Source organism: Leopardus geoffroyi, chromosome C1 (assembly GCF_018350155.1).
Source record: "Leopardus geoffroyi isolate Oge1 chromosome C1, O.geoffroyi_Oge1_pat1.0, whole genome shotgun sequence".
Lineage (NCBI taxonomy): Eukaryota > Metazoa > Chordata > Mammalia > Carnivora > Felidae > Leopardus > Leopardus geoffroyi.
In genome coordinates this window covers 205,988,783-206,060,871 of record NC_059328.1, presented here as the reverse complement: position 1 = coordinate 206,060,871, position 72,089 = coordinate 205,988,783, and the positions used below count along the sequence as shown (strand labels likewise).

The following is a 72,089-nucleotide window of genomic DNA, read 5'->3' as shown; positions in this document are numbered from 1 at the left end:
CTTAACTTTGGGGTCCGTGCAAATTGTAATAGGGGCAATGGCAGAGAATTTGAAGACCAACGGTCTTGGGTCCAAATTTGGCTCTGAAAACAGTAACTGGAAGATCTGGAGACAGTCTCTCAATTTCTCTTCCTTTTCTACCTAAAGAGGCAGGTTACGTTAAAAAAAAAAAAATTAAAAAAAAAGGGGCGCCTGGGTGGCGCAGTCGGTTGAGCGTCCGACTTCGGCCAGGTCACGATCTCGCAGTCCGTGAGTTCGAGCCCCGAGTCGGGCTCTGGGCTGATGGCTCAGAGCCTGGAGCCTGTTTCCGATTCTGTGTCTCCCTCTCTCTCTGCCCCTCCCCCGTTCATGCTCTGTCTCTCTCTGTCTCAAAAATAAAAAAAAAAAAAAAAAAAAAAAAAAAGAGGCATGTTAACATTTATTTGTAGTATTACTTTAAAGATTGGAATTGTTGAAACCTGGTGGGTTTAACAAAGGGTTGGCTGTTATTTTTTTAAAATTTTTAGTGGTTATTTATTTTTGAGAGAGAGAGAGAGAAGGGCAGAGAGAAAGAGGGAGACACAGAATCTGAAGCAGGCTCCAGGCTTTGAGCTATCAGCAGAGAGCCCAGCGCGGGGCTCGAACCCACGAACCGTGAGATCATGACCTGAGCCAAAGTCAGACACTTAATCGACTAAGCCACCCAGATGCCCCAAGGGTTAGCTGTTACTCTATATGGTCTGCCCCTATTGGGTATCAGCATGATGACTTCAACTGTCATTTGGGTGTATTTAATTCCATGATCTTTGTTTATCTTTTACTCAAAGTGATATTTAACTTGTGATTTTACGAAGACTAAAACTTAAGCAGAATGAAGTAAGCCGTGCAAAGTTTGGAAAATGACTTGTACTCAAATATACACATATGTATGAACTTCAGATGCTGTTATAGATCAATTATGACATAGTTCTGGCACTTACTCCCAGGTCCCCCTCATCAGGCTGGGTTGGTTGAGCTTTTAACTAAGAATGACAATGGCCGTATTTCATGTCTGTTCCTGCCACGAATTCCCTTCACTCAGTATGTGACTGTGCAGGAGCTTTTGTTCCAGTTGTAGTGACTCTGCGTGGATCCCTAGCAATCTCAGACGGACTGGTTGTTATCCTCTATCATTGGTTGTCTACCAGGAGCTGAGAGTTTTCATTCTGTGGCGTGCAAAGCAAGGGTCTTGAACTTGTCGAGATTTATCAACTGTATTTATTTTGTGCTAGCTAATGCTCTTGGCTCTACCCATTATTGAATCGTTTCTTCAAACACATACAGAGTCTAGCCACCTCCCCATTGGAATGAATGTCGCAAATGGCCTTCTGTTACTAAGTGATAGGGGTTTCTGGAAGGTTATCGTCTTTCATAGCTTTTCGCTCAGACATCTTTTCTTCTATGTCTGCTTCCGTCTTCAGGCTCTTTGAAGTCCCCATTGGCTACGGCAGCTCGAGTCAAAGCCCGCTTGTCTCCTTGGGTTTTCTCTTACGATTTACTTACACTTGGGTTACATTTATACAGAGGTTCTCTTTGACAAGTGGCACATTGCTGAAATAGTTTTCTCCACCCATCCCAGGGAACAGGATAGTGTCCATTAACTATTAATTCAGTTACCTCTAATTGTGAGCATAAGTGCATAATGAAGGAGCATGCGGATTGGACGTAGGCAAACTGGGTTTAAATTTTTACTCTGCCACTTGCTAGGGGTGTGACCTTGGCGATTCAACATAATAGCTCTACACCTGAGTCTTCTCATTTATAAAAGAGAGATCTTACCTCTCCAGGCTAATGTGAATATTAGATAAGATGGTATTTGTAAAGTACTCGACACAGGAAAAGCCCCCAGTAAATAGTTGTAATTATATAATGTGCCATCATCTTGCATTCAGTGAACAAGTTGGTATTGAGACCTCCCCTTTGGGATTTATTTCACTGCCCTTATGCTGATGGGCTTTCTGGATTCACCTTGAACTACCTCATTCCTCAAAGGATTGCCTTTAATAGTATAAATGGTGCACCCATGCTATATATATATATATATATATATATATATATATATATATATATATATATATATATTTTTTTTTTTTTTTTTTTTTTTTTAAAGTGAAGCCCTATTAAATTTAACAACTCACTTTCTTCTGTTGCTTGAAATGAAGTTTTTGCATTTAGTGAGGAAGACGCTTGTAAAACAGTGGCTTGTCGGGATGTTGAAACATTCCGATATTGAATACTGAAATGTTGGAAATATTGGTTTGAATCTCTTATCTGTGTTCCATGAAGACCAGCATTTTACCACTATGGGTGTCAGATTCCCTGTTATCACTAGAGCTAGATGTTTCAATAGACCCTTAATTTTCATTGTCTCTGTTTAAAGGACAGCATCCCGCCTAACACACGGGCTTCTGAACAATTCGCTTGTGCTTGAGATTTCCATCATGGAGGGAGCTTTCATTCACAGAACTGCCAAAAACTTAACAGAAATGGGCAAATATTTCTATTTTCTCATACTTTCATAGAGATGGAAGAAACATGTCAGGGACAAAGCTTGCCTTTAAAGGATAAAACATTATATCAGATACGTGAAAATGTGAGTACATCATTTAGGAATTGATATTATATTACAGTTCCCACCAAGCATCATTCAAGCAACTGTTTATTCTGTCAAGCAGGCATGACATGGACCCCTTTCCATCACAACCTGTGAAGACCTTGGCAATAACAGTGGGCTTACGGTGCCAGGAGCTTCAACTTTTAGAACTAAGTTTGTTGAGACATAAAATCGCTGGTATAAATGTTGGCAGTTCCTTAACCAAAGTTGTGATAACAAGTGTTGATGTAAGGAAAGCAAATGAGATTAATGATCTTTTCCAGGTTTTTATCTGGCAGTGTCTTGCGAGATTGAAATTCCTTTTGCTTTGCCTCAGCCGTGGTTACTCCCCCCGCCCCCCTCCCCGTCTCCAGTCGAGATGAAGTAATACAGGGGCGCCTGGGTGGCTCAGTCAGTTGAGCGTCCGACTTCAGCCAGGTCACGATCTCGCGGTCCGTGAGTTCGAGCCCCGCGTCAGGCTCTGGGCTGATGGCTCAGAGCCTGGAGCCTGTTGCCGATTCTGTGTCTCCCTCTCTCTCTGCCCCTCCCCCGTTCATGCTCTGTCTCTCTCTGTCCCAAAAAATAAATAAATGTCGAAATGAAGTAATACAGAATTTATCTTTTGGGTGTTCTTTAGAATATACACATGGTCTCACGCATACCATAGTATGTATTCATGTTGAGAGGAACTGTACAAATATAAAGTAGTCTTAAAGAAAAAAAAGCTTACAAATTCAATGGGGGAGAAAAAGGGCATAGAGTTCCTCTTGCAAAATGAGCATCATTTAATGCAAATAATAAATTAGCAAATAAATTAATCTTTCTCTAAATATAGCATATATCATAGCCAGAATAATTCAGGTTTTAATGTCAAAGCATAAAGTTATTTTAGAAATGTATTTTGACTGACAAGTCTTTTTTTTTTTTGCAGTGATATAGAGGATATAGATGATAAAATGACAGTATACAGCTGATGTCATAGCTTAATTAAATAATTGCACTTTGGATATTACACTGTTGCTTATTTGCAGTAATTCATGCATTACTGCAGCTAATTCACGTATTAGACATTAGATTCCAAACTAAACAGTAGAATTTGCCTGTCTAAGATTTATTTAACCAAAGTTTTCATTAAATAATGGAGAGATCATACATAATGAAGGTATTTTCTCCTGTGCTAAGAAATGGTACAATCCATAGGTTTCTTCCAGGAGTATATCATGAGATTACACAAATTTTCATTACTGCATTCGAGAACAATATTGTTGAGTAAATATTTGTACTAGTATGTTGCCATTTTAGGCTTTCCTGAGGTGTACAGAGTCTCAAAAGATAAATAATTAAAGGATCTTCCTTCCTGGGTAGCACCAAGCAGGGCTTGATATAGGTTTGATTATTTCACTTGTCTCTTTGATAATCCATAACTGTCTTCTCAATTATTTTCATCATCCAGCCAAGCAAAGATAAAAGATGGAACACACTTCCTTTGCCTACTCCCAAGGAAACTCCATTATCCTTGAAAGGCCATGTGACTGCATAAAGCCCAATGTGGGTCGAAAGAAGCAATCCACAAGGACAAGCTTAGTGTGAGCTGAAAATGAAGTTGTTACCAGACAGCAAAATGCAGTCCTCACTTCTTATGAATATTTGAATGAGTAACTAAAAACAGCTCAGTAAACTCTAAGCAACTATGACAGCTGAAACTGTCTGGAAACCAGGAGTCTGCCAGGACCGTGATGAAAAGATCACCAGTTACCTTGTGCCTCTTCTTCCTGTGGGTCTTCAGAGGGATGGTATCAGATCTATTTTACTCAAATATAAGTTATGAAAAATCTGACTTATCTCTGCACATTCAGAAGCTAAACAGCCCCCAAATCTCTTGCGTTATTTTGAATTCATTAAAATGCAATGATTTCTAACAATCTTTTCAAGGCAAGAGAATGCCATGTTTCTGCAGACCCTGAAATATTGATGTTGTTGTTGTTTTTGCCCATAGAAAATTGGCCCTAGTCAATCTTCCGTGAGTATCTTTCAGATTTTTCCATGTGGGAAGAAAGACAATGAGAACAGAGTCCCTAAAGCCAAAGTTCTCTGAATAATTCTTCCAAAAGCTCTAATAAAAAGAGTTACCAGGTACATAGCCTGACTTATTTATTCCCACATAGGTTGTTGCTTTCCTGTAAAAAAAAAAACAGATAAATTGCTATTTTTATTGGAGCAGAAAATTCAAAACAGATTTTGTCACATGGAGGGAGTTCTAGAAAATATTTGTAGAAGTTAAATTTATTTATTTTCACTTGACTTCCTTGGATATGTAGACAAAACAGGACTACCTTAATTTTCATGTCCAGGGTGCTGAGGAAGTCACGTACAATTTTCAAAGTGATGCCTTTAAGTGGAGAGAGAGAGCCAGTTATTCAGTTTCTCTAAGTGTTATAGTCAATTCTACTTAAACCCACTTAGTTTTGTGCATGTTGATGAGCCGTGTAAATAAAATAAAGCCCTCTCATAGTCCATGAATTCCTGGTAAAGAAAGAAACAATGCAGGTTGAATGTCTAATGCAGACAGTGCTGCAATTCAAACCTAGTAACTGACTGAAGATAAAATCACACTGACGGGACCTTGAGGACGATGCCATTCATTCGGCGGTTGTTTATACAATCTTTATGAAACATGAAGTTTCCCTGAGAAAGCCCATTTAGAAAGTTCCAGAAAATATTGGTCATTGCTTTAACTGAGAAGAGTTCGAGAATATTTTCAACGACACTGGGGTCCACAATGCCTGTCCAAGAGGCCACTGCTGGGACTCCTCTGCTCATCCCTGGAAATGAGAGTCATATTTCCATCTTGATTGTTAAAAGACAATTGCAGCTCCTTGGTGTATCTGGACAATGGCAGACATTCCATGGCTGTTGGCCGTGTCCTTTCTCTTTAGCCATGTGTGGATTTAAGATTAGATATTACCAGGTTTTCCGTTTTTCAGTAAAAGTGGTAAGGAGCATGCAAAATGCCATTCTAGCTTGTGCTCATCCAGTGGCGAGAAGGAAGGAACTAGACTGAATTTGCTCACTCCCACATCAGAAGCCCAGCCCCTCAAGATGGACAGGAACAGTCACTCTGAAGCAGTGTGAAGAGAAAGAGATCCATTTGAATATTCAGAGTTAGTCGGATTTCATGCCAGTTGCAAAAGCTCACTAACCCCAGCAGGGCTGTGGAAAGAATGTTGAATCAGCGGTCAGAAGCGTAGCTAGCAATGTGGCCTTCGGAAAGTCACTTACACGCCTTGGACTCTTCTCTCAGCTGTGCAGGGTGGTGTGACTAGATTGACAATTACAGAGGCAGTTCTGGGAATGGAATGAGCACAGCTTTTAGGTTCAGAAGACCTGGGATTGCCTTCCCTATCCATCACTTACCCATTGTGGCAGCTTCCGGAACAATCTAGGTTTCCATTTAGGAGGCTCAGACGGCTCCCCTCTGGCAGGGTGGCTTGAGAAAAATGAAAGATACGATGGATGGAGAGAGCCCCACACATGCAGGTGCTGTGATAAATGTTAGTTTTTTCTCTTTCCTCACGCTAAAGTTTTTTTTTTCTTCCAATTTTAAATCCTGCAAAGAATTCGTTGAACAAGATAAAGTCTTTTCTGCGGTGTATTTGAACAGAAGTGCTGTCTTGGTATCTCTTACCCATGGCACAGGTGAAAGATAGAAAATTTAGTGGTTGGGACGCCCGGGAAGTATCAAGAAACGAATAGATGGTGAAGAAGGACAGGGTCACTTGAAATCACTAAATATGATGGGGTGCCTGGGTGGCGCAGTCGGTTAAGCGTCCGACTTCAGCCAGGTCACGATCTTGCGGTCCGTGAGTTCGAGCCCCGCGTCGGGCTCTGGGCTGATGGCTCAGAGCCTGGAGCCTGTTTCCGATTCTGTGTCTCCCTCTCTCTCTGCCCCTCCCCCGTTCATGCTCTGTCTCTCTCTGTCCCAAAAATAAATAAACGTTGGAAAAAAAAAAAAAAGAAATCACTAAATATGATAATTTTGATACTTTACAACTCTTTCGTCTTATGGTCTATGATACAAAATTGTTGTATATCAAATGTAAATTTTAATTTCAAAGGTCACAACTAGGTCAGTTTAAAATGGAAGTGTCTCCAAAGACTTACACAATAAATATGTATTTGGGTGATAAATATGCATTAACAGGTACTCGTTTTTCTCGCATTACATTGATTTTCAAAATTAATGGGAAAAAGGCAGCCTTATAATCAAGTGATCTTAAAAGTGGCATCAGAAGACAAGAGGATAGTGCAATCAGATGCAGCAGTAGTGAATTCTTAAAAGTTTTATTTTAGGGCACCTGGGTGGCTCTGTCAGTTAAGTGTCTCCCTCTTGATTTCACTTCAGATCATGTCTCATGGTTCATAAGACTGAGCCCCATGTCGGGCTCTGCCCTGACAGTGTGGAGTGTGCTTGGAATCCTCTCTCTCCTTCTTGTTCTGCCCCTCCCTTGCTCACACAGCGCTCCCTCTCTTTCTCAAAATAAATTAAAAAAAAAAACAACTTAAAAAAAGTTTTACTTTAACGCACGGGAAAAATTTCCTCCCAAAAAAGCCACCTGTTTTAAGTCCTGTTAAAATAATTCTAAGACCTGGTAATCCCACTTTTTGATATTTGGCCTGAAGAAATACCATTATAATAAAAGCAGCAGAATTTACATGGTTAGGGCAGCATTTTCTCTAAGAGTAACTAATTGGAAATGCCCTACTTTTCTCTCATAGGAGAATAAATAATAATACATATGTACCATGAAACGTGATGTTGTTATTAAAAAGAATGAAGCAGATCTATGCATGCAGCTAAGAGAAGATGTCTATGATTTGTTGTTAGGTGAAAAAAGAAAATGACCAGTATGCTTAGTATGTACCCATTTTGAAACAAAAAATACATATATGCATTATATAAATGTGTGTGTGTGTGTGTGTGTGTGTGTGTGTGTGTGTGTATGTACCAGGCTAACAAAGAAAAATACCTGATATACAGGTGTTGCTGTTTACAGTGACTATCTTGGGTTTGAATTTTTTTTTTAATTTTATTTAAGTTTATTTATTTTTAACAGGGACAGAGAGCGAGCATGAGCTGGGGAGGGGCAGAGAGAGAGGGAGACACAGGATCCGAAACAGGCTCCAAGCTGTCAGCACAGAGCCCGACGCGGGGCTCGAACCCACAAACTGTGAGATCATGACCTGGGCCGAAGTCGGATGCTTAACCAACTGAGCCACCCAGGCGCCCCCGGGTTCGAATTTTTTTAAATGCAATCCTGTTGTGGTGTAACATGCTACCACAAATGTAATACTTTTACAATTAAAAATTAAATTTAAATATGAGTCTAGGTATTAAAATGACTTGGAAAATCAACACATTTCTTCTGACATTTTTTTCTCCTAGCAACTTAACAGTGATGTGCTTTAAAAACTCAAGGTCCGTATGTGAAATGAATTAGTGGGTGTTGGCGCTGTGTTTTTCTGCCCTGAATCTAATATTGACTCTTCCATTAGCTTTCTTTGACTCTCAGAAAAACTGGTTCATTCTCAGCTTCCTCATCGAGAAAACAAAAAGATTTGAAATAAACGAAGGGATTGGGCAGAGAAATCCCCTTCCAGCTCTGACATTTGGTGTTTCTGTTGAAATTAACTAATTTCATGGTCCTTCGTGGTGTAATGCTTTTGTTCAATATGCTTCATCTTTTACTGTAAATAGCCGATTACTTCAATGGAGAAATGACCAACAATACTCTATTTGGTCGTGATTTTTTTGTTCTGAATAACCGGAATGTCAATTCGTGGATCAGGAAGGTCTTCAGACGTTCACAGTCCTCACATAAGGATAGTTCACAGGTCTGACCTTCCATTTGGGGAATGGCGGTCAAGTGCATCCTGTGTTTGAAGTGACTCGGATTGAGGGCACACTGTTCTTCCTCAAAGTCTTCTGGGATGCTTGGATTTCTGGGATTCTGGGATTGCAGTCTTTTTCCTCCCCCCCTCGAGGGCGGCGGTAGGCAGAGTTTGTAGATCCCTGTGTCATGAGCCTTGTTGATCTCATTGTTCATCTGGTCTGTGGCATGTATTTGTAGCAAGCCGGCCTTTCAAGAGAATGCATTCTGAATAAAGGCCACCACAATTTGTCTGACACCATTAAAGTTATTTTGTTTTCTCTGGCCACAGTGAGATCATGAATTATTCTCCTTCTCTGAAAAACCGAGTAAACATGGCTCTAAAGATCATCTGCTGTGTGCAGGAGAATGAGAAGCACAGAAGACATTGTGCCTGCCCTTGGAAGTTTAAATTGTACTGAGGGAGACAGAATGAAAACAAAATAAATCCACAAAAGTAGAACACAATGTGCTATTAAAAAAAAAAAAGCACCAAAGATAAGTGTTCTGAACAAAGAGATAAGGAACTAGGTTTCAAGGAAATACTGAAGTGGCCTCTTGAGAGCTTGATAGCACTTTCCCTGGAAACATAAGGGAGAAAAGTCAGAGATTTTTATTATATCACTATTACAAAGGGATTTCTGGGACAATTTTTTATAAAGATAGCTGAGGCCACATTGGATGGATCTGAACGTAGAAAGCTCAAATCAGATGATCGCTTTTATATTGTGAGTGGATTAGTGGTAGATAGGAGCTCAAACAGAAATCTCAGACAGACAGAAATCGAACAGGTTCCCTCCGTGGCAAGTGTCCTCAGGTGGGGTCTGAACAAGACCATCTATTGGAATGAAGAAAGGAAATACTTGATCTTTATAAATTCATCCTTAAGTTTATCCTTCAAAATATTCCACCTTCGTATTTGTTTTGTAATGCGACATACTGGTAAGTATTGCAAGAATATAATTTATAAATAGATATTCCTGGTTGGGGCTGCATACTTAGACATTTTATTTCTTGAAATACATATTTGTTCAAGTCTACCTTAATTCAGTCATTTTGCACATTTTGGTAAATAGTTTAAATGACATTTATCGGACTGCATTAGCCAAAAAAAATCTGGAAATCAATGCTTTTGAGAAAAATAACTCCTGATTTAGTTTGTATTATAAATTGTAGATTTTTTTTTATAAGGAAATGTACTGAAAACAACTCTAGTGTTTCTTCTGAATTTCTTACATACCAGCGAAATTTTTCAGGCTGACAAAGTTGGTAGGAACATCAGTGATTAATGGATGGATAGCTCTCCCTCCTTTCAGGTACCTCTGGCTTTGGAGCTAAGCCATTAGGGATTTTCATGTGGGTAAAGAGTGCCCAAGGTAAGAGGTTTGTCTTTTATCTTTAAGGTTTGAAGGCAATGCCTTCGGGGGTTTCTGTGATTTACTGGCAGTACAGTAACTGTGGTAAGCTAAGGCACTTGGTGCTTCCTTGTCATTATGCTGGCAGGAACACGGTGGAATCTGGTGGAATCTGCTCTGAGTCCTGTGCCCTTCCCCCTCACCATGTAGACTGTGATCAATGTCACCAGCTTTGTTTCTCTATTCTGTCAGATCCCCAGCCTCATCCTGTGCAGGTGGGTTACTCTTGTTGATTTTCCACCTAATTATGTGACATTTCTTGAGCACCAATTGGACGTTTGGTTTTGATCAAGGGATTATTTACTGACCATGTGGCTCATGGAAGGTGGGGCGGGGTATTTCTATCTTCTTTCAAGAGTGTCCATAAACAGGAAAGGGTCAGCAGGTGTTTGGAAAAACCACTGCAGTTATAAGCTGGCATAACCTTTGATTTATAAAATGACTTTTCTCCATTAAATAAAAAGTGAGAGTAGATTTTTATCAATAAAATAAGCATGGTGCAGGATATTCTTCATATCTGTATAAGTGTTCTTTAGAGAAACAAAACCAATAGAAGATATCTATATTTATATTGATATAGATATAGGTATATCAGTCTTTTTTCTATTAAGGTCCTCAATCGATTAGATGAAGCTCGCCCCGCATTATGGGGGCAATCTGCTTTACTCAGGGTCTACTGATTTACGTGTTAATTTCATCCAAAAAATATACACTCACAGAAATATCTAGAATCATGTTTAATACAAATATCTGTGTACAGCAGCCTAGCCAAATTGAGACATAAAGTTAACCATTACAATATGCTCGCAAAGTCTTGGACTACTTAATGAATTACTGCTCTGCCATACATAGTTGACAAAATGCCTCTTGTTGTACTCTTGCATGCTAGAAATAATTCTAGTTCAGTGATGTCACTTTCAACAAAAGCTCTCTAGTTATTTCCTTTTCAGAGCAGTTAGAAATAGGCTTTGATTACTGAAGGCATGAACTCACTATCTACAACTCAATTATTAATCAGGTTCTGTCTAAAGAGTCAAAAAGAGTGTGTGATGTGGATGAAAATGTTGGACGCCCCCTCCTGTGTGGTGCCAAGGAAGGGACAGCAGGTGATATAAGGGAGTGGGAGTCTCCCCTCAGCGTGTCCCCAGTGAACAAAATTGTCATTTTTACTTTTGCTAGATCCATGCATTCTCAAAGCAATACACTTTTGTCAATGTTAGTCCCTTTGATATTTAGCTATTTATTCATTTATTTATAAAATAATCTCTGTCCAACAGGGGACTCCAACTCACAACCCCCAGATGAAGAGTCGCACACTCTCCCGACTGAGCCAGCCAGGCACCCCAATGTTAGTCCCCTTTAAGTTGGAAAACACTCGACTTACTGTGAGAAATTAATATCATTACAAGTCGTAGCTAGCACTTACTTCTAAAATACCTTCAAGAGTTCAACTCCAGGGGCGCCTGGGTGGCGCAGTCGGTTAAGCGTCCGACTTCAGCCAGGTCACGATCTCGCGGTCCGTGAGTTCGAGCCCCGCGTCGGGCTCTGGGCTGATGGCTCAGAGCCTGGAGCCTGTTTCTGATTCTGTGTCTCCCTCTCTCTCTGCCCCTCCCCCGTTCATGCTCTGTCTCTCTCTGTCCCAAAAATAAATAAACGTTGAAAAAAAAAAAAAAAAAAAAGAGTTCAACTCCAAAACTGCATCTCCCAAAGGGCTCACATTTCTTTTCCTGACCTGGATATGCCTTAGGTAAAAATGTAGAGAAAGAATAGTTCTTGCCTTTTATTTAACATTACCAGGATACAATGTCCTTGCCTCCAAGCTGTTTTGCTGGTATACCCGAAGTGCCAGATGCTGTTCTATTCTTCTGTAGGAGTAAGCCAGGCGTCCACACTGCCAGCTCCCTTCAGGAGTCACCTCCATGGGTACGTATTGGACAATGCGGCAGCTGGACTCTTGTCTCTCCTGAGTCATCTGGTAGCTGCTCGTCCACACCTCATCCACTGTCTCATGGCTCCTAGCTCTGTAGGGGATACTGCTTAATTCGGTTCACTAGTTTTAGCTCATCACTCTTGGTGGTGTCCACTGGGGAGGGCTGCTTCCTTCCTGGGCCCAGCAGAGTGGGGAATTGGGGGTAGAACCCACTTCTCTTTACTGCCTTGTTCCTTGTCCTCTATGGTGCACTGCCCCCAGATGGTTCCTTGGCTCTCTCATTGGCTTTTTGGTGGAGCAGGGGAAGTCAAAAGGAATAAGAACACAGGTGGGGAAAATAGTGAGGGCAACTGAGCCCCTACCAAAACAAAGCCAGTATTCCTTTCTTCCTCTGCGCTAAGTTGTTTTCCTCTGGAAGGCGGCTTCCCTCAGTTTCACCCATCTTTTGGAAATGCTTCTCCTAACCAACGAGTGATCTCTCTCCAGGATTTCTTCCCTCATCTGTCTTTTCCTCGAGTGAGAGCTAAATGAGTCTAAAATACTGCCCTGGAGGCTCTGCTAGGACTGGATTGATGATCTTTGATGCCCTGGGTCTCACGCCACAGTAGAGGTGGGTATGAACATTTGCGTTTCGTCTCTTCGAGAGCTTCCGTCGGTGTGAGTAGCAGATAGGGTTCCTAGTTCTTCTGGCATCAAGTGGGTATCCGCTGGTAGGTGCGTGCACACGTATTCATACTCATATCAAGGATAAACTGAATCTCACAGAGAGTGAAATCTAAATATATATGGAAGTGACATTTTTCTAGCCGGCTCATACCAAAGCTCTGCTCGGAAAAGATGCCAGTTTTTTTTTGTTTTTGTTTTTTTTTTTTTTTAATATATATTTTGCCGAACAGACACACTTACTCTTTATTTTCAATTTCACACTGTGTCCCTAGGCTTCCTGAGCCCAGGCACCGGCTAAAAGATTGTGGCCAGAGCTGAGTCATTTGTTTGTTGAGAATGCCTCTTAGCAAAGGAAGCCCAGCTTTGAAATTGCCCTTGGTTTTGAGCTGGGCCAAATCAAATCTTGGCAAAAATGCATTGGCATTCCATTTTCTTTGGTTAGCTGAAGAAATATGGTAGGATAATACCAGACTGTCCATTACTAAAATGCCATAATGGTGCTCCCGGTGGTGTAGGTTCATCATGCTTTTCTACCTGTGCAGAAACAATGAGGGATTACACTGAGGTGCTCACAATTTTGTCTGAAAGAGCTTAGTTTTTCAGAGTTTCTTTACATAGGGAAGTTACTAACATAGTTTCCTGACTGGCGATTTCTTTCCTCCAAGGAGAGGATTGTATTTGGAGAAATAAATGCCTTGATAAAGTGATTGGAAGTGGAAGGTTGGGTTTTCGGGAAGAGATTGGACGGAGGCAATAGAAACACAGCTAAACTTCAAAGAAAGGAGTTGATGGAGGGAGTGGGTCATGGAGAGCTGATCAGCTATTATGGGGTAGGAAGGGAAACTATGGGCTACTGGGCCAATTTTGTGAAAATTTGCACCCCAAGTTGACAGTCATTATTACAGAACTAGTTAAAGGATAGAAAAAAGAAATACCCAATTTTAAATTGTCTGCTGAACTGTTCTGTTGCATTATTTCTTCTTCCCCGGTAAGTTTCTGTCTCCAGGGGCCATCTTTTATGAGTAGGATAGAGTGTGTTTGTATTGAGAGGAGAGGAGTGCAGTAAAGAGAAGCCCTCTTGAAAAGGAAAAAGGTACAGTCCTAGACACAAAGTACGGAGAGAGAAATGGCCGGAAGTTGGACACTGGAACCAGAGGTGACTAAGGAGTGATGGGATTTCTATAATTTTGAAATATTCCCTGTGAGAACTTTGGACTTCCCACAGGATGTGAGTTGGTAGTTGAAAATCATCTTATAAAGATTTTAAGTGGCAGGGTGACCCCATGACACCTTGGTTACACTGAGAAAGTACTGAATTTTTGTCACTTAGAAGGAATAATTCAGGAGCATTCATTAAAAAAAAAAAAAAAAGCAAAGTCTCACAAACACAATAGGACAAAATAGGTGGTTTGAAGCAATGACTTGGGTGTACGTTTTGTCTTAGGTTCATTTGATTGGTGTACTCAAGAAATCATCAGTCGGTGTTTCCCCAAATCCTCATCAAATTACTGTTAATTACAGCGGAGACTAAATGTTCTCCCTCAGGAATCTGGAACTCAGCCTCCTGTAGACCGTCACTGTCCCTTCTCCTCTCCCAGTCTTTGAAGGCGCATGTCCTATCCTAAACAGTCGTTAGATATTTGTATAATACTATATAATACTGCCTTTAGTTTTCATACAAAAATTCCCCCACCCTCTCATACAGTATTTATGGTCAAACCAACACGCTAAGAAAATTTCCCATCCCTGGGTGGGAAGCTTTCTCCCCCTTTCCAACTTTAAAAATGTTTTGTTTTTTTTTTTGCTTTTTTTTTTTTTTTTTTTTTTTTTTTTACCTAGTTATTTATTGACTGTCTCCTTAGGTAGAATGCAACGTCTGGAAGAACAAGGAATCTTTGTTTTCTTTATTTGTGTATCCAGATCAGAAGTTTAATACACATTTATTGAACACGTGGATAACGTGGCATACCTACCCCAGCCTTACTTTGCTTTATATCCCCAGGGATGTACATAAAGGAGGCAGAGAAGTCTTAGGAAAGGGGGTTTATTGAGAAGAATCTCAACCCTTCGGTTCTAATTCTAAGCCATTCTGTGGTCTCTCCTAGGCTATAGTTGGTATATAACGAGTCTTGGTGCAAATTATATAAAGGTGCTGTCACAAAACAGGTGGATTTTTAAAGGTCTCTCTTTATCTGGGTTGACAGGATTGCTGCTAGGGCTCGCGGCTTGGCAGACTGAGCTAGGTCTGCAGGGGCACTGAACAGTCTGGGCTCTCTCTGAACCTCTCAAGGTGTCCTGAGGGTCTCTGCCTCCTATCTCCCACCTCCTCAAGCAAGGAGGAATCTGATTGGTCCCCTCAGCCACCACGTGATGTGATACTGCTTTATTGGCCTGTCCCTGGCTCACGCTCCTATCCTTGGTCCTGTCAATGCAGGCGCCTTGGTAGGATGGCCTGGTTTTCGCAGAAAAGGACCAGAGCAGTCTGCGTAATTTACGGGATGGATCCACTGTGGCTTTCACGATGGATACAGCTTTTTAACACCAAAGCCATGTCAATAGGTGAGAGAAGGAACCATAGGTACCATCAAATTTTGCTAGTGATGAGAAAACAAATTGTCATGGAGTTAATGTCCAAAAGAGGCTGGCAGCTTACTTGGGATTGTTTTGGTATGAACTGTCTTCAACTGCCTCCTCCATTTCTTCTCACAAACACTGTGTGCATTATCCCTATTTGATGGCTGAGGACACTGAGGCCCAGAAAGTATCAGTGCACCTAAAGTCACACAACCATCAAATAGACTCGACAGTCAGACCCAGATGTCTTGTCTTCTCATTTCCGTCTGTTATTGTATTTAACGTAGTGCTTTCATTTCAAGAACAGCCCACAGGGCGAAGGTGCTGGAGATGGTGACTTAAATGATAGGGTTTTCTCGTATCTACGAAAGGTGTTGCATTTTTAAAACGCCTGATCAACTGCCTGAAATGACTTAATGCCACATGCATACTTTACATTCAAATATTCATTTATTTTTATTCTTTAATATTTCCTGAATTCCTTCATTGTAGTGGGTCACCCTTGCAAAGACTTTTCCAAAAACCATTAGCTTTGTTAACAAGAGAAAGAGAGACAGAGAGAATATTCTGGAACAAATAGCATTTTAAACACTGATGACATTTATTTATTCTGTCACTCTGCCACCTTTTCTTCCTTTTCTGCTCCTAATCTCAGAGCAACAACTAAATAGAAATGCTCTCTAAGGTCTTCCTTAATCTTAATTCTCAAGAAGACAAGGGAAGTAAGTATGACTGATAGATGCTTTGAAGATCTGCTCATACATTCTCAGTAGCGCTATAGGAATATCTTTATATCTTGGGCACAAAAGTCTAGCTCTTCATGGGGAACAATTTTCTATGTGGCACAGAATAAAATGGTTGCAGGAAACGCTTCCAGCCCTATAGCTTTGAGCGCCTCAGATCACATGATATGCATATCAATTCACAATAGGCACATCATGTATCTTTTTGGCTTTGTTTACTTTTATTTATTAATTTGCTTATTCATAAATTTGTTCATCAGCTGCTTCATATTTTCATGTTGACCACTTTCCGACCTAAAAAAAAAGTGTCCTTTTGTCCCAGGGATTCAACATAATGGAAGGAGCACCCCACTGAGACCGCGAACTGCATTCTCCTTCAGGTTTACATGGTCGAGTTTCTCTCTTTTTTTTTTTTTTCAATATATGAAATTTATTGTCAGATTGGTTTCCATACAACACCCAGTGTTCATCCGAAAAGGTACCCTCCTCAATACCCATCACCCACCCTCCGCTCCTCCCACCCCCCATCAACCCTCAGTTTGTTCTCAGTTTTTAAGAGTCTCTTATGGTTTGGCTCTCTCCCACTCTAACCTCTTTTTTTTTTTCCTTCCCCTTCCCCATGGGTTTATGCCAAGTTTCTCAGGATCCACATAAGAGTGAAAACATATGGTATCTGTCTTTCTCTGTATGGCTTATTTCACTTAGCATCACACTCTCCAGTTCCATCCACGTTGCTACAAAGGGCCATATTTCATTTTTTCTCATTGCCACGTAGTACTCCATTGTGTATATAAACCACAATTTCTTTATCCATTCATCAGTTGATGGACATTTAGGCTCTTTCCATAATTTGGCTATTGTTGAGAGTGCTGCTATAAACATTGGGGTACAAGTGCCCCTATGCATCAGTACTCCTGAATCCCTTGGGTAAATTCCTAGCAGTGCTATTGCTGGGTCATAGGGTAGGTCTATTTTTAATTTTTTGAGGAACCTCCACACTGTTTTCCAGAGTGGCTGCACCAATTTGCATTCCTACCACCAGTGCAAGAGGGTTCCCGTTTCTCCACATCCTCTCCAGCATCTATAGTCTCCTGATTTGTTCATTTTGGCCACTCTGACTGGCGTGAGGTGATATCTGAGTGTGGTTTTGATTTGTATTTCCCTGACGAGGAGCAACGTTGAGCATCTTTTCATGTGCCTGTTGGCCATCCGGATGTCTTCTTTAGAGAAGTGTCTATTCATGTTTTCTGCCCATTTCTTCACTGGGTTATTTGTTTTTCAGGTGTGGAGTTTGGTGAGCTCTTTATAGATTTTGGATACTAGCCCTTTGTCCGATATGTCATTTGCAAATATCTTTTCCCATTCCGTTGGTTGCTTTCAGTTTTGTTGGTTGTTTCCTTTGCTGTGCAGAAGTTTTTTATCTTCACAAGGTCCCAGTAGTTCATTTTTGCTTTTAATTCCCTTGCCTTTGAGGATGTGTCAAGTAAGAAATTGCTACGGCTGAGGTCAGAGAGGTCTTTTCCTGCTTTCTCCTCTAGGGTTTTGATGGTTTCCTGTCTCACATTCAGGTCCTTTATTCATTTTGAGTTTATTTTTGTGAATGGTGTGAGAAAGTGGTCTAGTTTCAATCTTCTGCATGTTGCTGTCCAGTTCTCCCAGCACCATTTGTTAAAGAGAGTGTCTTTTTTCTATTGGATGTTCTTTCCTGCTTTGTCAAAGATTAGTTGGCCATACATTTGTGGGTCTAGTTCTGGAGTTTCTATTCTATTCCATTGGTCTATGTGTCTGTTTTTGTGCCCATACCATGCTGTCTTGATGATTACAGCTATGTAGTAGAGGCTAAAGTCTGGGATTGTGATGCCTCCTGCTTTGGTCTTTTTCTTTAAAATTACTTTTGCTATTCGGGGCCTTTTATGATTTCATATAAATTTTAGGATTGCTTGTTCTAGTTTCGAGAAGAATGCTGGTGCAATTTTGATTGGGATTGCGTTGAATGTGTAGATAGCTTTGGGTAGTATTGACATTTTGACAATATTTATTCTTCCAATCCCTGAGCACAGAATGTTTTTCCATTTCTTTATATCTTATTCAATTTCCTTCATAAGCTTTCTATAGTTTTCAGCATACAGATCTTTTACATCTTTGGTTAGATTTATCCCTAGGTATTTTATGCTTCTTGGTGCAATTGTGAATGGGATCAGTTTCTTTATTTGTCTTTCTGTTGCTTCATTGTTAGTGTATACGAATGCAACTGATTTCTGTACATTGATTTTGTATCCTGCAACTTTGCTAAATTCATGTATCAGTTCTAGCAGACTTTTGGTGGAGTCTATTAGATTTTCCATGTATAATATCATGTCATCTGCAAAAAGTGAAAGCTTGACTTCATCTTTGCCAATTTTGATGCCTTTGATTTCCTTTTGTTGTCTGATTGCTGATGCTAGAACTTCCAACACTATGTTAAACAACAGCGGTGAGAGTGGACATCCCTGTTGTGTTCCTGATCTCAGGGAAAAAGCTCTCAGTTTTTCCCCATTGAGGATGATGTTAGCTGTGGGCTTTTCATAAATGGCTTTTATGATCTTTAAGTATGTTCCTTCTATCCCGACTTTCTCGAGGGTTTTTATTAAGAAAGTTGCTGAATTTTGTCAAATGCCTTTTCTGCATCGATTGACAGGATCATATGGTTCTTATCTTTTCTTTTATTAATGTGATGTATCACGTTGATTGATTTGCGAATGTTGAACAAGTCCTGCATCCCAGGAATGAATCCCACTTGATCATGGTGAATAATTCTTTTTATATGCTGTTGAATTCAATTTGCTAGTATCTTATTGAGAATTTTTGCATCCATATTCATCAGGGATATTGGCCGGTAGTTCTCTTTTTTTACTGGGTCTCTGTCTGGTTTAGGAATTAAAGTAATACTGGCTTCATAGAATGAGTCTGGAAGTTTTCTTTCCCTTTGTATTTTTTGGAATAGCTTGAGAAGGATAGGTATTATCTCTGCTTTAAACGTCTGGTAGAACTCCCCTGGGAAGCCATCTGGTCCTGGACTTTTATTTGTTGGGAGATTTTTGATGACTGATTCAATTTTTTCACTGGTTATGGGTCTGTTCAAGCTTTCTATTTCCTCCTGATTGAGTTTTAGAAGTGCGTGGGTGTTTAGGAATTTGTCCATTTCTTCCAGGTTGTCCAGTTTGTTGGCATATAATTTTTCATAGTATTCTCTGATAATTGCTTGTATCTCTGAGGGATTGGTTGTAATAATTCCATTGTCATTCATGATTTTATCTATTTGGGCCATCTCCCTTTTCTTTTTGAGAAGCCTGGCCAGAGGTTTATCAATTTTGTTTATTTTTTCAAAAAACCAACTCTTGGTTTCGTTGATCTGCTCTACAGTTTTTTTAGATTCTATGTTGTTCATTTCTGCTCTGATCTTTATTATTTCTCTTCTTCTGCTGGATTTAGGCTGTCTTTGCTGTTTTGCTTCTATTTCCTTTAGGTGTGCTGTTAGATTTTGTATTTGGGATTTTTCTTGTTTCTTGAGATAGGCCTGGATTGCAATGTATTTTCCTCTCAGGACTGCCTTCGCTGCATCCCAAAGCGTTTGGATTGTTGTATTTTCATTTTCGTTTGTTTCCATATATTTTTTAATTTCTTCTCTAATTGCCTGGTTGACCCACTCATTCTTTAGTAGGGTGTTCTTTAACCTCCATGCTTTTGGAGGTTTTCCAGACGTTTTCCTGTGGTTGATTTCAAGCTTCATAGCATTGTGGTCTGAAAGTGTGCATGGTATGATTTCAATTCTTGTACACTTATGAAGGGCTGTTTTGTGACCCAGTATGTGATCTATCTTGGAGAACGTTCCATGTGCACTCGAGAAGAAAGTATATTCTGTTGCTTTGGGATGCAGAGTTCTAAATATATCTGTCAAGTTTTTCTGTCCTCCACTTGACTGGCAGGGAAGTTGTCAAGATAAAGGAGACAGTGTTCCTAAGGTGCTTTTAGATTTTCTGAAGAAAGAGTGGTGAGACACACATTGACAACAATGATGATAATGGTGATGATGATGGTGTGTGTTAACGATTATATTGAAGAAGGGAGAAGGTGGTTTTAAAAAATAAGTTAATAACCTTAGATAACACTGACGGACAAAAAGAAAGTACTGTATTCTTATGAAACTGCAATATGGTATTTCCTCACAGTTGCTAAACACTGAGTCTCCCTTTTCAGGAAGTCAAGGTAGTTCCCGTTTGTGAAGGGACCACCATTTTAGAAAATATTTAGTTTAGGTGGCTCAATACAACCGATCGATAGATCCACGAATGCATCCTGTTTCCCGTCCGCTGAATTTTGCAGTTCAAGGTCCTCCAGGGAAGATCGAATGGAAATGAATTTAGAGTCTGGGAGGGTAAGGAAAGTTGGGTTTGTTGAGAGTCTGGGTTATAGACTGAATGTTTGTGTCCCCTCAGAATTCATGTTGAAGCTCTGACCCCCCCTTGTAGCTCCATTTGGGGAGGTAGCCTCTAAAGGTTAATTGAGGCCAGAAGGGTGGAGTCCTGATCCAACAGAATGAGTATCCTTTTTTTTTTTTTAATTTGTTTTTAATGTTTATTTGCTTTTGAGAGACAGAAAGAGAGCAGGAGTGGAGGACGGGCAGGGAGAGAGGGAGACACAGAATCTGAAGCAGGCTCCAGGCTCTGAGCTGTCAGCACAGAGCCTGATGCAGGGCTCGAACTCACGAACCACGAGATCATGACCTGAGCCAAAGCCAGACGCTTAACTGACTGAGCCACCCAGGTGCCCCTAGAAAGAGTGTCCTTGTAAGAAGAGACACCAAAGAGCTTTCTGTCTCTCTCCTGTGTGCACAGAGGAAAGGCCGTGTGGGGACACAGTGAGAAGGAGACTGTCTAAAAATCAGGAAGAGAGCTTCACCAGAAACTGAGCCTTTATGGAAACTGGTCTTAGACTCTCTAGCTTCCAGAGCTGTGAGAAAATAAATTTCTGTCTTTAAGCCACCGCGTCTGGAATTTTGTTAAGGCAGTCCAAGCTGACCACTGCAGTCTGCTATTGTTGCTACTTGAAAACAAAAGCAAGGTGTCCTCAAGAACTCAGAGATGATGGAAACAAGACCGTGCCTGTGGCTTCAAGGCCACCAACACTGGACTGACACAATGTCAGCAACATCAGGGACACAACTATTCTATTTAACACCCACTAGATGCTAGGCACGAGCACTGGCACTTTACAAGTATTAAGTCATTTAATCACTCCAAACGTCTGTTAATAAGTCTCTCTTTTAATGTGCAACTTTTAAATGTGGTCAGAGAGTCTCAGAGTGATTAGGTCACACTCAAGGTCACTCAGAGATAAAAGGATTCAAGCCTGGGCTGTCTAATCCCCAACACCAAGGGCTTCACGTTGTCCACATTGCAACTCAACTAGATGCATTTAATACTTAAGGAAAGAGTGTGGCTATCAGAAGAGTAGTTAGTTAGCAGCAAAGCACAGGAAATGCAAATTATAGATACAAAGCTGGCATAATTCATCTTGGCACATCTGAGATCTCTGTCATCTCAAATGAGCTTCCAAAACTGTGAAAACCAAGCTTGGGCTTATAATTAACAAAAGTGCCCTCTGTTCTGTGTTACTCACATTCATTTTGTGCCTTCTACTAGCTAATGAGCTCTATGAGACCTGGAACTAGGATTTGATTTAAACTTCTTGAGGATTGTCCTTAGCTGGAAGCAATGATGGGTAAGTAGCAAGTGCTCAATAGATGTTGATGGAATCTTATTCATCTGACAGCTCACAACATCAGGTCTACTGTAGAGATTCATGGATTTTGCCTCGGTTACTGTTCGTTGCTCTTCAAACCCCTCCTCCCTGGTCTGTAGCTCAGCCCAGTAATGTCAACACTTACTATTCCAGGCTGAATATTTCCTGGGTTTCTGCAGGCATACTGCAGACAAGAAACAAGCAATTTTTGTCCCTGAGGGCTTTCGAAAACAAAGGCGTCTCCTATGTGCCATTTCTTTGTAGCATCAGAATATCACAAACTTCTTCAAACTACAATAAATAAATCATAAATTTAAAAAATGTCTGTATTCACAAAGATGTCTTTTGACATCCTATTTTTATCCCCTGTTTTATCAGCCCGTCCCTTCTAAATGATCCTTCCTCCTCGTGTCCTCACTCGGAGCCAGAATACAGGGTCACACAGGTATTGCCTCGTTCGGGCTTTCCATTTTCAAAGGTCAAATGTATCTATTTCTTTTATTCATTAGGCTTTTAAGTAGATATGCCCCTGACTTGATTCTGGTAAGTAAAGTGAGTCTTTGAAAGATATGCCAGAAATATGCAAAGCAATCTCAAAAGTGGGAGGTTTACTATGTTAAGAAGATTTGAGGATGGCACAAACTCATCTTCATGAAAGCTTGGTAGTGTGGATGCGAAGGGAGATTATCCATTACTTGCAGATTGGAGTTTAGTCTAGAATGTTAATATCGCAATGCTTATTTGCTATCACCTTATAGATCTGGAGTTTATGAGGCAAATATTTGAACACACTTTATTTCCTAGAGATTGGGTCTGCCAGTTTAGTATGCTGCCATTGTGGATGGAAGTTCCCAATGCAAACAGTGGGTTTTTTATTGGTAAAACTAATAGGGTAGAAGAGATGGTACACAGATTTTTTTTATTGACTATATTCCCTATGCTGTTCTTTTCATTTCCGTGACTTATTTGTTTTATAACTGAAAGTTTGTACCTCTTAATCCCCTTCACCTTTTTCACTCCTCTCCCCCACGCCCATCCCCACTTTCTCTCTGGCAGTCACCAGTTTATGCTCTGTATTTCAAAGTCCATTTGTTTTTTCCTCTGTGTGTTTGTTCCTTTATTTTAGTTTTAGATTCCACATATCAGTGAAATCATATGGTATGTATCTTTCTCTGTCTGACTTACTTCACTTAGCATATACACAGATTTTTGATGAATGTTTTCTCTAACAGTTGTTAAATGTCTGTCCATATCCTCCTGGCCGACTTCGAAGTTTATTTGTAGCTGTGGTGGGCAGTTTCTGTACATACTGTTTTCTGCTGGAGGCTCTCTCCAGTGTGATAGGAGCTGCCCACTTCTCATGCAGGCAATGCCGTCTAGAGGGAGACGGGTCAGTGTTCCTCAGTGGGAGAATTCTGCAATGTGAATTGCATGATAGCTCAGATCCCATGACACTGAGCCTCGGTTTCTTACAGCTATACCCCACTCATTAATATACCCTCCTTTGGGTTTTCTCTCTTGAAGATTAGATAAAGCAGCGGAGGTAACGCATGTCTGATTTAAATCTTCGGTCTGGTTCCTAAAGGAAATTTTTGTCAATGTCTCTTAACCAACGCAACCCCTTTGTTCCTTGTGTTCTTCTTTAGTAAACTAAACACACTTCTTTAAGACCACCCATGGGGAGGGGCGCCTGGGTGGCTCAGTGGGTTAAGCGTCCCGCTTCGGTGCAGGTCATGATCTCGAGGTTTGTGAGTTCGAGCCCCGCATCAGGCTCTGTGCTGACAGTTCAGAGCTTAGAGAAAATGACTGCCCACAGGGGGCCAGAGCCATGGTTGTTTTGTTTGTATCTGTATCTCCAGCTGGTAACAAAAATTTAGCACATGGCAGGCCCTTAATAAGTATGCTCCAAGTGGAAATTTATGTGTATAGATGTGCATGGATTTGTTTATTGCAAAATTCAGCGGGTTTTATTATATGCACAAAGTTGTGCAACCATTGACTAATTCTAGAAGATTTCCACCACCCCCCCTCCCCCAAAAAAAACCTGTACCACCAAATTCCTCCCTTCCCTAATCCTCTAGCAACCACTAACCTACTTTCTGTCTCAATGGATTTGTCTACTGTGGACATTTAATACAAATGGAATCATATAATTGGGGTGTCTGGCTGGCTCAGTTAACCAGCTGACTTCGGCTCAGGTCATGATCTCACGGTTTGTGAGTTCAAGCCCTGTATCAGGCTCTGTGCTAACAGCTCGGAGCCTGGAGCCTGCTTCACATTCTGTGTCTCCTTCTCTCTTTGCCCCTCCCCCACTCACACTCTGTCTTTCTTTCTCTCTCAAAAATAAACATTAAAAGAAGTAGCATAGGATTTTCAAGGTTTGTGCATGTTGTGGCACGGATCAGTGCTTCATTCCTTTTTATAGCTGAATAATGGTCCCTTGCATGTATATACCATATTTGTTTATCCATTAGTCAGTTAATGGACATTTGGGTGGTTTCTACTTTTTGGTTATTATGAATAATACTGCTACGAATATTTGTGCACAAGCAGCTGTACCATTTTAGGTTTCCATCAGCAATGCACAAATGTGCAGGCCTTCTGCATCTTCACACCTTGTTATTGTTTTCATTTTTATTATTGCCTTCCCAGTGCCAGGTTGAATTTGATTTGAGAAGAATGGTCTTTGGAGGACATCTTAGCGTTCTTTTTTATCTAGCAACTTGCTTTCTTGGAGACCTCTTGCATTTTGCAGCACTACTGGAAAGAAGCTCCATGATGTAACCAATAGTGTTGACTTGTAAGAAGGCCGTGATGGTCCTTCAGCATTCAACATTTTCCCTGGTGCCCCTTTTCAAATCTAATCAAATCAGAGGTAGTTCAGCATACAGCTCTGAGCTTATCAGATTGTGTGACCATGGGAAAGCCCCTTTTTCTCTCTGGACCTCAGGTATTTTACATGTATATTGAGTAAGGCATGTTCAGTGTCTTACTGGAAGGTTGGAATAAACCCTCTCAAAGCTTACTTTTAAAGTTCAACGCAAGGCAGTAATCGATGTCTGCTTTCCAGTCTCCTCCCTGATCTGTCTCCTTTCTTTTTGGGAATTGGTCCTCATTTCTGGCAACTGATTCTTACGGGAACCTTCGAAGCAGCATCCCTCACTCCAGAAATGGACCTAATTAAAGTACTTTCTTCTGCCTGGACAGAGCGATCAGTTCAGAGATAGGTATATGGCACAAGCGAGGGAAATTGGAGTCTTTCGTGGGATTGTGAACCTAAGCTATTAGGGAGGGTGCCCTCTGCTGCTGGGACTCGGTAGCTAAAGGAGTGTGTCCCCTGTGGTGCTGGTGGCCATCATGCCCTCCACATGGAAAGTAGAAATGATGAGACACATTGTGTTGTTCGAGGTCCTTGATTCACCTGGGCCTGCAGTTAAATCTGCCCCTACATTTTTCTGTTCTTCCTTCTGTGTGTGTGTGCATAACTTATCTTAGCTGAATTTCAGTCCCTTCTCTTAATCAGAAAGTGTCTGACTAATATATACAGAAACATTTACTGAGTGTCCATGGTGGATACTTTGGAGTCAACAAAGAAATGTAAGTCCACAGTCTCAAGGAGCTTACAGGCTAGGTTAATGGCCAGGCCGCAGAAATAAGAAAGCCCGCTGTGCAGTCAACCTTGTCTGTATGAGGAAAGGTGCTTTGACTGTCCAATTTACTGATCAGTATTTTAACTAAAGTACCATTTCAGAGACTGCAGCTTCATGGCACAGAGTCTCACATAGTTTTCATATCTGATGGCCCTGAATGGTCTACCACATGTTAGCTGCATGACTTTGGACATGGTGTTTCAATGTTCAGAACCTCATTTTCTTTTGCTCATCCATAAAATAGGGATACTATTATTTAGTTCATGGGTTGTTTTGAAGATGAAATAAAACAATTCAGACAACGCGGTTCCTAATACCTAATTCGTCTTCATAACTTTGCTCCCTTTCTCTGTCCAGAACCCCCTCCAGTCTTGAAAAATCAAACTAATTCAGAATCTGCCTGTAAAAAAAAAAAAAATACCTGTAAACAGGAGAAAGCTTTTTTTGAAACAACGATATAAAATAGTTCTTCATCTAAATCTTAAAATAGTAACCGTTTATTTGGGATAATGAATTCACAAACATATTTAAACAACATAATTTAGTGGTTTGCCCAGGTGTTGGCACAGTTTAGGAAAGCTAGCAGGCAGAGATAGATATTCATTGAATGTAATTATTCCTCATACAGAATGAATAGGATTACTAGAAATTAACAACCAAAATGTGTTTATTAAGATTTCTTTTGCCTGAAAGCATGGGTGTTTTGATTCCGCGTTGTAACTCTAACAGTCTTTGTATGACATTGGTAATGTAACCAACACACCTATTTGTCATTGACTCTAGGACTTGTTGACACATAAATAAGAAATGAAAATAATGTAGTAACCCAAAGGGCATCCTGGTGAATCACCCCCATATTGTTATTATTGTTTAATGAGCACGCATGATAAATTAATGTTATGCTAATGGATAATCAGTTTATATTCTGCTGGCTCAGGGCATATATAACATGTTCACTTGACTTTTAGTTGCATTTCTAGTTTTTCCAAACATCAGTTACTCTTTTTCAAACCTTAGTTGCCCTTGTCTTTATGAACCTGACCCTACCTACAGGGTGACCAAAATTTGTTGAAGTAGTGAAGAAACAATTAAAATATTTAAAGATATTTCCTGAAAATAAGTATTCATTAGTGTACATGTATAAGGTAGAAATATGAAATGGCATGAGGGTTGCTCTTACCGTCTAAAACAATGGCAAATTTGTTTATAGAACAATCATCCTTTGAATCAATTATTTTTCTGATTAGATTACCCTCATAAGGAAATGAATACAGTGCCCTTTAGAAATGCAATATAGTTATGAAAAAAAAAAAAGCCCACCCTCTCCCTGTACATTTTAATGATTAGCAAAGCTATCTCATGGTTTGGATGGAGGCCCAGGAAATGATCCAAATGGGATTATATTTTCTTAATCTATTAGGATAATGTACAACTTGCTTCCACTCTCCACCCTACCCCATCTAACTTGGCAAGTATTGTTAGCAGACTCTGAAATAGTTATAGTCCAGAGACAGACTCACATACAGTTTATCATCTCCAGACGCTGTGTCTGTCATAGCCTGAAATCTTAAAAAGAAAGTATTGCTGACTAGAAGAGAATTCATGTGTTTTAGAATTTGATTGATTATGGGCACCCAGTTAACAGTCAGTGTGATCAGCATTATGCAAACAGATAAGGGTCATGGCCTCTGTTTGCTAAAAGTGTTCGCCTTCCACATGCACCCCTTAAAAAGTTACAGTGAGTATTGAGTTTCAAATTTATAATCAAAATTCAGGAAAATCTAAAGTGATCATTGTTTCTTAGCACCCGCTCTTCATCTGCCTGCATAGCCCAATGCAAGTGTAAGCACTGGGGAGGAGAGAGATGCTGTTTTTATAGTGATCAGGCAGCTTAAGGTAGGCAGTCATCTGAACCGCTTTCAGAATTAAAGAGCTCTGGATGAAGAAGTGGTGAGCCCTGCTTGGGGAAGACACCAAGACTTTGCCCTCTGCTAAGATGATTTTGCCCAGACGCGATCGTGATCGTGATCATTGAGAGACTCAGAGATAAGAGCAAAAGTTGCCAGTCCCGCCAGAGGAAGGGGCACTGCTCTTTCTTCTCCCTACAGATACTTATTCCCAAGGGACCTTGCAGGGCCCTGGGTTTTGGGAGATGATACCATGGACTTGGAAGAAACCTTTATTTGGTGTCTCGTTTGGAACCGGCTGCTGAGAAGACCATGCCGACCGCCTGGAGAAAGAACTCCATCAGCAGATCCTCCACGCCTATAGGACTTGGGGAGCCACTCTGACTGCCAGAGAGGCAAGGAATCCAGGAGTGGGGAGATCCTTCAGTCACTCCTGTGCCATTTTGAACCTTTGCGGGTTCTTTGAGAGACAACGGTATTACGGGTAATTAACGTGTACCATTGGGTTGTTGACTGTGTTTTATCCTAGTTTAAAACTCTCGTAGAATATTTTGGTCAGGGAATTGACCGACACAAACATGTCCAGCGGGCATTCGCTACCTGTTTTCCGAGTGGGAATTTAAGTGAAGGAGCATCTGATACCCCCTGCTCCCCCTCACCAAATAACTGTGTCTTAAAAAAAAAAAAAAAGAATCCACAATTTTTTCTACCCTCTCTTTTTATTAGAGGTTTAGTTCAACTGATTAGTATTTAGTGTTTATAATATCCAACTTCTCCCTCGGGGGGGTGGCGTGGGGTGGGCTGAGAGCAAAACCAAAATACCCTAAAGAGAAAGCAGGCCCGTTTCTTTGCCCTTTCTTGAAACTTGACCTTTAAAACAGATCGCTTCTCTGCAAATACCTTTCCTATTTCACTAAAAATGTACCCCCCTCCAAAAGTCCTGGCCTTCCCAACCTCCTAAATGATGAAATAGAATATACCCCCCAAGCTCCCGCCACTGTGGGTAGGAGAAGGTAGGAGTAACATTCTCCACCCTGCGCCAACAAGGAGTCCATTTATCACAACGAGGCACCTTTCCTCAAGAAGAAAGCAGGAGACATGGAAGCTTTCCCCCGAGTTGGCTAGCAGGGCTTGCAAGAGGAGGGATGCATGCAGGGTTTGAGATCCTACTGTCTTTAAATATAAAGAGTCCGATCACCAAGTGTGGAGGCGGAATGCTTAGGTGGAGGTGAGTGGGGAGGACGCTTGCTGTCTAGGGGGTGGGTTGCACTGGAGAAGCACCCAGTCAGGAGCTGTCATGCAGGTTTCAAGGGAATGGAAGGGACCATTTGGGCAGAGGAGGGGAAGGTCCATTCTCCTCCTGAGGAGCAGGACCAAGCCAGGCTTCCCCTGAGAATGGGTGGCAGAGGCGAGGCTCTACGGGCAGCTGGGTTTGTTTTGCTGGGATACGTTCTCTGAAAGTCTTTATATTCTTCTGGAGCAGGAAAGTCTTCCACTGGATGGGAAGAATACTTTGAGTCAAAATCATCCAAGAAAGAACGACAGTGGCAATAGAATCGCTGTAGCCATTCCTCGGTGGTGGTGGTGGTGGTGACGGAGGAGGCGGGGCTGGCCCAGCTGGCGTCCTTGTGGGAGGCGTGGTGGGGGCTTGCCTCGCTCAGGGGTTCTGACCCATGCATTCAGCATGGCAGGGGGGAAGGCGGAGCATCTCTGGAACCATTTAGGATCATGGGTGAGGGGGTGGGCGTGGTACTCCCTGACTGCGAGAGTCCTGGACTGAGGGAGGTAGCCGATTACTCTATAGCGAGGGAGAGGCCCTAGGTGGCCTCTGTGGCAGTTCAGGGACCCACCCCTTCCTTGGTGGGACTGGAGGGTCCACTGGGGACCCCAGGAGGCTGGCAGCCAGATGGGGGAGGAGAAGCCAGACACTGGCCACGTGGTCCCATTCTGATATTCACAGGGGACAGAGGTGGTTTTGACAGGGTTGGAGCAGGAGGTCCCTCTCGACCAGGGTGCAGCCTGCGTCCGGGTGTGGGCGGCGTGGGTTTCTCTCTGTCCTAAGACTGGGGCTTTGTTGCGGTGCATAGGCAGAGGTGGAGCAAGAGGAGCCCAAGAGCTGCGCTTCCCGCCTGTACTGCTGGCGGTATTAAGCTGAGAGAGGTCTAGTAATGAGGGTCCCTGCCTCCCGGACAATTCCGGGAGGGAGGCTCGGCTGCTGTCTGTGTCCTCTTGAGCGCATCCATTGGCTTGGAGACACCAGTGACCTTTGGGCAGCAGCTTGTGAACCGGGGACTTTCGGGCCAGCTCACCAGCTAGGTTCTCTGAAAGGTCCTTGGCTCCCACAGGCTGGAGGTGCGGCACGCCTCCTAGAAAGAGACCTCCCTCAGGCTTCAGGGCAACTGCTCCAGAGCCAGAACCACCACTGTTTTCTTTGGGTTTCTCAAGGTTGGGAGTGAGCACTCTGAGAGTTAATGTTGGTCACCTGCTTCAGCCGTGTGTTTTATTTCAAGAAAGTTGTAGTTGAATTATGCTCACATGGAATCTTACGGTGGCTGTTCATTTTTGTGTGTATAAAAGTAGCTTCAAAGAATAAGATACAGGTGTGGTTGAAGAGAACACCTTCCCTTTGATGTTAAACACCTCTGTCTTTATTTATTTAAAACAAGCCAACCTTAGGGGCGCCTGGGTGGCTCAGTCAGTTAAGCGCTGGACTTCAGCTCCAGTCTTGATCTCATGGTTCATGGGTTCGAGCCCCGCATAGGGCTCCGTCCTGACCCCTCAGAGCCTGAAGCCTGCTTAGGTTTCTGTGTCTCCTTCTCTCTCTACCCCTCCCCCAGTTGTGCTCTGTCTCTCTCTCTCTCTCAAAAAAATAAATAAAATGTTAAAAAAATCAAATAAAACAATCCAGCATTAGCTTGGATTAAGATTTTAGAATTAAGACACAGAGGAAAATTAGCTCCACTGTGCAATTGAGAGTTTTTTCCCCCCACGCATAGATAGAGCAGCTACATGTGAGGTGGAGAAGTCTGCCAGGGTAGATCTTTGAGGCCTGGCGTCATGAACATAGGTTAAATTTATGGAGCCTACAGAATTTCATACAGAGGAATTATTTGGGCTGGGCTGAAGCAGGGTAGCTTGGAGTCAGTTTGGCATTCACTCATTTATTTGTTCAATAAACATTTGTAGAGCACCCAGTTTGTACTCGGTCCTGGGTTGGCTATGGGTTCTAATGGAGAACAAGACAGTTCTACTCACACGTCGCTTACAATCAACAGATCAGCGTGTGTGAATTGAGCATATCTCATGTGCAAAGCAGCGGGATGCTCTGGGTGAGGTGTGCAGATGAACCGCAACTGTCTTAGCTTCAACGAATCCACAGTTTAATGGTGAAGTTGGATCTACACATTAATTATCACTCCAAGCTGTGTGTGATTAGGGCCGTATTAAAGGACTAGAGTGCCTAAAGTTCTTCTAATCCTTTCTTTGTCGCAACTTTTTATTTCTGTAGGGCTTTCCTCTGGGACACATTGGTTTTATAAATATTAATTCCATCAGAAAAGAGCCATAGAAAGCAATGGAAAGAACACTTCGGCTTTAGCCTCTGTGTTGATTGAGGCACAGCTCCACTGTGCTCATGTAATACTTCCTGATGAATAGGATTCCTGAAGTTTCCTTTTGTCTATGAACATTCAAATGGAGCCTTTTTATTCACGGTGCTGGCTTTGCACGAGCCAGCGACTGTGGACTGCTGAGACCCTCTGAATGGATGCTGGGACGACAAGCCAGTGCGACAGCTCATTGAGCTTTGAGGCTCTTGCGCTGCCTACAGGACTCGTGGTCTGAAGCCATTGCTTATGAGCTAACTCTTCTTGTCCTGCCCACTACCCACAAGGCTATGACCAAGTTATCCAACAATTCTTAGAATGTCACTGGCGTGACATTTCTGGAATCCACTCATTTCTCTGTTGGATTTCTGTAGTGCAGAGAAGCAGGTGAATAGCTAGTCTTGGGGCACTGCACAGAATAAAGAAAGCTCTAATGGAGCTAAAAGTTTCTAAAATCTCTACCAGTTACATTTTTCATCATTGTCCCATTGAATATTTCAATATTTCTGGGAATATATGTAGCAACGAAGCCAGCTATTTAGGATAGAGGTGGGGTCGCCTAAATTATTATTCTATAAGAGCTGATTTGTGCTTTCAAGTATGTGTTTGTCTTTAGATCCTTAACCTTTACCCAATCCCATGTTTGTCATGATTTATTTTCTGTATATGTTTTTGACCTTCTCTTGGCAGATGACTCCAACATTATCTTCGTTGAGAATGATTCTGACACTGGCTGGAGAGATACAATTGTGTTCTGTTTATGCAATATAGAAAGCCAGAGCACTTTTTCTAAGCTGTCGTCATACATCACTGTCAGTATTTTGAACCACTAAATTGTTATTAAAAATTCAGGGACAATAATCCATTTTGAGAATACCATGAGAAAAGCAAATACTGTAATGACTGATTGACATTTCAAGAATAACATCATTCAAGACATGCTAATTTTTCTGCAGCCCATTTTCTTGGATAAGTGTCTATTGTATAAATAAGTTTGGTTTCCAACCCCTTCCCAGCATTTGCTTTTGACGAGGGAGTCTTTATATTAAAAAAGAAAATCATCTGAAATGAAATTTGCTTATGTTCTCCATGGCTTTCCAGGGGGGAAAAGAAGCCTGCTTCATGGCTAGAATAAATGACTTTCTTTACCAACAAGGGTTTTATATCACATGGTTTCCACTATGTTTCAAGAAAAAATCTGCTATAATAAGCACCTAAATTGGCTTGTGTACTTGTTCAGGAGTAATGAGCTATGATGAGAAAAATACTGGATAGAGAACCAGGAGATGGGAGGGTTCTGGTTCCGACTCTGCTCTGACAAAGCTGCGCTCATAACCTTGAACACAGGATTTAATATCTCATGGCTGTAGTTGACTTTGGGGTTTTGCTTCTTTTCTCTTTTCTTTTCTTTTCTTTTCTTTTCTTTTCTTTTCTTTTCTTTATCTCCCTTTCTTTCTGTTTCTTTTTCTTTCTTTTCTTTCCTTTCTGTTTTCTCTTTCTTTCTTTCTTTCTTTTCTTCTTTTAATTAGCATGTTTGGGTGTTTTCTGGCTCTGGTAGGCTATGATAGGATACCTAGGTAAAAATGCAAGAGAATGTTTCACTGATACCCTTTCTCATATTTTTTCATGTTTATTAATTTTTTGAGAGAGAGACAGAGTATGAGTGGAGGAGGGGCAGAGAGAGAGGGAAACACTGAATCCAAAGCAGGTTCCAGGCTCTGAGCTGTCAGCACAGAGCCCGATGTGGGGCTCGAACTCACGAACCGTGAGATCATGACTTGAGCCGAAGCCAGATGCTTAACTGACTGAGCCACCCAGGTGCCCCTCTCATGTTCTGTATGGAAGAATTTTCTTTTTTCAGTCAAGAGTGGGAAATTGACCTTCCAATACTATTGTTTTCAAATACTTTTATCCATTTTGGCAGGACAAAAGGGTCATGGACAATTTATCCTATAACTTTTACTTGTCACTACAACAGAAAATAAAAAATAAGCAGGTTTATTAATAGCAAATATGTTGTTTGTTTCAATCAGATGCTAATGAGAATGAGCATAAGAAAATTTAATGCTTTTTTGTGCCAGAAAGTACAGATTCCAGTATCATAAGAGAATTGATAGCAATAATTTGCATTTATGTAGTGTCCAAGTTTACAAAACACTTGCATTAAAAAAAATCTCATTTGACCCTCACAAAGTAGAATGTTATCCTTTCTGCTTGATAGATGGGAAAATTGAAGCTGGGTTATGAGGGGTAGAGCCAGATCAAAATCCCTGTCTTCCATTTCTTAATTTGGTTTGCTTTCCATTATACCATGCGTCCCCCAGAATCTCATAGCAGGGCAACATAAACCATGAATTATTGAGTGCCTCCAACGTTATTTTGGGATACCGGATGACACATTCTTCATGATAAAGTGTGCATTGGAAAAAACCATCAGGAGAGAACAGTATTAGCACTGGAGGGATAATTGGGATAATAAAAAGCCTCTAATATTTGTATAGAAATACACAGTTTACTGAACCCTGATTTTAGGGGCTCCTTGAACCAAAAATCTGACACGAGCTCTGTTATCCTTTGGCTATGGATGTGGAAATCTGTGATGTGAGGCTGAGTGCATGGTTTACACAACGGCATGTGGCAGGTCCAGGTCTGTCTGTCTGGTGTGTTTCCAATGATACTACACAGGTTTAGACACCACTGGGGAACCCAGTTTGGCTGTTCTTACTGATTGGAACTTTTCAAAGCACAACACCATGAGCTCTTTACCAGTAATCATTCTTTCATGGAGGAGAGGGAGGATGCATAAGAAGCAGGCAGTGTAGAATACTGGTTAAAGATATGGGCTCTGGAGTGAGATAAAATGCTACATCTTGCTGACCTATTAATATCGGGATAATAGATACTATTACCCACTTGTACCCTTTGAGGGCTCCTTTAAGGTGGAAATGCCTCCCTAGAATGGGCTTCCTTTCTTGTGTCCTACTCAGTTGCAAGGGCATTAAGGTCTGATCCTAGGACTCGAAATACTCCCTCCCCTTCCAATGAAATGGAGTTCCCCTTTTTAAGTTGTCAAAACAAAAGTGACCATATGTCACTTAAGCAAGCATCCTTTTTTCCCCCCTTTTAACATCTGGAATACATTAACATCAGAAATGATAAAGTGGGGGCCTGACCCCTTCTCAGACATGATAATTGTGTCTCAGTCAAGAATAGTCCAGAATCTGATGTCCAGGGTGAGTTACAAGGGGGCTGGAGGACTAGGACTATGACGGGTTGAATTGACATCTATAGATTCTGAAGACTCTAACCCCTTCCAATATGAATGTATCCTTTTTATGTACACTGCATGATTAAAAGACTCCCATTCAAAATGGAAAATGGATTACTGATTGATCATTCAAAGCAGATGACAATCATGTTCCTTCTATTGGCAGCAAGTAACAAGAGAGATGTGTAGACATGAGGGAAGGTCTGGAATCGGCCACTCCATGGCCAATATTGGTTGGCGTCATGAAAGAATAAAGCAAGAGGGAAGTTAAGATGTATCCAACAGGACAGAATGGGCTGAGAAGAATGATACATGCTTCTATTTGTCGCTTTCTAAGGCATTCCTCGGTATCCCTTGGCTGAAATACAAAATCACTTTCCAGCTTTAAACACCAACTTATAAAGTTGAAGGGCAGGAAGTTAATGACATAGACCTAGTTTTTGTGTGGATAGACATGTATGCACTTGCAATACATTGAAAATGCATTAGTAGACAACTGCATACATCCACAGGGTGTGTGACAATTAAATGAGACATCACCTCTAAGACGCTAAATATTACATGCATTGCCAGACATTGCTTCTTCTTGTAATGATGATAACAGTAAGAGCGTAACAAGAATAATTATTGTTCAGATATTGAGGCTCACAGGGCAGAGCCAGGAAAATGCAGTGCCTGGGGGGTAGAATAAAGAAAAGAGAGGAAAAGGAACCTTGCGTTGTCTACTTTGAATTCTGGTCCCAATTAGGTCTGAGGTGTGGGTTCTTTCATTGACTGCCACCATTAGGCTTTATGATTTAATGCTTGTTTCATGGCCTCACATGAAAACCAGAACAATATCTCCTCCCACTAAATGCCAGGAGGATCTTTTGAATGAGATATGGGCAGTGAGGTCGGAGCTGGAGTTCAGCAATACAGATTGGGGTTGCTGGCATTATGAAGGCTAAAAACGCAGAATTGAAGATCAGATATTTCTGGGGGATGGGAATCAAAGGCAATAGCCTTACCATTGACTTCCATGACCTCTTCAGCCAGAGCGTCAATGTTTCATATCAGTGGTCTAGAGACAGACATCCTGGGAACCAATGGTCCTTCTCTAATGGGCCATCAATACAAAGAAATGCCTGTCATTTTGGGTCTGCAGTGAAGGTTCACTGATAAATGCTTGTTAGTATTCTACAGGAGAGTTACAGAAATGGAAAGTACTCGTGAAAACATCTTCCTTCTCTCAAATACGGTCCCTGCCCCCAACTCATTTGTCTTAGGTACAGTAGATCATGAGCTTCCTATTCAATTAATTTAGGTAAGAGCAGAATCCATTCTTTGTAACCTCTTTTCTGCCCCCAGGGAAAAATGCTTTTGAAATTGCCATCTGCTCCCTGGCATCTCTTTGCCTTGCTTCTCTTCTGCGTGATTTCAGCCAAACCCAACAGGAGGGCAGTGGACTCAGAGGTAGGTAGGTGGCTGACAAGTGTCACAGAGTGTCACAGAACCACGACAATGAAGGTGCTCTCCCACGTTCGGAGCCAACATTTTCCCCAGTTCATTGTGCATCATTTGTAAAGATAGCATTGGTCCCCTTTAGCTCAGGGAGTCCAAGGATGTATCTCTGAAAGATGATTTTTCTTGCCAAAAAATATAAGCACGTTCCGGATAGAAACTCTTTTTCTTCCTTTTCTCCTAAATACAACTTAATGATTGGGGTGATTTCAGAACTGCCTAGGAAAACAAATCAATTCTTTTTGGTTTTTAAAAACTAACAAGAAATGCTGAGTGAGTCAAAGGCAACGAGGCGGCGTTCAGTAAAGGCACCCGCATCAGGAAGGAGGTCAAGTTAAAATTGTGTTTGACTGTTGGAGTTTACTAAAAAAATTTAAGTACCATTACTGGAGATAAAATATTGTACGTGTGCATTAGCTCTTGGCTAGATAGCCAGTACTCATGTACATGGTACAATTTTTATACATAAATGGATGCACTACAAATCAATGTTCTCTAATCTCAGCTGCACCCTCCATGACGCTTAGAAACGCTGTTATTCATCTGATTTCTTATCACACTCCCCCTCGGGGCCAGTACAAGCCTTTTGTAACTTCAGCTGGCTCCACTCCCCAACACACGCTAGCTGATGGCTCCTTCTCCAGAGGCTCCTGCGATTTTCCTCCTCCTCCAAGCAAGACCCTTTATGTGCAGCCTAGGTTTTATCCCCTTCCATCCTTTTGGTGTTTGGGGATCTAAAATCTTGTTGTTCAAGTCCTCCAGCACTGTTTTAGAGCTTTGCAAGTTTCTTGCTCTCTCTTGCTTCTCTTTGTAGGAATTTAGCCTAGCTAAAGCTTAGACGTCCTTGCAAGTGGGACCCCTGGTTTTAATGACCCCCCATGGTAGCACCTGACCACACCTCGGGCAAGAGTATATCCTAGGTCCTTGCTTCTCTCTCATGCACCATCAGTGAATCTTATTTATGGAATTCTCCTATGACAAAAACACCTTCTCTCAAACCTGATATGCCTTCTGGCTACTGACCACCTCTCTCCTTGCACTGCTAAACTTCTGACAAAGGAATTTTTATACCGATTGCTTTTGCTCTCTTCCCTCTCACTCACATCTCAAGCCCTGAACACACTGGCAATAAAAAGAAAAAAGAAGATCTGACTTTGACCTTTGGGTTACTACATTTTTCCGGTTTTTCTTTCTCTATAGTGGATCCTTCTCATGGTCCTCATTTTTCTCCCATTCTCCCATTCCATGTGATTCAATGTGAGGAAAGCTTAGATACCTAATTATTTCCATATTTTAACTAATTGCCTTATGACAGTCATCCCCGCATCTACGTCCCTGCCCTTTCTCTCCCCAGAGCTCCAACTTCCTGTTCTCAACTCCATTGGTAACTTCCACTCTTATGTCCATTGATACTCTTTCATTTTTTTTTTTTTAACTCTGCCCAATTATCTTCTCTTCAAAAACCCCTTCTCCTCTTATCTTTCCTAATTCTGTTAATAATGTCATAACAAAAAAAAATCACCATTGAAATCTTAGTATTATCTTCATTTTCTCCTCCTTTCTCTTGCACCTTGAATTGATCACCATGCTCTAAACAATCTCCTTCCTGGGGCGCCTGGGTGGCTCCCTCGGTTAAGCATCCCGCTTCGGCTCATGTCATGATCTCGTGGTTTATGAGTTCGAGCCCCACGTTGGGCTCTGTGCTAACAGCTCAGAGCCTGGAGCCTGCTTTGGATTCTGTGTCTCCCCCTCTCTCTGCCCCTCCCCGGCTTATGCTCTGTCTCTGTCTCTGTCTCTCTCAAAAATAAATAAATATTAAAAAAAAAAAAGAATCTCCTTCCCTCCTGTCTATTCCTGCTTCTCTATTTCCTATTCCTGCTGCCTTCGTCCAGACCCTCCCCTTCTCTTCCTTTACCACCAGAGTTCTCCTCACTGATTTCTCTGACTACACTCCATCCCCCAGACTGCCCTTGGAGATTTCCTTCTCAAACCCAGCTATTACCACACCAAGTCTCCATGTTTAAGAATGTTCGGCACTCTTCTGCCTGAAGAGTTGAATTCAAAACATGTTTCATGTAATTTCAAGTTTCCTACCTGGCCCCACTCTCTTTCCCCTTTACTTATCCTCCCATCAGCCTCTTTCCCCTGCCATTTCTATATGTTGACGTTGAACCCATATTTCAAGGATTAGACCAAGACTCAAAAGACCCTTGTACAGACCTTCTCCGAACACCCTATTAACAGTAGCTTACTCCTTATAACTTCTTCTGCCGAGTCTTCCGCAGCCCTTTCCTCTGCCTTGCATTGCTGGCAGGTGAAGAACTCCAGAGTCTATGTTTATCTTGACCTCTCAAAGTACCCAGCACCTGGAGGAGGCACTCACCGCTTCATGGATCAAACTGAGTTGAGGCTTGACAATGATGGAAACAAGAACCTGATGCTTATGATTTTGAAATCATTTAAAAAGGTGAACTCTCTCAAAGATTTTATTCAGCAATGTTCAAATAAGGGAACTGTTTCTTTTTCACGGTTTGTAATTTATTCTGTCAGACAGGTGTAAAATGGCTGTGGAAAGGCACAGATGCAAATTAATTATCTATTTAACCTCTGACAAAAGAAAATAATCTGACTCCTCTTTAAGAGTCTCCGCCCCCCCCCCCTCCGCCCCGTCCCAGGCAGGATAATCATGTAAAATTTTACTGGTATCTTTCAAGGACAGTGTCACGTTTATGGCCCCTTGTCACACAGTCTCCTGCAACTGAGCAGACTGTGGGTAGGTGATAAGGCTGGGTAAACAGAGCTCTTCTGAGAGGGGAGGGATACATATATGTGGTACATGGTGATCAAGGAAAAAGCTGGGTTATACCTGGTGGGACCCACACGTGCATTCACAAAAAAAGAGGAGGGCAGGGTTAATGATTATGTCTGAGGAGAATGAGTAAACATAGATTAGGATTGTATTTCTGGAAACCACAGTATAAAATAAACCGAAGCAGCACTCTACCGTCTGATCCTGATGCCAAAGAATTTCCTTGCTGAATTACAGAAGTTGCCACTGGGGGGATTAATACACAGAGAACTTTGAAGGGTTTTCCTTCCTAGGTTCTTAGTTTCTTTGCTAAGAAGGAAAAGCATTCAGCATAAGCCATTCCTTTTTAAGACTGCTTTAACAATATTTACCACAGAGCATCATCTACTCCCTATCAAGGCAACATTTCTCTGGGTATTGTTATTATTATTATTATTTTGGAGAAAGAGAAAAGGGGTTTGTATCTCAAGTGGGTTTTTGAAGCATAATAAAAACGTAGCATAGTCAACTATCTGTATGAAAATTCAATCACCTTAAAAACCGAGAGTGAGTGACTCCAAGGTCAGCATCTTGAGAAATTATTCCTTAAATGGAGTGGCTTTAAATCTAAATTAACTTTTTACAGAGTCATTTATTCAGCAGGAAAGCATTGGTGGCTTTCCTTTTCTTATTTTTATCTTTCCAAAAAAACAACCAATATGTAAGTCATCTACTTTGTATGGTACTGATTAGAGAATTTTTTTAAAAAGTTTATTTAGGGGCGCCTGGGTGACTCAGTCGGTTGAATGTACAACTTCGGCTTGGGTCATGATCTCGCAGTTTGTGGGTTCGAGCCCCGCGTCGGGCTCTATGATGACAGCTCGGAGCCTGGAGCCTGCTTCGGGTTCTGTGTCTCCCTCTCTCTCTCTGCCCCTCCCCTGCTCATGCTCTGTCTCTCTCGCTCTCAAAAATAGATAAACAATTAAAAAAAAAATTTTTTTAAGTTTATTTATTTATTTTGAGAGAGAGAGAAAGAGCGAGTGCGCGCACATGAGCAGGGAAGGGGCAGAGAGAGATGGAGAGAGAATCCCAAGCAGGCTCTGTGCTCTCAGCACAGAGCCCAATGAGGGGCTGGATCCCACAAACTGTGAGATCATGACCTGAGCTGAGATCAAGAGTTGGGCACTTAACCGACTGAGCCATCCAGGCGCCTCTGATTAGATAGTTTTAAAAATCGAAGTCCTGCTCTATTTTTCTACTGAGCACGCACCAGCTCATGGGAAATCAGAGTATCTGTAAGTGTCCTGATTTGAAACAAAATTAAAATGAACCATAAGCAAACACAGGTACAAAAGGAGAGGATGCGGGAGGTGGAAGGCTGGCTGAGGTGTGGCCCTTGTCACATTCCCGTACGGCCCTGGTCTTCCCAAACAACCACCGTTACCAGCAGGGCTTTCAGAAGAAAAATGAAAATATGAGGACCCGCTGCTCTACAAGAGAAATGGTCCCGTTCCCCAGACCCACCCCAGAAAGGACTCTGGGGGAGTCCCAATGTCCGGGTGACATCAGCCCTGGCTGCCAGGTGTGAAGCTCTACCCCTCTCTCCGCAGCCTTCTGTGGTACCCTGTGAAAATGCCATTCCGTTGTTTCCTTCCACTGCTCTGTTTTGGAGGGAGTTGCCTTTACTTACTGCTTACATTTCCTCATCTCCAGCTTGAGATCTTTGACCTTCACCTATGTACGGCGACTACATTTCAGATCTTCCCCAGCGGGCTCCGGGTCACCCATGCTCACTCTACTCTGGCTCCCTGCCGTGTTGGACAAGAGTGGATTTATAGCTATGTTTCTGTTCTGGCTTCCCCCCCCAGTGATAAAAAGATAGGATTGTTCATTCCACAAGCAGGCCCTCCTCTCTGTATATTTTTAAATTAAAAAAAAAAAAAATAAAGCTATTTTATGTATTGTAATATCATATACTATATATAAAATACATATAGGTATATAGAAATACATATATAGGTGTACATAAATTGTATAGAGGTATATGAAAATCCACACATAGATATATGAAATAACAGAAAATATAGTTATACAAAAAGTATGAAAAATAGCCCATATTTGTCCTCACCTACCACTGTTTTAAACACCTTGGTGTATAATACCTCCTGACTGTTCAAAATGAATGTGAATATATGCGCATATCAACAACCTGTTCCGTGTTCTATAACTTTTTAAATCCTTAATATAAATGAAGATCTGTCCATGATAACATGTATATACTTTCTGGGTATATTATCTTAGTCTCCCTCTGCTTTGGGCGGAGTCCCTGGAGATTATGGGGCCCAGTGCAACGTGAAAATCAGATCTCTTGTTCCAAAACAGATCTCTTGTTCCAAAGTTCTTAAAAATTTCAAGATGGCGGCAGAGAATCGCACCAGGTGCACCCTGGGGGCCCTCCTGAGTGCAGTGTTCTGTGTGGCTGCACAGATTTCACACTGACAAGCCGGCTCTGATCTCTGGAGGGGGCTCCGTCTCTTCTGTGACTCTGCTTCCGCGGCCTCGGGCAAACAGCTCATTGGGTAACGGTTTGGACAGCTCCCGTCCAGTGGTCTGCTAGCCCTGGGGGTGGCAGTGCTTGGAAATCTTTGGGTTGTTCCTTTTCCCCTGGTTCCTCTTGTGGCTCTTTCAATGCCTCTGTGACTAGCTCTCCCTCTTAAATTCCTTCTAGGGAACTACCTGTCTTAACCCTAATAGCTTCATTAGGAATGGTAAGAACCAGGCCATTGTGCCGCCACTCTCTTTATTCTACTCTTCCTCGTCAGTCATGGGGAATAGCTTGCTTTCTTCAGGAGGAAATTCAGTCTCAGGGGGCGCCTGGGTGACTCAGTTGGTGAAACTTCCAACTTCGGCTCAGGTCATAATCTCGCAGTTCATGACTTGGAACCCAGTGTCGAGCTCTGTACATGGAACCTGCTTCGGATTCTGTGTGTGTGTGTCTCTCTCTGCCCCTTCCCCCCCCCACCCCCGCTTCTCTCCAAAATAAATAGACATTAAAACAATTAAAAATAAAGAAATTCAATCTCAGGATCCTTAACACCATGTTTGACGGCAGTTAACACATGGCCTAAAATCCCTGTGGCCTCCCAGCTCTACATCATCCTTTTAAACAATCTCATGGTTTCTACTATGGCTACAGTAGTTTTTATTTAAGTTATCCCTAACTGGTGACAATGAGTCTGTCTTAGTTTTTCTCTACTTCGGTGATGAATCGTGTTCCATAGGTATTTTTGTTTACTCCTCCTTTTATCTGCAGGATGATGTCTTTGAAGGGGAATGACTTCGACGGACAGAGGGTATGCACATTTTACATTTTGCTACATATTTCCATCTCCGAATGGTTGTATAAATATTAGAATGTTTAAGTATGAAATGTCTAAATACGCAAAGACCGATCTTTTCTCCTTTCGAAGTAGTTGGGAGTCATTACACTGATTGCAACAAATCATTTTCGTGATTCTTCTTGAAAATTGTCTCCAGATCCAATTTCGAAGGTGCTTAGAAGTCACCCCTTTGTGTTCAACTTACAACTTACTTTTAAAGAAAAGCAGTATTACTGAGCTTCACCACCTCTCAGTCTCCAGACTTCCTTCCAATGGACTTTTGATTACTTTTCAAAAATGAAAATCTATTTTCATGTGTTGAAGTTCCCTTATTTTTGAAGATAGTCAAAACGATAGACTGCTCTCCCTGAAGGCTGAAACAGAAAAGTCAGAAACTCTTTCAAGAAATTGCTGCAGCCTTATTGAAAGCTTATAGCTCCGTAAGGTAACCCCTTTGGGAGAGGGAAGCGATATTTATTGAAATGTGTTAAGGTTGGTGTATTTGTTTTAAAATTCAGTTGCTTTATGTTGTTGAAGACCCTCATCTTCATCAGCGGCAGGTTGTCTCTACCTGTAATTCCTTTAATCAAAGCATTTTGTCAAAAGGGCTGTAAAATATTTATTTGGCTTGCTTTCATCAATAGAGCTATGGAACTATCTCATCTATAAGTACCTCATCTTTCACCTGGAATTGTTCTGACTGAAAACAGTGTGTCTTCTAAGTACACAGTAAATCATGCTGCTTGATTTAAAAAGATAGGCCACCCTTCAAAGAGCTTTGGGTCATTCCATTTTGCACACTCTGTCCAAGATAATTTCTAATTTGCCTTTCTCACGGAGAGCGTGGAAAAATGCTCTCGGAAGATTTAATGTTTTCTCTTTCTTTTCTTCCCAAGAATGTCACGCAACTTTCAAATCATCACAAGGCAAACAAAAAACACCCTCCCGCCTCCCCTCTGGTTAAAATCTGTCGGTTTAAAGGCGATGTCTGGTTTCAGTAATATGAAATTCTTTGTTAGCCTTAGAAATGGGAGATCAATGACTTATTCTTGTAATCCCCTAACTCTTAACAGTCTACCAGAAAGCTGGTTTCAAGAAATAAGACCAGGCTTTGCATTCAGATAGAGACTCAAGTGAGTCACTGGGAATGTGTGAGTTCCTTTTGGTACTGTGTTTTCTTCCCGTCAGACCAATAAATTCCTACAGGTCTCAGCTCTGTAATTCCCTTTAGGGAGGACTGGGATAAAGAATATCAGCCCATTCTAAAAAATCCTGCTGTTTTTATGACACACAGAAATAGCTACAAGAAATACCTTCATCATTTTTATTTGCAGGGCCATGTAACATTTTTTTTCCCCCTCCAAAGTTAATGACCACTAAGGGCCCGCACACATGCACACAGAACCCTGGCCCTTGGGTCTACCTAAGTCACCTTTATGGTGCAGCCCCAAAATAAAACTTTGCTTCGTTCTCTGAATTTGCGCTCCTGCTATCCACTTCAGGGTTTATAGGCTTCCATTTCATTTCCTCTGCTAGCCACGTTGCAGCTATAATATTTCAGTTCCTGAGCAAGGTACTTAGCAGGGCCAGACTAATCCTGCTTAAATTTGCACTCATGGTGTAAAATTGACTGGGGCCTGTCTCCATTCATTGGAGTCTTCTAGAGAGTTTGGACCCCTCATTCTCGCATCCGTACTTCTGTAAAGTCTTGTCCCTGGAATGATCTTCTTCTTCCAGTGCATTTAATGATACTCGTTCTTCTATCAGCCCTCAGACAAGTCTCACTTCCTCCCAGGAGCTTTCTCCAGCGTTTTAAAGGATCAGAGCTTTACAATTCTCTTTCTTCTTAGAAACCCTATAATGCAAAATATAATGTTTTCAAGTTATTATTATTGGTAATTTGGTAATTATTTTCTGAAAGGGACTACCTACCATTTCTGGGCCGAGGGCACTGTGTCTCTCCCGGCAGCCCCCTTCTCCAACACTTCTCAACACAGGGCAGGTGTCGAACCAGGGTCCTCACACATTCTCATTATCTTGTTCAGTGGTTCAGCCTTCATGCAGGAAAAGATGTAAAAATGCAGGGATTTTATCTGAGTTACAAACAGAGGGCTTGATGACAATAACACTTTTGCACGTTTTCAGTGTTTGGATGAGTAATTATATCAAACGTGCAATATCCTACTCGTGAATTTTATGTGCATTATATGTAACACAAGCCTACCCTTTTTCATTGTTTCTAGTTTTTAAAAATGTAAGCCAGCCACCTCTTGGGAAAATTTCCATTTCTGTTTTTCTGTCCAGCGACGTATTTTTTTCTCAGCTCTTTTCCGAGATTCCCTTTTATATTTTCCGTTTCTGTCATGTTCTCAATTTGTACTCCTGCTCAAGAATCTAAAGGATTCAAAAAAGAACATGTATATTAAATATATGCCTAAAATATATATATATAAAAAGAACATGTATGTGTATACTCAAAGCTTACAAAACTTGAAAATATTTTCATCAGTGAGGTAAATTCAAGTAAAAGTGACATTTTTAACAATTGAAATTATTAGTTTAACTTTTCCAAGCAGTACATTTTTCTCTAAATTATTTGTAATTATCTACAAGGTTAAAAGGGAAACCTAGTATTAATAAATATCAATATTCTAAATAAAATTAAGTTGAAGTGAATCACAAAATGTAAAAATATTTTTCTTTGTTTTCTGGAAAACTTTTTATTATAGAGAAATGCAAACATACAAAAGTAGTTGGAATAGTATAATGAACTCCCATAGACTTATGACCTAGCTTCAAATAATTGCTCTGCTCGCGACCAATCTTAATTCATTTCACCTCTGGTTTCACCCCTCCCCCATTACACTGAAGTAAATCCCACGTGCCATTTAATCTGATTTGTAAATATGTCAGCAGTGTTTCTAAAAGATGAGATTTTTAACACAACCCCAGTATCATTATCATGCCTTAAAGATAATAATAATTCCTTAATATCAGCAAGTGTCACATACATATTTATTGTGTGGTTGGGATCAAAATCCAAATCAAGCTCATACACTCCAATTTGTTGAGACACCCTTTTTAAAATTTATTTATTATTATTATTTTCATTTTGGAGAGAGAGAACACAAGCTGTGGAGAGGGACAGAGGAAGAAAAGAGAGAGAATCCATGCTCAGTGTGGAGCCCAATGTGGGGCTCGATCCCATGATCCTGGGATCATGACCTGAGCCAAAATCAAAAGTCAGATGCTCAACCAACTGAGCTACCCAGGTGCCCCTTGTTGAAATACCTCTTCAGTCCCTTTTAATCTTTTAATTTTCTTCTTTTTTTCTTTTTCTGTCTCTGTTTCTCTTTGCCTCTCTCTTTTTCATTTAGTTTGTTGAAAGAACTGCCTTATTTGTCCTATAGAATTTTCCATAGTCTGAGTTGAGTAGATTGCATCTCTATTGTGTTATTTAACATTTTTTATACTAATATTAATTGCAGCATTATTTACAATAGCCAAGATTTGGAAGCAATTTAAGCGTCCATCAATAGATGAATGGATAAAGAAGATGTGGCGTGCACACACACACACACACACACACACACACACACACACTGGAATACTACTCGGCCATAAAAAAGAATGAGATCTTGCCATCAGCAACAATATGGGTGGACCCAGATGGTAATATGTGAAATAAATCAGACAGAGAAAACAAATACTATATGATTTTACTAATATGTGGAATCTGAAAAAACAAAACAAATGAACAAACGAGACAAAACAAAACAGAAACAGATTCATAGATACAGAGAACAAACTGGTGGTTACCAGAAGGCAGTGTGGTTGAAGGAACCAACAAAATAGGCGAAGGCTATTAAGAGGGACAAACTTGTGGGGTGCCTGGGCAGCTCAGTCGGTTAAGCCTCCAACTTCGGCTCATGTCATGATCTCACAGTCTGTGGGTTTGAGCCCCGCATCGGGCTCTGTGCTGACAGCTTACAGCCTGGAGCCTGCTTCGAATTCTGTGTCTCCCGCTCCCTCTGCCCCTCCCCCGCTCACGCTCTGTCTCCAAAAAATAAATAAATGTTAAAAAAATTTTTTTTAAAAGGGGGGAAAACTTTCAGTTGTAAAATAAACAAGTCACAGAGAAACAAAGTATGATGTAAAGAATATAGTCAATAAATATTGTAATAACTTTGTATAGTGACAGCAGATAATTGCACCTATTGAGATGATCATTTCACAATGTATAAAAATATCGACTCACTGTGTGGTATACCTGAAACTAATATCATACTGTATGTCAACCATAATTTAATAAAAATATTTAAGTAAACTTTATGCAACACTTTGTAAAATTACAGGTGTTGCAGTGTTAGCATCCAACACCCAATTAGTTGCCGACGCAAAAAATTCGTGTGTGTGTACTTTTCACTTAACACTACAAGTTCACTTTGTACTTCCCCGAATCACAAATTGGAATCTGACATAACTACAAAACCATGCTTCGTTATGTAGGAAGCTATTATATTTATGTTGAGAGGAAGATCTCACAAACTATTTGATTTGTCTCTCTGAACGGCCCCATCCCATTCTATTCCCATCATCCTTCTCTGCTGTCAGGACCAGCACAACACATCTAGCCCCACCGCCACCAGGTTTGGTTTCACAGGCCATCGGGGGAGAAATAGGTGAAAACATTTCCCTGGAGCCTGACTGGTGTTAGCCACGAGAGAGCAGATGTTTAGATTTAGCAGATTAGACTGGGCTGGCATTGAGTGAGGAGCTTGGCAAACATTTAAAAATAAGACTAAGTGGGTCTCCCATCAACCATCAGATAAGTGAGCTACAGGACTGCAAGAAATCTAACAGAGCCGTCCCAACAGAGAGGCGTGGCTTCTGTCTGTCCAACATGTTTCTGTGCTGATTTTATGGGAAGCCGAAGGCTTTTGGACAGTGACTAAAGGCTGGGTTAGGAAAACGATCCAATCCATAGATTGTTCTGTGTGATGGGAAGTGTTTCAGTGCCACAAAGATTGTCCAGGACACTAGTCAAGTCCTCAGAGATATGCCTATCATCACTCATTTTACCATCTCTTCAGGAGAAACACACAGACCTCTGGTACTAATTAGATCTCCATGATACCAAGCAAGTGATTAAACGTTTTGGCCTGCAGGTTCCTGGGTTGTAAACTGAGGACGCCAAACCACATGATCTGGAGGATACATTCTAGCAGTTTTGCATCCTCAATTAGTCCCAGAGGTGTGAAGAAAACTCAGTTTGGCTGTGACCCAGTCTTGCACGTGGTTCCACTTGTGCTAATTCATAGCCAGCCTATGGAAAGATGTAGGAATGAGAAGTCCCTACAACAGTGCCTAGCACATTGCCGTTTCTAATACTTATTTATGGATCGAATAACTGTTTCCTAGGTTCCATTAATCAAGATCACTCCTGTGAGTTCTAAAACACATCCCGTACCTGCAGTCCTGTGGTCTTTATATTTGTCCAATTCTCTCTCCATTCTGTTGCCATTTTGAGGCAACATTTTGAGGTACATCCTGGCTTAGCCAAGGGAAAAAGGAAGCAGCACGTCTTGTGTGGGGACGCACTTTATAAAGATATTAAAGTAACAGAGGCATCAATTATTATGCAAAGCAGTATGCAAATTCAGTAAAAGGGAGCATCATAATGGAAGTTTTCTAAGCTTTGACTTGTGTCAGCCTGGAAGAAGTTGAGAAGTGCTGTGTGAAGCTAATACCGGTCTGCGCAAGCTTTTTCAGAATAAAAATACATCGCTATTAACCCATCAAAGCATCGTTTATGCAAATAAATAAAGCAGGAGCATCACCTGCTTCTCATTAATAATAGAGGTTTAATAATTATAGAAATATCTTGGTAAAATTATTTGAGTCTTTATGTCAAAATAAGTATATTTTATCCTCTTTATATTTCACTACATTCCACAAAGCCATTATTCTCTTGGGCTTTTGTTCTCTGGATTTATAGGGTATCTAGGCGTGGGAATACCATTGTCAGGCTATAGCAGTGTTTTTTTTTTTTTTTTTTTTTTAATTTTTTTTCAATGTTTATTTATTTTTGGGACAGAGAGAGACAGAGCATGAACGGGGTAGGGGCAGAGAGAGAGGGAGACACAGAATCAGAAACAGGCTCCAGGCTCTGAGCCATCAACCCAGAGCCTGACGCGGGGCTCGAACTCCCCGACCGCGAGATCGTGACCTGGCTGAAGTCGGACGCTTAACCGACTGCGCCACCCAGGCGCCCCAGTGTTTTGTTTTTTTAAAATAACTTGTTTTTTATGAAGTGCTGCATGCATACATACACTCAGGGTACAAATCATGGTGCACAGCTCAGTGAATTTTTACAAAGTGAACACGCATGTAGTCACCACTCAGATCGTTATGCGTAAGTCACAAGAGTCTACCAAGCTCCCCTTCCCAGTCATTTGGCCCTGCTCAAAGGTGATCATTACTCTGACATCTGCCGTCGTGACTGATTTTTGACTGTTTTTGAGCTTTTTATACATAGAATCGTTCAGTAAGCGCTTTTCTTTTTTGTCTAGGTCTCTTGCCTAATGTTATATTTGTAAGACCTTTCATGTTGTATTTTGTGATTGGTTGTCTATCTGTAATGGCTTACAGTGTTCCATTGTATGGCAGCCATGGGGGTGTGATGTCGGCCTGAGGAACACAGGTAGCCAACGTCCTCCAGCTATGGTGCTTCGGCCCCACTGCTGCATGCAAACCTCTAGGACATGCTCTCTGGGAGCAGTACCCAGCCAGTGACTGAGAATGGCCTCAGGGTGCTGGTCTTGACTCCTCCATGGGCAGTATTTGCACGGGGATGCCCCGCTGGGCTGGCTAGACCTTCTCAGGGCCACCCTGTGTCTAAGATCCTGCCCTAATCTTCCTTCCTCCCCTCTTTCTTTTCCAGGTATCAGGTCTTCACTGCCTTCTGAAGAGTTACTCTGCTTACTGCTGCTTCATCCATCAATAAATGTCTTGCACTCCTAACCGTATCTGATTGTGCGCTTCCCAGAGGATGCGAACTGACACACATTATACAACTATAGCACAATTTATTTATCCATTCTACTGCAGATAAACATTTTCTTTATTTCTACTCTTGAAGAGCTGTGACCAGGGATGCTCTAAACATTCCCATACGCGTGCTTTGGCGCACTTTTGTATGCAAAGCAGTTGAATCACTGTGGCATTGCGGGTCATAGGTTACGTGTAGATTTAGCTTTAGTAGATCCTGTCAAGAGCTTAACCAAAGGATTGTGTCAGTCTACATTGCCACCAATAGGATATGAAAGTTCTAGTTGCTCCACATACTTAGCCCACACTCAGGATTGTCAGTGTTAACACTTTTCAATACTTTGATTCTCTCATGTCTAATGGTGTTGAGCACATTTTTGATACATTTTGAAATGTTTATTTATTTATTTTGAGACAGAGAGAGAGAGAGCGAGCAGGGAAGGGACAGAGAGAGAGGAGAAAGAGGATCCTGATCAGGCTTCGCACTATCAGTGTAGAGCCTGACACGGGGCTGGATCCCACGAACCATGAGATCATGACCTGAGCTGAAACCAAGAGTTGGATGCTTAACCGGTGGGGCCGCCCAGGTGCCCTGAGCACGTTTTAATAGATTTTTATTGGTCATTTATTCTTTCATGCGCATGTGACTATTTTTGTATTACTTATCCATATTCTTTGTATTGACTGATAAGAGTTCTTTATATATTCTGGGTATTACTCCTGAATATCTTTCCCCACTTTGCGCCATGCTTTCTTTCTTTTTTTTTTAATGTTCATTTATTTATTTTGAGAGAGAGAGACAGAGACAGAGAGAAAGAGAATGAGTGGGGGAGAGGCAGAGAAAGAGGGAGAGAGAGAATCCCAAGAAGGCTTCCAGTTGTCAGTGCAGAGCCCAACTCAGGGCTCGAACCCATGAATCGTGAGATCATGACCTGAGCTGAGTCAAGAGTCAGACGCTTAACTGACTGAGCCACCCAGGTACCCTATAGGCCATGCTTTCTGAATGATAATTTTTCTTCTTTTCGTAATGATAATTTTGATGCATTGAACTTCTTAATCTTAATATAGCATAATTTATCAATCTTTGCTCCTTTTTAAAACCTTTTTTCACGGACTACGTCAAATTTATTTTTTAAAAGTCATGAAGATAGTTGCCAGTATTTTCTTCTAGAAGCTTTTCCTTTCCACATTTATTTCTATTTTATTCATTTTAGGTCTAAAATGGAGTTAATTTTTGTGTATGACAGGTAGTAGGGATCATTATTCATTTTAGGTCTAAAATCTACCTGGAGTTAATTTTTGTGTATGACGTGTAGTAGGGATCATGATTAATTTTTTTTAATATATGGATAACCATTTGACTCAGCATTATGTATTAAAAAAAAACCATCCTCTCTTCACTGCATAGTGCTGTCATTTTTGCCATAAATCATGTCATCTATTCCTTTACTTTCTCTTTTGTTCCATTAATCTATTTGTATATCTTTGAAGTAATGCTATATTCCCCTAATAACTTAACTTTATGATAATTCTGACTATCTAGTGATTAATTATTTCAGTTTTCTCCTTTACCTTAAGATTGTCTTGGCTATTCTGGCATTTTCATATGAAGTTTATAATCAGATTTTCAAGTCATGCAAATATGCTGTTGGAATTAGAAAAAAAATTTTAATATTTATTTATTTTGGGGAGACAGACAGAGTGCAAGCAGGGGAGGGGCAGTGAGAGAGACAGAGAGTTACAGAATCTGAAGCAGGCTCCAGGCTCCGAGCTGTCAGCACAGAGCCCAATATGGGGCTTGAACCCATGAAGTGTGGGATCATGACCTGGGCCGAAGTCAGGCGCTTGACCAACTGAGCCACCCTGGTGCCCGGTTGTTGGGATTTTGATTGAGGTTTATTCACCCATAGATTAATGTGAAGAAGCTGACCACATTGAATCATCCAATGCAAGAACATGGTATATCCCTCCATTAGTTCAGCTCCTCTTTAATTAGTCTCAGTAATATTTTCTGATTTGTAGGTAGACAAGTTTCACAGGGTTCATTTGATTTATTCCTAAATAGAGGATTATTTTTAGTAGTATTATGAAGTTTTATTTTCAAATTTTATATCCTAATTATTTGTTTCCAGTGTACAGAGATGAACTTGACCTGCTAGGTAACAACTTTCACTTATTGTTTATTGGTTCTTTATCATTTTCTCTGCACACATTTATATTTTCTACAAATAATGAGTTTTATTGTTTTCTTTAAAATCTTTACACTTTTTTTTTCTTGTTATATTGCATTGGCTACAACAGTGTTGTATAAAATTGTGATGTCAGATATGCTTGTTTCATTCTTGATCTTGCAAATGGCAAGGGATATGCGTTTAATGTTTCACCATTAGCTCTTGTTTTGGGAAAAGATGTTCTTTGTTAGATTGAAAACAATTTCTTATTCCTGGTTTACCAAAAGTTTTGTTTTTATCATAAATGCATATTGAATTTTATCAAATGCTTCTCTGCATCTATTGAGAAGTGTTTCCCTTTTATTTTGTTAATTGGTGAATTACGTTGATTTATTTTAAAATATTAACTCATCTTTAAAGAAAATTTTTTTTAACGTTTATTTATTATTGAGAGACAGAGAGACACAGAGCATGAGCAGGGCAGGGGTAGAGAGATGGGGAAACACAGGATCTGAAGCAGGTTCCAGGCTCTGAGCTGTCAGGACAGAGCCTGATGCAGGGCTCGAACTCATGAACTGTGAGATCATGACCTGAGCCGAAGTCAGTTGCCTAACTAACTGAGCCACCCAGGTGCCCCTTAACTCATCTTTAAAAAAAAAAAAAATCTGGAATAAATCCTGCTTAGCAATGATGTATTATCCTAATTATATTTTTACTGAGTACATTAGCTAAAATTTGTTGAAAATTGCATCATTTCCTGTTTAGATACTTGGGATATTTCACCAGTGAAACCACCTAGGCCTGTATTTTTCTTTATTGGATGAGTTTTGAAATTACCAAATAAATTTCTTTAGGATAGCCTATTCATATTTTTGATTTTTGTGTTAATTTTGTTAATAAATTTTAATTTGTGTTAACTTTTGTTAAATAAAACTTTTCAAGGATGCTTACATTTTATTTAAGACTTCAAATTTACTGGCATAAAGCTGTGCATAATACCCTTTTACTGTTCTTTAAATTTCTGTAGGATCTGTAATGCTGTTTCCTTTTACTGTCCTCATCTTCTTTTGTTTTCTTGTTCTGTATAGCTAATGATTTATCACTTTTATTAACATTTTTGAAAAATCTCTTCTTTTTTTTCCTATTATATGTTTACCTTCTATTTAACTAATTGCTGCCCTTGTCCTCCTGTCTTTTTTGAGATTAATTATACCCCTTTCCTTGAGAGGGAGACTTGGATAATTGTTTTTCAAATTTACATATATATATATATATGTATATATTGAGATACTTTGAGACTGAAATGTGTATACACACACACACACACACACACACACACACACACACACACAAAGAGAGAAAGAGAGAGGGACTTTGAGACTGAAATTCAAGTTTCGCAAAGGGTTGTCTATATTCAATTTTCTCTAATTCCTAGGATGTTACTATTCAGGAATCTTAACTAAAAACCTGGAATGTTAATCAGAGCTCCTTCTGCTTGATAGGTCCTGAATGCCAATTTTTTTTTTCTCCCTAGCTCAGTGGTACAGTTAAAAGCTCTTCTGAGGCTTTTTTTTTTTTTTTCAGTAAATAGCTTTTTACAGAAGTTTTAAGTTCATAGCAAAGTAGAGTGGAAAACACAGAGCATTCTCACATACTCCATGCCCCCTACCACCACACTGACCTTCCCTACCATCAACATGCTGTGCCATGGGGCACATTCGTTATAACTGACGCATCACTGTCACTGACACATCATTATCACCCCATAGTCAGTGCATAGTTTACATTGGGGCTCACTCTTGGCCTTGAGTAGTCTGTAGGTTTTAAAAATCTATAAGAACACGTATCCACCATTGCAGTAACGTACAGAATACTTTCACTGACCTTAAAGTCCTCTGTGCCTTACCTATTCTTTGTAGCCACTTTGAAGTTGAACATTCTTCTTAATTTATTGGCCCCTTTCTTCTAACATATTAGGATTTATCAAATGCAGAACAGTTAGAAGCTCAATACGCTCCATTTTATGTTGGGCTCCCTCCCTTCTCTGAGCATCTCTTTTTCTTTGATATTCCTGCTCTTAAGTCTTAGAAATTTTGGTTGTTTTGCAAAGCCTTAAGTAGCTGCTGTTTTGTTTGGTTTAGTTACGTTGTATATTGTATGCAGCATTTGTTTGTTTGTTTGTTTGTTTATTTATTTATTTAGGGACAGGTTTTATCTAACAGAAGCTAGTCCTTCCACCATGTCAACTTTGTAGAACTACTAATATAATTGTTTTCATCTGAGCTAATTATTTTGTTGACGTATAAAGACTACAAAGGTGTCAGAATAGAGGAAAAATTATTCTTGGTGAATGCCTATTTTTCCCCCAGTAGAACCCACCTACTCATTAATTCCACTTATTTATTCATTCCTCAGCAAATAAATATTTACCGAGCATACCTGATGTGCTTCTAGCAAATGTAAAATATGTGAGTCTCTGGAGAATAGGGAAGTAAATTTATCAATGGTTACTGGATTTGAGGGGCTTTCTGCCTAGTAGATTACATGAGTGGAAAGATTAGGGGGAGGAAGATATTGAATTTTGGACTCAGATGGACTAAGATTATTTATTAGTTGTGACCTTGAGCAAGTTTGTCAGCTATTTCCCAGCTTCAGCTGGGCAAAATATTGAGTGTTATAAGATTAGACAAAAAGTATGTGATATGCCTATCACTATGCCTGCAACATAGTAAGATATAAATAATTTGTATTTCTTATTATTATTCCAGTTGGAGAGACACATAAAGTGTAAAGTCCCCGGGAGTGTTTGTGGAAGACAAGGGAAGATTTCATAGAGGTTAAAATATAAAAGAAATTGAGGAGATCACCATCCAAAGTTGGTGGTGATGGTAGGCCTAGTGTGTGTGTGCGTGTGTGTGTGTGTGTGTGTGTGTGTGTGTGAGAAAGAGTGGGGGAAACAAAATAGGTTTGAAAGTTGGGAAGAAGGAAGTCCTTGATACAGAGGGAATTAGACAGGCCTCTATTTTTTTTTACATACCAAAATGGGCATTGGTAATGTGTTTGGCATAGAGTTCTATGAGGATATAATTGTGAATAAGATAAACATAGTAGATTGACCTATTTTACAAAGTTTACTGATAATCAAGGATATAGACATACAAGTAAGTAGGCAGTTACAAATAGTATGGTACTTTGCATCTTTTGGGATGATAGCTCATCACATAGCCATTGCTCTCTTCTCTAAAATGGGCCCTCAGTTAGATGCTTCACTTAAATAGAGCCAGTAAAATTATGGCAGAGGGATGCCCGCGTGGCTCAGTTGATTAAGCATCAGACTCCTGACTTCGGCTCAGGTTGTGATCTCATGGTTCGTGGGTTTAAGTCCCTCGTTGGACTCTGCACTGAGAGCAGAGCCTGCTTGAGGTTCTCCCTCTCTCTCTGCCCCTCCTCTGCTCTCATTCTCTCTGCCTCTCTCAAAAGAAAAAAGAAAAAGAAAAAAACAAAGGAAAACAACAAAAAACCCCTAAGAATATGACAGAAATTTGAGGTTGTCATTCAGAGACATTTAGTTTTCTGCATGTGACTCCAGCCATGCCTGCCATAGTCTCCCATATGGCTAGAGAGAAAGCTGGTTTACAAAAACCAATAGAAAGGAAATAGATATTCAGAAATTAGCAAAAAACATGAGGGAGAAAGAGTCCTATCGCCTTTTAATTTATGGTGCTAATCCTTCCTTAAGACCCGGATGGTGAAAGATAACACCACATCTGTATATTGCTTATAGTCCCTCAAAGACTGGTTTCCACACCTTGCAACCAAAAGTCCTAACAAATAAATTTATGATAAATGTTGAGCCAGAAGACCTATACTTTGCCAGAAAATTAGATATGAAGGGCACATAATGCTCCTGAGTTGGTAGGTCAGGGAAGGACCTGGTTGGAAGAGATGGCTACACTGAGATTAAAAGGATAAGCAGATGTTACAAGGAACGGGACAAGATTGCTCCGAGGAGAGGGAAAGAAATGTGTGAGCTGGAGGGGTAACCACAGAGGGTGGGTCTGTCGCGGCACAGTGTTGGGAGGTTGGGAAGGAGAGAGCAGGAAGGCATTAAGTTGGAGAGGTGACCAGCTTCAAGTCATACAGCCTCCTTGCTAGGACGTGGACCCCCATCCTCCCAAGCCCACGTGGAGACATCTCCCTACACTCACAGTCCCCACCCATTACTGACTTCTCTGCCGAGGAAAACGAAGGTATCCAGAAGGCGAGTAATGGCCGTTACTCCCCGTATCTTGATAGAGTGAGTTCTACAGTAAGAGCTGGGTGTTGGGTCTCATTCCATCCCTCTCTGCCTTCCTTTCTCACTTACTCTTCAGGAAATACAATTTGTGCCGGTACGACGGTGGGTGACGCTTCCCCTGATGGCTGATGAAGGGAGAGTTAGAGACTCCGTTCATGACATGGGCAACCTAAACATAGCACCTTGGTTAGGACTTCGGTGAAAGATTCCGTAGGTCCTCTGAGGACATCTAGCATTGATTTATTCTAGAGACTGCTAGGCCAAATCAGACAAGTGAGTGAAAAGTTAGCAGGAAAACACTTGGGTTTTATTAAAGTCTTCTCTTTGGTGTTTTTTAGCCTGTTTATGAACAATTTGAGTTATTTGGAGAAACATGTTAAATGAATATGCAGTTACTAACTACTTCGGTTTTGTAACTGACGCTTCTCTTAAGTTGCTATTAAAGAGTGTGACTGTTATTTTTGTAATTTTGGATGTGGGAGAAAGCAGAATTGCACCGTACATTGCTGTTTCCCCCAGGCTCCACAGCAAATCTTTCTGGAACAGGACTGCAATGCCAATGAGTGGTAGAGACCACGTCCGCATTCCTTCCTCCTAACAGGAGGCACCATATTTCTCCATCAGTTAGAGACCTTCCCCTTCAGGCTGCTTAATCAGAGTCAGGAAAAGCCTGGATCTGGTGTGTTTCCACTTTATCTTGGAACTCTGTGTGACCCACCGGACTCAAACCCAGACGACTCATCAGTCATTACAGATGGCCTTGATTGTGAATCCCAGGCTAATACTAGTTTATCAGGAGCGGCTACTTTCTCTCCAATCAACATTTAATATCAAATGACAGCTAGCTTGAGAAGGATTTGGAGGATGATGAATTAAATGGAAAAATCAAGGAAGACAGGGAGTAAGGAATCTCTGTAATCGATGCAGGTGCATGGCAATGCTGAGAGGTATATCCAGTACATTCCAAACATGTGAAAGCAGGAGCTAAATGGAAACCTATGCATTTAGGGGTGGTGGTGGTGGTCATGCCTGGCTGCCTTTAACACACAAAATAATGACAGATGCCATTTTTTAAGTGCTTACAATTTGGTAAGCGTTGCGCTAAGCACGTTGCGTGGATCGTCTTAATACAGGCAACTTTATGAGCTGGATGCTACCCCTTGCTCTGTGTAATAGAGAAGTAACTCAGGTGCTTGGGTGGCTCAGTCAGTTAAGCGTCCGACTCTTGATCTCAGCTCAGGCCTTGATCTCAGGGTTGTGAGTTCGAGCCCCTGCATTGGGCTCCACGTGATAGCACTCCCAGGCTGTCCCCAAGGTCAGCTGTCTCTCCCTGCCCCCTTGTGACTTCTTCTCACCCCTCGGTGGAGCCTTAGCAATGCCACCCTGCCCCTCCCAGGGGCCCTGCCGTGGGCGGGAGCGAGGAGGGGCTGTGACCAGTGGGCTAGCTGTCAGTCCTTTGTCCGTGCCTCTGCTCACCATTTCAACACACTTGCTGAGATGGAATTGGAATGCTCAAAAGGTTTAAAGAACATTTCTCGAACCCACAACTTCCCAGCAGCTTGAAAGCCTCTTAAAACATTACCTTCAACCTGCCACTCGTGATGAGTGGATGTCGAGGGCTCAGGAGCCCGGTGTCCTGCTGGTCCGTCGTGAGCTGCCCTCCGCGGCTCCCTCGGCTCAGCCACAAGCCAGCACGCACACCAACCAGGCTCCCTTTGGTTTCTTGGAAGAACAAACCACTTCTCAGAAAGCTGATAGCCATGGAGTCTCAGCAGAGGAATAGTTCCCTCCAAGTATAAGGGAGGCTCATCTAAATAAGCAAATGGAAAGCTGGATGGGAGGGTGCAAGGTCACAGGCAGGAATTGCAGCCGCCGCAGAGAGAGGGCATTTCTCTTGCCCCGCTGCCTCCCCTGGGCTACCCCCGGGGTTGATACCTTGTTAGGACCTATCTCTGGCAACAAGGTCATTTTTATTTAGGGTGAATGAGGCCTAAGAGGGACGACCATGGTCAATTTCTGCATTAAAGGACCATTAAAATAAAGTGTTACTGTAAGAAGCTGTCTCTGCTAGACATTTCTCAGAAGAGCTTTGTGCCTTCTCCGAGGGCTGTTTGCTGCTTCTTTCCATTTTCGGGAGGGGGCAAAAATGCCCCTAACGAAACGGAGCCTTTTTAATTGATGATAAAAACAGAAGAGAACACAGCAGCGGGAATTGTTGGCGATGCGTTTACAGCAAGTGGCGAATCACTGCATATTCATTTGTTTTTCATTGGCCAAGATGAATCCTCTTTTGGTATCAAAGCAAATGTGCTGTGAAGGTGCAGAGGACAGGGTTTAACAACTTTTCCTGGCTGGAGGCCTGGGTGGTTTTTTTGGGGGGGGTGGTGGGAGGGCCAGGAAGTGGTGGGGGTGGGAAGCTGAGCCGGGGTTGGGGGGCTGGGGGGAGTGGCGTGGAGGAGTGTTTTAGGGAAGGCAGGAGCTGTGGAGTGCTGAGGGAGTCTCTGAAAGAATGGTTTTATCTGTGTGGGTGTAAGTGGGGAGAGTGGGATTACAGTGTGGTAACTAGGGCGGCCATGCTCGGCATATAACATGATTATTTCGGTAGTCCAGAAAATAAGAGTGAGTTGGAGTCTGTTATGGCAGAAGAGAGGAAGTAGTTCACCCAGCCTCTGTTCCTTTTCACTGTGGACTATCTGGTTCTCAGGCACTTGGAAGGGAACCTGACTACGTCTTGTATGAACTGAGATGCAGATTCTGTTTCCTCCCCCTGTCTTACCGCCCTCGGTACCTGTCTGTGATCGCCTTTCTGTTCCATCTCACTGTCTTCACCTCTCAGTGTTCGCTTTCTGCTCCAGCCAATCTGGACTCGCACAGACAATTCAGTTTCTTAAAAGGGTCAGTTTCTTCCCGTCTCAGGACCTTTGCACATGCTATTTCTTCTACCTGAACTGTTCTTTTCCAATACCCTGCTCCTTCCCGTATGGCCAGCCTGGCTCCTAGTTATAGGCCATATAACTTTTCAGCCAAAACTTGACACTTCCTCCTCAAGGAAGCCTTCCATGGACACTGTGACCAGAATGAGTCCCCTTGCAAGGGTGCCTTTCACACTATGCTTTTTCTTTAGAGCAAGAGCTATAACTTTAATTGAATGATAACTTGCCGACCTACCATAATGTGCATATTTCTGGCAGATTTAATACCTATCAATAAAAAATTCACACTGTTTGCCTTCATTTATACATTTCATCATGAAAAGTGATCAACACTTTGGGTCTCAGGTGATCAACAGTGATCTCAGGAAGCAATCCTTGAGACAATGGCATGGAATTATCCCTGCCTGATTCTGGGAAGAATTAGAAAATTTGGTTAGTCGTCTGTTTTTGTAACCAATCCAGGGGCCAATAACTTTCCTTCCTGAGTTACATGAAGTTCCAAATAGGTGATGCGTGTTGAATGGCACCTATGGTAAATATTTTAAGAAAACTTTCTAAAGGTTTAAATGAGTGTGCACTTAAAACATTAGGCAATTTTTATAATTAGTTTGTCACTTGTTACTTATAACCCTGCAAGCAAACTTCCCCCCAATTACTGAATGCCTCATTCTTTGGATGGGGTGGCTGGAGAAAAACCATATGCAGTTGAACCTCAGAATTTTGTACAATAAACTCTTCATACTCAGAAGAAGCACTTTCCTCTGAATCATCTAGGATTAATAGTTGGTTAAAGCAGTGAACAGTGGTAGGGTTGGGGATGAAACATGTATTTAAATATTCCATTTTAAGTTAAAACAAATATGCATCCATTTTCCAATCTTATGATGTAGAACCAGGACTTTTGCTTCAGTTTGGGTCTATTGACTAAAGTTTTCCATCACCTTTCTTGTATCAATCGCACACAAAATACAATATCTAAGTTTTCTAGTTTTTTTTTTAAAGAGAACTAAAAGACGTTTTAGAGGCCATATGAAACCAGAATCCCTTATATTTTGTATTTTTCTCCCCAGTCTTTTACAGTTGCCTCACCCACGCTTCACTTAATAAACTCTTTTAGTAGCATGTCTTGATTGGAGCTTTCTATAGCTTTCATGTAGTTTTCATAGAAACAACTCCTTTCACACTCTTGTTTCATAGATTTGTATAATATGTATCTAAGTTATTTAATGACAATAAATTATACAAGTGGCATCAATGGTTTGGGAACCAACACAGCTGAGTCTTGGAAAGCATAGACCCTAATCGGTGGGATCAGGGGAGCTGAGCATTCTGGCAAAGAGTGGTCCACAGGCTGAGAGCATCACCCGGAAGTTTCATAGAGCGAGCGGAGAGTGTTGGTTAATCCCTCATACTGGTAGGTAGTTAAAAGAATTTCTTCGATGTCTAAATGGTTCACTACTTATTAGGGTCAGTCTCCCATAAAGGCAAGAACAGTGCCTGCGTATAGTAGGTACTCAGTCATAACTCACTGAATGAATGAATGGAAAAACTCCCTCTCCAGTCCATGCTTTGGCTGACGGTTTCCTTCAGGGCACTTCCTATCCCTAACACGTTTTGTGAAATCAACTTTACGGTTTAATTGATTGATTGCTACACTGATAAGACGGAGAGCCACAGGAGCAACTATAGTAGCCTTAAGTTAAGGCAAGACATTTTCATTTTCTTTTTTCAACCAAAGAATAGCAGAGAATGGATTGCTTGCCAACTCAGAGATTTTCATTTTTTAAAAAGTTTCCAAATATGCCTCGTACTCACAACTATATCATAAATAAATTGGGACAAATAAAAAAATGTCATCACAATCGAAACCACAAAATTACTGGCCCAAGAGGCGGATATTGACATGCGTAGAAATACCTGAATCAAAACCAAAGAAAGTTTGTAAGGTCTGATTATCTCTAAGTTCTTTTGCAGCTCTAAATACTAATATCAGAGAAGTGACTTGTGCTGCATATCTCTGAAAGTAGGAGCAGACATTTCATGAGAACCTGCAGCTTGCCAAATGCCTTGACTGTGTCGGGAGCCCTGATGGCTACAAGTGACGAAGGTATGGCCTCTGTTCCTGTGTAAACTACCAGCCAGTGGACCAGACTGGTTGGAAGATAATCATTGTACGAGGCAGCGTGAAAAACTGCTGTGATGAAGAAGCATGGAGGAATGAGAGACTGTATCCAACTGAAAGACTGAAAAAGAGATATCTGAAGCTACCCAATGATTGGCAACAGAAAAAAAAAAAAAATCAACATTTGACCTGCTTGGGAAGATTACCAAAAGATGTGGGTTTCTGGGAAACAGAGAACAGAGAAACTGATCACCTGGAGGCCTGGGTCCAGCTGTCATCCCTACCCTTTGTCAGGACCAGAATCGAATTTCTCTTAGTAAAGAATAACAATAACGTCAAGACAGTCACTCTCCACGCACAAGGTCAAGAGTTTCTCCTGAATAGTAGTAGAGGCTGAAATGTGGACAGATGGGTGCTGGGAGACTTCCATGCAGAAACAGCAAATGAAAAACCAGAGGCTTCCAAATCTGCCACAACTTCAAGTGTACAATCGTTAGTCGAGGCTTTTCCAGGCCATCGGTGGGAGTGATGCTCACTGTGTCTCCTTCCCTATGGTCTGAGGTCGTGCGCCGAAGACAGATAGTATCAGGTTCCCCCCTTGGGTGAGGTGACAAGCATATTCATGAGAAATGTCAAAGATGAATGTGATAGAATTCAACGAATATAAGAAGAGGTTTTATTGACGAGAAAAAAAGAATTTATGCGAGCAGGCAAATAATAAAAGAAAGAATCTTAACTCCAGAACGAACACGGGTGGTGATAGAAATTCGGCTTGTGTAATTACCACCGGCAGCCTGGTGTCCTATGGTGTTGATTTTGGTCTATGATTATCACCAAGTGTCTTGCAGATTGCTCTCCAAAGATTTCCTGAGTATAGTAAGGAGACAAGTTAAGAGACACTCCATTAACTGTTTGCACTCTCTTTTTGGTTATATGCTACTTTGTTTCCTACAAAGTTTTGTTGCTGCACAGAAGGTACAACTTCACTTTTAGGGAGAATAAGCTTAAAAAACATTTTTTTTTTAACAAGTTGCTGACAGCCTATCTTTGGTTATAAGAATTTCTTCCTTTTTAAGAGAATCTTCTAGGATCATGGAGGAATCTTCAAGAAGGTAAGGGATGTAGAACACGAAGTGAGAAGGAGTCTATTACGCTGATAGGTCTCCTAGGATTGTGCGGCTTGGGTAGCAAGCAGTAGTTAACTTTCTTGGGTCCCCAGATACTGGCCAAACACCAACCTTGGAATAGATAAATCTATCAATATTCTTCAAATGAAGGTTTCATAGGTTGGTAAGTTGCCAGAGTCCAGACACATTTACCTTCAGTTTTAAGGGAGATCCAATTTTTATGAAACACCAAGGGGAAAATTTCAAGGAACCACAAACCTCAAGTTTATTAATATTTCAGTTCTAGAAAACTCTGCCTCTACTTCTGATTAACTAATGGCCATGTCATGGTCAGTGAAAAAAAAAACCCTAAAGAAATAGCATCTTTGTGATGAATAGCCCAACAAATTATCCATGTATTTTAAATATGCTGCAATATTATGAAGCAGCTAAGAATACTCTTACGTGCTCCATTTTCTCCCCCCTACATTTTCTTTCTTTCTAGTTATGGCACCCCCTTTATCTTCTTCAGGCATTCAGAATTCTCAAAACAAGTAATCTCTGTTCCCTCTACCTTTGCTTCCTCCTCTCACAGACTGTTCTTATGAAAGGGTCTAATCTTCTGCGCATCCTGATGCAAATTTAACTCGGTCTGTTACCAGGCACTCAGGGAAAAGGAAATAAGGAAGGGGGTGGGGGAGTGTTTCACATTTTAAACAATTGCAGAATGAGGTTGTATTTTTAGTTTAAATTTTGAATAGGTGATACATTCATATGATTTACAGACCTTATTTCTTTGGCGTGGTTCCAGATTTTGTATGCATGAGAGAGGAAAAAAAATAAATACAAATATAATAATTTCTGATCTCTTTTTCCTTAAAAGGTCCTATATTATTTACACTGTTCACATTTTACCTTCTTCGCTTCATCCATCTTGAAGATCTTTATCAATACACAGAAAGCATGCTTATTCTTTGTTTCATTTTTACACTCGCACAGAATTCCGTTTTAGGATATGCCATGAACTACTTAATCAGTTTGCTTTTTAGGAACACTTGAGTTGTTTCAATCTTTTGCTGTTAAAAACAAGGCTGCAGTGAGGAGCTCCTTCATAAGCCATTTTGAAACACGTACAAATATGTCTGTAGGAAAACTTCCCGGAAATGGAATCTCCGGGTCCAAGGGTATACGCATTTGTAATTTGAACAGATAGAGCCAAATCGCCCTCGGTTGGATGTGTACCCATTCACACTCCCACGTGTGATGTTCGAGAGCGCCTGTTTCCCCACAGCCTCGACAATAAAGCGTGCTATAATGAAAGGTTTTTAATCCTTATTAAACAAATTTCCAGGATTAGAGAGCTTTTGAAGAGCAAAAGGAAATTTGCTTTATGCCTAAAAACCTTCTCAATCTTCTAAAACCACTTCTCTTGGGCAGAAACAAGAAAGCAATCAGGCACCGTGCGAATGATTAGGAAAACAAAGGTAAATGTGTTTGGTTTTATGCTCCCTTTTCCTTCCCCTCCCAGGTCCCTTCAGAGTTGCCAAGCCTGTTGATTTTTTGTTTCAAAGTAGAAGGTTTATTCATTAAACTTACCTTCTCTCCATCCTTATGTGTGTGATTATAATAGCTTCCTAACTGCTCACTCTCTGTCCCTCCCAGCTCTAGTCTACTGTCTCTCTTTCCCTGAAGCATCCTTCTAAAAAACGAATTGAACCTTGTCCCTCTTGCTCATCCCTGTATAGCTTGACTTTTGGGACAAGGTCTAAGTTTCTTAGTCCAGTATCTGTCGTCTCGCATGATCTCCCAAGAAGCTGTCTCTTCAGCCGATCTTCAGAGCTCAACTCTGATGGGCCGTGTGATTTCCTTCGGTAATTCTCTTCCTTTTCTTCTTTGCCTAGAGAATTTTCTCTCAGCTTCTAACTTTCAATTTTAAGCACCATCTCCCTTTTGGGGAGGGGGGGATTCCCCAGAACTCTGCTCCAAAATCTGCCATGCTGGTTAAAATTATCACTCCTTCTTTGGATATCTGTAATATTGTTCTATATGTTTGTTTCCCGTGCACAACTGTGAGGTCATTGAGGACTGAGGCCCCTTCTTTTTCATCTTTAAGGAACGAGTGCTCAGACTGTGGTCAGAAAGCCTCGATAACTTGGATTAATTATTGAATAATAGTTGGTTGATAAATGTCCTGGACCAGTTCCAATATCATATTTTAAAGACAAATTGTCTTGTGGGTGGTGGAGATAGAAACGAATAACCTTGAATTCAATGAACTTTTCTCTGCATCTGTTTTATCACAAACCTGGGTTGAATTTATAAGTTCAGATTCATGAATCTACCCAACATCTGGGTAAGACATAGATAATAAAGCAACTTTGCACACGGTGGCAGAGAATGGTTAGACGCTCACCCAATCCACCCCTTTTCTTTGGACACACAGCTGATGGCCGTTCCCAGCTGCCCTTGAAGTTAGGTGAGGCCATGGACTGATGCAGTAGGTCTTAGTGGAAAACTCGGAGGCCTTAGAAAATGGTGGAGTTGTGTATATTAGAATCATGGATATTAGTGAATATTAATGGATGGTGTACATTAGAACTACACAGAAGGGCACTCATCAAATATCCAATTGGATTATGATAAAATTAAAAAAAAACAAACCTTTTATTGTACTCAGCCGCTAAGGTACTAAGGTTGTTTGTTACAGGATTTAGCTGATTCCGAAAACACAATTGGAAAGGCATACATATTCATGTTATTTAATCTACATATTCATGCTATTTAATCTACATATTCATGTTATTTAATCTACTGGCCACTCAGATCCTTCACGCAGAGGAAAAAGGTGGAACACACAAGGGCAAATAGAAGCAGGTCAGAGCGGAGACATCATCTATTCTCCTCCAGAGGGAGCTCTAGAAAGAAGTCCCTGTCAGGCATCTTGGCATTTGAATCTGGACTAAGCACTGTCACAGTGGGTGACAGTGGGTGACAGTGCTTAGTCAAGATTCAAATGCCAAGATGCCTGACAGTGACGGATGGTGTCATTTTAATAAATGCCTTCTCTTCCAACCTGTAATGGTTGCTCTTTATGTGCAGACACTACTTTGATCGTCCTTTGCGCACAGACAGTGTGGTTCCACATAAATATCTTTGCGTAACTTCTTTTTAGGCTGTCCTAATTTGCCAGTGAAAACTCATTACTCTGAATCCACTGTCACCATAAACCCTGCTTGCCAGCTTCAGAATATTGAAGAGAAGAGGGTTCACCACGGTATTTTTCAGCACAGCGTTTATCTGCCTTTTTTAACGTGAGGTTTATCAGCACAAGTTGACCTAGACATCATTTCTAGAATCTGCATTCTTTTTCACTAAGCATCATGTCCATAGGTTTCCTCCTTCTTCTGTAATACTCATTCCCTGGGTATGCAGTCTTATGACTAAGATGATCTATGGGCTGGTGACTCTCAAATAGACACCACAAGCCATTTTTCCCAAACTTCAGAAGCTTATCTCCAACTGCTTACTAGATATCCTCACGTTGAATGAGTAATAGGCATCTCTCACTTCAAACTGAGTTTCTGGTCTTTCCCCTTCTCTCAGCCTTCCCATCTCAGTTGATGGCAATTTCCTCCTTCTGTTTGCATGGAAGAAAAACCTCCGTTTCTCTTCTCAGAGACAGAATTCCAGCATACTTGGAATTCAACTATTTCTTACTACCTTCACTGCCATAGACCTTGCCCAACCACCACTGTTGCCATCTGGACCAGTGCAGTGGCCTCCTACCTCATGCCTCTCCCTCTCCAGTGCCCCCAACCCCTAACCTCCTAGACTATTCTTCCTTCACATGGCAGCCAGAGTCACCTTGTTAAATGTAAGGTAGATAATGTCAGTCCTCTCTTCAAAACCCTCCTAATAGCACCACATGGGACATAAAGTAGCAAAGCGTTATTTTTCGTTCAGGTGAAGTCAGAGGTGGGTCAGATAGTTGTTACTGTTTGCATTTGGAACATTTGAATGGAAAGGTCATGGTAGTTGAGCAGAGAGCTACAAAGGAAGGGTAATGCCTCCTCATTACCTTGACTCAGAAGTGACACACATCACTTCCGCTCAGAGCTAGGTGCATGGCGTGACCCCCGCCACAAGGGACACTGGGGTATGTACAAGGGCCTGCAGTCATTCTGTGAGGACTGACTCTGCTCACACCATTTCGTTCGGAGGACGAACCAAAGTCTTCGCCATGAACTACAAGGCCTTATAAGATCTCCCCCTTCTGGCGTTTCTCCACTCCTACCCTGTGACTCTCCAACTCCATCCCCACTGCTGTCTTCAACATTTCCACTATCCCAGCCCCACTGGCTTGCTACTCTTTGCACATGTCAGGTACTCCCCTGCTACAGACCCGCCGTTCACTCCACCTGGAATGCTTTTCCCGCAAGACATCTGTATGCTTCACTCCCTCACTTTAGATTCTAATTCAGAATTCGTCTTTCAGCACCTGCCCTGACATTTTATATCCCCCATCCTTACAGTATTTTTCATCTTAGTATAGTATTATCCAGCATATATATGTTTCCTAACTATTTGTTGGTTATCTCATCCATCAAAATATAAGCTCTGTGGGGTCAGACATGTTTGTTCCAACACCTAGAAGGAGGCTGGCGGATAATCAACATGCAAATAATTGTTTAATGAATGAATTAATCACTCCTTTTCTAGACTCTCTTATCCTTTCTCTCACTCGGAAATGATATAATCCTAGACTTCTAACTTTAGCTACCTTCAGGCCAGACTTAAGCAAACAACCTACAACATATGTCTGTGACAAAAAAAGATAAGAAAATCAATTCAGAGGATGTGGCTTGTTAATGATAGAAGTAATGATATACGGTATACAGACCACAACATATTTCACTATTTCTAGCTATCTGTTTACCTATCTCTGCTGAAATGTAAATACTTCCGGCAATGGTCTTCCCATCACGTGTTTCATCTTTAAAAAAGATTTAAACGTTTTTCTACTTTGCTCCCCAGCAGAATGGCACCACTCTCTAAACCGTGGTCTAAATGTTTGAAGAATAAGAAACTCTTCAACAGCGGCTCTACATTATGCTACACAACTTCTCTGATCTTCCTCATAGGTGCAATTTCATATCCTTAAAATTATTTTTAATCATTTCTGCTGTTTGTACTGGGGAATAAAAGCATACATGTGGACAGAGCCAGTTGGAGGTAGGAAGTAAAATCATGGTCTAGATTCTTCCACAAAAAGAATTATTCTGCTGGGAGCTGCCCTCATTTAGTGAGGGATGGTTAGCACCTCCTGTTGGTTTCCTAGCAACACAGACTTTTCTTGCAGCTAGGACAGAGGGTCATTTTTGCATCTTCTCTACAATTCTCTTGGAAATTAGTCTGGAAAATTGCTGCCACATAGGATGTACTGAAAAGGTGTGTCGGTGCGGGGAGTCACGGGGGTGGGGGAATGGCCATGCATCTGGAGGGAAAGATGAGGAGGAGAGGAGGGGAAGAAGAATGACGGGAAAGTTCAGAGAAAAAAGTCTTACTGGGAATGTCAGAAGGGTCAGAAGAATTTTTGGAGTCTATATATTCTCATCGTAGCTCAAATAACTGGTATTCTAACAGAGGCCAAGACAAATGATGCTTCCTCACCAAAGCTTCTTTTGTGGGATGGATACATTGAGCAAGTAGGCACTTGAGACCTCTGCTTTCCTTTCCTTTCATGTGCCAAAGCCACGGACTTTTCTTCCCCTGTCTCGTTTCTGTAGGTCTTTCCCACAAGAGCTATGTTTGAAGGTGGTTTCCCGATTGCCTCTGTTCCCCTCCAAGAGAGCCTGCATTTTGAACAAAATACATTAGTTTTGAGGCCCCGGATAGGTCCGGCTTCATCCTCTGATATCCACCTGTTAGTTATGTGATGTTGACTAAATATTTATCTCTGAAATATCAGTCTCCTCATCTGAAAATTGGAAGAATAAGACCTGCATGGGCAGACACTCCTAGTCACTTTAGCACTAGCCATTTACCCTTTCTCTTTATCAACCTGGCCCTGCTTTGGTTTGGAGCAACAATGTGTCTGACTTTGAATGAAAAGATAGTCCAATTCAGTTTTCCAGGGTTGCTTGTGGGACAGTTCTGGCTAATTAGATATAAGCAGATATGAGCAGAAGGAGAGCTTCCAGGAAAGACACTGTTTTCCTGATTAAAAAAAGAAGAACTGACCCAGTTGGAATGAATCTTCTACCCTTCTCAACCTCCTTCAGTCCCCGAGCTCAAACAAGACACTGGAGGTGGCAGTGCTGAGTGATCATGACCATGAAAACCACTCACCGAGGCTGGCACAGCATGAAGATTGCAAGAGCCCAAATCCTTACAGATTTCCTTCTATCCTTATAGATTTCCTTCTATCCTTATAGATTTCCTTCTATCCTTATAGATTTCCCTCTGTGCCTGGACCTGCTGTCTACCTCCAGATAGATTTTCACAGGATAAAAACACACCTCTATTTTTAAGCCACTCTTTGCCATTTCCCTGTTTGTTGGGTCTTCCATTGGCCATCAAACTGATACGCTGCATCAAACTGATAACAATTACAGAGTGATTGTGAAGATTGACTCAAGATGATAATTAGTCACGCTACTTACCACTAAGAGTTCCCTGTCTATAATGTCTCTTACTCTGCATTATAGATCAATTATCTTGTTTTTAAAAATATTTTGAGTCAACATTAAAATGAAACCAGATGCCTTTCATTCCTTACAACTTTTGCCATTTTGTGTGTAGTTCACCTGATATAATTCGATGGTTAATCAAAATCTTCCCTCATCCTTCTATTATTTCCTAAATAATGCCTGGGAAGTGGAGGAAATTGTGATTTTACTGTTCTAGTTCTGTCACTGGCTTGCTTTTTGGTTTTACATAAATTTCTCTCACAAACTCTCTTTCTTCACTTTTGCTAAGAGGAAACCAAACTAGGTCAGCAATTCCCAAACTGTATTCCAGGAAATGTTCATAGATGTTTCAAGAAGAAAGAGTTTGATGATGAAATAATCCTGTGAAATGTTCTCTGATTTCCCCATTCTTTTTCTGGAGTGCTATATTCTTTTTATATGCCCTTCTTGGAGGCAGACTGTGTATGTTAGCACTTTAAGGGCTGACCGAAGTGTAACAGAACATAGGTGTGGTTTTAGTTTATTTAGCCAACACTTCCAAAATGTATTTGATTTCTTGGCCTTTGTATCAGCAAGTATTACATAATATCTGTCAACCTAAGATTTTTATGATCACAATGTCAGGAAGCTAAGACCAATTAATCCCTAAATTTCATCTCATTACCAGCATGCTGCATTTATCTAGGTTTTTAATTTTCTGGTACTCTTGGGATTTCCCACCAACCTTTCTGATTTTCACCTCCATTTACTCTAAAACACCAAGTTACTTGGAGTTACACATCAATGGGTGGCAAATTTTATTGGACTCAAAGTATCCAATATGTCTACTTTTATTCAGTAATTCTGTAATGCTTAAAACGGAAGATTGCCTTAGGCAATCCTTATTAGAGAACTGGAAAGGGATAATTGAACATCAGCTGAGTGTGGTGAGCATAAATTTTCCTTTTTTTCTTTCTTTTTCCTTTTCTTTTCTTTTTTTCTTTTCTTTTTTAAAGATCTGCAACTCTGTTGGTTCTTTAAAAAAAAAAAAGTATCGACTTGGGTCCGAAGTCATTACTTCTGTCAACCCAAAGATTGAAAACATACTCGAGGATGGCACACAGAAGCCATCGGCCCACAGGGAAGAGGCAGGGCCGGGCAACCATGCAGAAGTGTGGATCGGGGGTTCCACCTCTCGTCTGAAGTGGCAAGCAGTCGTTATAGTTCTTAACTTTTGTTCTTTCCCAGGAAGGCAAAGCACTGCAGGCTTTAACACGCATTTGTTCAGGGATTAAACTGGAATAGAAGAGGGAAAAGTGAGTAGATCAGATTTATTCCGATATAAGTGGATGTTTCTATGCACGTGTGTGCAGAAAATATACCAGTGGTGCAGCCTATGAGGAGACAAGGTGGATAAACCCAGGTGATTATTCCAGCCTGGGATTTACAAACGGATTTCTGCTTTAGTCTTACTAGTGTTCATGGTTTAAACTTGTGTATTCTAGGGCAATACTCAACTTTTGCCCTTTATCTTATTACTGGTCGGATCTTGGAAAATTAATTGATTTTCACCAAAACCTTAAGAATCTGATATAAACGCAAAATATCAGTTTATTCATTAATACCGTAAGATAGACTTGACCTAACAAAAAGATCAGTTTGGGGGGATTACCTTCACTCAGAAAACTCAACTGTAAATTGGATACTTTCGTGGTAAGCAAAGATTGATCCCTCAGGAAAATTAGATTTAGCTAGGAGACAATTCTAACAAAGAATTTATTCCTGTATGAGGACTCTTTAGGGGTGTCAATTCATTTGTTCATTAGTAATTCACACTAATCAATCAACTATTTATTGTCTCCCGAATATAGTCCAAGAATCTTTCACGTTGAATCATAATATCGATGTCTACCAACCAGTGCTTGAGATGTTTAGTATCCCAGTCCAATGTTTAGTATCCCAGTCCTTTTTATTCTGTTCTTTAATTTTTGAAAAAATGTTTATTTATTTTTGAGAGAGAGAGAGAGAGAGAACAGGGGAGAGGAAGAGAAAGAGGGAGACACAGAATCCAAAGCAGGCTCCAGGCTCCAAGCTGTCAGCATAGAGCCTGACATGGGGCTTGAACCCACAAGCCCACAAACCGTGAGATCATGACCTGAACCGAAGTTGGACGCTTAGCCAACTGAGCTACTCAGGTGCCCCATTGTCTCTGTTCTTAATTCAATATACAAATTTCATATTCTGGCAATAAAATCTTATGATTTATTAAAATATCCAAGGTTTGGGCTCATTTTACACTATTTACAATTTAGAGAGATTCTTTTTGTTTTTGTAAATGTTTTATTTATTTTTGAGAGTCAGAGCACAAGCAGGGGAGGGACAGAGAGAGAGGGAGACACAGAAGCCGAAGCAGACTCCAGGCTCCAACACAGAGCCCCATGCAGGACTTGAACTAGGCACCCATAGAGAGATTCTTTTAAATTATGAGCAATAAAAGTAGGGAAGAATATTTACTTTAAAAATTGTCAGTGTCGGGGCGCCTGGGTGGCGCAGTCGGTTGAGCGTCCGACTTCAGCCAGGTCACGATCTCGCGGTCCGGGAGTTCGAGCCCCGCGTCGGGCTCTGGGCTGATGGCTCAGAGCCTGGAGCCTGTTTCCGATTCTGTGTCTCCCTCTCTCTCTGCCCCTCCCCCGTTCATGCTCTGTCTCTCTCTGTCCCAAAAATAAATAAACGTTGAAAAAAAAATTAAAAAAAAAAATTGTCAGTGTCTATTCCTTCACTTGATTATTTGTTTTTTGGGTGTTGAGTTTGATAAATTCTTTATAGATTTTGGATACTAACCCTTTATCCGATATGTCATTTGCAAATATCTTTTCCCATTCCATCAGTTGCCTTTTAGTTTTCTTGATTGTTTCCTTCACTGTGAAGATTTTTATCTTGATGAGGTCCCAATAGTTCATTTTTTGCTTTTGTTTCTCTTGCTTCTGGAGACATGTTTAGTAAAAAGTGGGCAAAAGACATGAGCAGACACTTTTTCAAAGAAGACATACAGATGGCAAGCTGACACATGAAAACATGCTCAACACCACTCATCATCAGGGAAACACAAATCAAAACCACAATGAGATACCACCTTACACCTATCAGAATGGCTAAAATTAACAACTCCTGAAACACCAGATGTTGGTGCGGATGCAGAGAAAGGGGAACACTTTTGCTCTGTTGGTGGGAATGCAAACCGGTGCAGCCACTCTGAAGAACAGAATGGAGGTTACTCAAAAAATTAAAAGTAGAACTACCCTACAACCCAGCAGTTGCACTATTAGGTATTTATCCAAAGGATACAAAAATGTTGATTCAAAGGGGCACATGCGCCCCAATATTTATAGCAGCACTATCAGCAATAGTCAAATTATGAAAAGAGACAAATGTCCATTGACTGATCAGTGGATCAAGGAGACATAGAATATATATGTATACACACACGCGCACACACACACACACACACACACACACACACACACACACACTGGAATATTACTTGGCGATCAAAAAGAATGAAATCTTGCCATTTGAAACAACATGGATGGAACTAGAATGTATTATGCTAAATAAGCGAAATAAGTCAGGTAGAGAAAGACAAATACCATATAATTTCACTCATATGTGGAATTTAAGAAACAAAGGAACAAAAGAAACAAAACAGATGAACATGGGGGAAGGGAAGAAAAAATAAGACAAAAACAGAGAGGGAGGCAAACCATAAGAGACTCTTAAATACAGAGAACAAACTGAGGGTTGCTGGAGGGGTGTTGGGTGAGGGGGTGGGCTAAATGGGTGATGGGCATTAAGGAGGGCACTTGTTGGGATGAGCACTGGGTGTTATATGTAAGTGACGAATCACTAAATTCTACTCCTGAAACCATTATTACACTATGTGGGTTAACTAGCTTAGATTTAAATAAAAAAAAAATAAAAAATTTTACAAATAAAAATA

General features: G+C 41.1%; 1 long non-coding RNA gene and 1 pseudogene across 1 annotated transcript; both read right to left on the bottom strand.

Annotated features, from left to right (window-relative positions):
* Positions 1 to 28,499: 28,499 nt before the first annotated feature.
* On the bottom strand, positions 28,500 to 29,698 carry LOC123596940 (annotated as a pseudogene).
* Positions 29,699 to 43,090: 13,392 nt separating this feature from the next.
* On the bottom strand, positions 43,091 to 57,414 carry LOC123596948. Its single transcript, XR_006711892.1, has 3 exons — positions 56,846 to 57,414; positions 43,678 to 43,799; positions 43,091 to 43,600 (listed from the first exon to the last, which is right to left on the bottom strand). It is a non-coding gene; the product is annotated as an uncharacterized LOC123596948 (long non-coding RNA).
* Between the last annotated feature and the right edge of the window lie 14,675 nt (positions 57,415 to 72,089).